Raw genomic sequence first — 72,089 nt, 5'->3', positions numbered from 1 at the left:
AATTGAGGTTGCTCTTCTGCCTCCTCTTCTTCTTGTTGGTATTGTTGTTCATGGGCATGAGCTCTTTGTTCTCTGGCCCTGTGGAGTGGGTGAACAGCCACCACCTTGGCCATCTTTTTGGCAGTTATGAACTTGTCTTGCTTCACAAACACTTCATCAATGATCTTTTCAACTCCAGCCTCATCACATAGCCTCTGTATAATGCTGGGGAATGCCAACCTTGTGTTGTCACTAGTGCTTTTTAGCACTTTGTTGATGTTGTTGGTAATCATCTCCCCCACGTTGATGTTCTCTCCTTTCATGATGCTGTAGATGAGTACAGCTCTCTCCTTGGTCACCTCTGAAGTGTTGGATGTGGGGATTAGGGACCTCCTCACAAATTCTAGCCACCCTCTAGCTTGGGGGCTCAAATCTCTTCTCCTCAATTGATTGGGTATCCCATCCTTGTCATTGATCCAACGCACATGCATCACACAAATCTCATTCAGGATCTCATCAAACCCAGGGTCTTGCTGTTTCATTCTTTCTTCATAGCTCCGAGTGGAGCTTGTCCTCTTCACCATTAGCATTATTTCTATGCTAGAGGGACTGTAGTCAATGGACTTACCCCTTACATAGCTAATGTAGCCATAGTGTTACCCTGGTTGAGGCACTACGTTGGCATAGAATTCCCTCACCAAGCTCTCTAACACTTTCCTTGGTAGGTTGCATAGAAGTGACCAACCTCTATTGTTGATCTCAATGTTGATTTCAATGTGCTCGTTCCTCCCTAATTGGAACCCAACTTCTGGAATGATCTCCCTCTCACTCACCCAACTATAGAATTGATTTTGGTTGAATGTGGAGAGGAACTTGTAGTCATTGAAGGAACTTGAGGATCCAGAGGTTGGTTCCTTGACTTTTCTTTTTTTTGAGGCTGAGCTTTTTGGTGGTGCCATGAGGTTGAGAGAGTGTGTTTGAGAGTAAAATGGGGATTGCAAGAAAGAGCAAGCAAAACAAGATTTTGCTCCAACACCAAACTTAGGACTTGATTGTCCCAATCAAAAAAAAAAAAGAAAGAAAGAAAGTATGGAAAGAGATGGTAAAAGATGAACAGAGAAAGGAAGGTGAGGGCTGGATGCTCTTCGTGTGTGATTGGGGTTGTTGAAGTGGAATAGGAGATGGTGAAGTGAGCTTTTATAATGGGTGAATGTTGTGGTGGGAATGGTGGGAAATAAAAAAGGGTAAATGTTTTCCCACTTGGGGAGTGGCGCCTAGCGTGGGAAGAGGCGCCAACTCTTTTCTCACTGTGTTTTCTGCGTGTGTTGAGTTCCAAAGTGTAAGTACACTTTGACTTCCTTGCTTTGTGAGTTGATTACTATGTGGGCCCTATCTTCTCTCCTGAAATGAAACTGAATCCATTAGTAATGACAAAAGAACCCTTGCACATTCCTTCTCATCAAGAATGAATTGGATTACAACTGATGGGTGTCCCTTGGGACACCAAACTTAATTCTTTGGCATCTTGATAAATTGGTTTCATCATTGTGTATTTAATGTGTTCATAAGATTGGAATAACATCAATCTTTTCATTTTCTTTTGATTCTAATTCCTCTGAACTCATTAAACCACATTCATGTTCTTACCCAAAGCATTAAGTGCTTTCAAACTGGGTGACTTGGGCTACTGGATGATTCTTGGTGGTGGCCACACCAAACTTAATCCTTGGGCTTACTCTTCAAATTAAGATATAAATTGTTTGTATGCCTAGATTAAGTTGGTGAGAGGCCACACCAAACTTAGCAATTTAGCTAGTCCTCAGCCCATTCACTCATCATGATCTATGCCTTCATCAAGTTGCAATTCCGGAAAAAAATATAAAGAAAATCTAGCTACCAAAGCTAAAATCAACTTTCTAATCTGCAATTGTAAACTAATCCTAATATGGTAATGTAAGATAGATAGGAGACTGAAAATTAAACTACCTAATGCAACAAATTTTTAAACTACTTCTAAGAAAAGTAACTAAATCAAAAAGGATAAAGTGTTGGGGTGCCTCCCAACTAGCGCTTCCTTTATTATCATTAGCTTGACATTCCTTCATCTTCAGCTGAGCTTGTAGCTCACTCCCTACTCCTCTAAGGAGCCTCCCAAGTAGTGTTTGAGTCTATGACCATTGACAGTAAAAGTTCTCTGAGTCTTATCCTCCATGAGCTCCACATGACCATAGGGAAACACTTTGAGTATGGTGAAAGGTCCTGACCATCTAGATTTCAGTTTTTCAGGGAAGAACTTGAGTCTTGAGTTGTAGAGTAACACCTTCTGTTCTTCAATGAACTCCCTTCTTGCTATCTTTTGGTCATGTCACCTTTTTGTGTTCTCCTTGTAGATTTTTGCATTCTCATATGCTTGATTCTTAAACTCCTCCAACTCATTGAGTTGCATTAATCTCTTTTCTCCAGCAGCTTGCTCATCATAGTTTAACATTTTTAGAGCCCAAAATGCTCTATGCTCAAGTTCAACTGGTAAGTGACAAGCCTTGCCATATACCAGTTGGTATGGAGACATCCCAATGGGAGTCTTATAGGCTGTCCTGTAGGCCCATCGTGTATCATCCAGCTTCTTAGACCAATCCTTTCTTGAGCTTCCAACAGTTTTTTCAAGGATTCTTTTTAGCTCTCTGTTGGAAATTTCAGCTTGCCCATTGGTCTGTGGGTGGTATGGAGTTGCCACTTTGTGCTTTACTCCATATCTGACAAGGAGTGTCTCGAGTTGTTTGTTGCAGAAGTGTGTCCCTCCATCACTAATGAGAGCTCTAGGCACTCCAAATCTGCTGAAGATGTTCCTTCTTAAGAAGCTTATCACAACCTTCTTGTCATTTTTTGCAGTGGCTATGACTTCAACCCATCTTGAGACATAATCAACAGCCACCAATATATAGCTATTAGAGTAGGAGGTTGGGAAGGGTCCCATGAAATCAATCCCCCATACATCAAATAGCTCCAACTCTAGTATGAATTGCTGTGGCATCTCATTTCTCTTGGTTTGATTACCAGCTCTTTGGCATTCATCACACCTTGACACCATTTCCTTGGCATCCTTAAACATTGTTGGCCAGTAAAATCTAGATTGAAGCACTTTTGCTGCTGTCCTTTCCCACTAAAGTGACCTCCATATGCAGATCCATGGCACTGCCATAATACTTCCTGTCCTTTCTCATGGGGTATACACCTTCTTAGGATTCCATCAGCACACTTCTTAAACAAATAAGGATCGTCTCAGATGTAGTGTTTGGCATCCTTAATTAGCTTCCTCCTCATGTGCCTATTGATGTTGGTTGGTAGTTCCCCAATAGCCTTGAAGTTGGCTATGTCTACAAACCAAGGGGCTACTCGAATCATCATCAATTGTTCATCAGGGAAGCTTTCATTGACTGCTACTTGCTGCATCTCTTCTTCTTGTGGGATCCTTGAGAGGTGGTCAGCTACCTTGTTCTCTGCTCCGCTCCTATCTTTAATCTCAATATCAAATTCTTGGAGCAGCAAAATCCACCTTATTAGTCTGGGCTTAGATTCTTGTTTGGTAAACAAGTATTTGAGTGCTGCATGATCAGTGAACACAATTACTTTAGAGCCAATAAGATATGATCTAAATTTGTCAAAAACAAAAATTATGGCTAAAAGTTCTTTCTCCGTGGTGGTATAGTTTCTTGATTCTCATTAAGAACCTTGCTAGCATAGTAAATAACATGTACTAGCTTGTCTTTCCTCTGTCCTAGAACAGCACCAACAGCAAAATTAGATGTATCACACATTAGTTCAAAGGGAAGATCCCAGCTTGGTGGTGCTATAATAGGTGCAGAGGAGAGTTTCTTCTTAAGTTCATCAAAGGCTACCATGCACTCTCTATCAAAAACAAAGGGAGTATTTGAGACAAGTAGGTTGCTAAGGGGTTTTGCAATCTTTGAAAAATCTTTGATAAACCTCCTATAGAACCCAGCGTGTCCCAAAAAATTTCTGATTGCTTTGACATTGCAAAGTGAAGGTAATTTTTCAATTACTTCCACTTTTGCCTTGTCCACTTCTATGCCATCTTTTGAAATCTTGTGACCAAGAATCACCCCTTCAGTCACCATAAAATGGCACTTCTCCCAGTTTAAAACCAGGTTGGTTTCTTGACACTTTTTAGTACAAGAGCAAGATGGTATAGGCAATCAGAATATGAGTTCCCAAATACAGAGAAGTCATCCATGAATACTTCTATGAACTTTTCAATTATATCTGAAAAAATGGAGAGCATGCACCTTTGGAATGTTGCAGGTGCATTGCACAATCCAAAGGGCATTCTCCTATAAGCAAAGACACCATATGGACAAGTAAATAAAGTTTTTTCCTGATCCTTGGGGTCTACAACAATTTGATTGTAGCCCGAATACCCATCTAGGAAGCAATAGTACTCATGTCCTGCCAATCTTTCAAGCATCTAGTCCATGAAAGGTAAGAGAAAGTGGTTCTTCCGGGTGGCTTCATTGAGTTTCCGGTAGTCAATGCACATACGCCATCCGGTCACTGTTCTTGTGGGTATCAATTCATTCCTCTCATTTGCCACAACAGTGATCCCTCCTTTCTTAGGGACTACTTGCACCGGGCTTACCCAAGGGCTGTCTGAGATGGGGTAGATCACCCCTGCTTGCCACAATTTCAACACTTCTTTCTAAACCACTTCATTCATAGTTGGGTTCAGCCTCCTTTGTTGTTGTCTTGAAGGTTTGGCATCTTCTTCAAGTAAGATCTTATGCATACACATTGAAGGACTGATCCCTTTTAAATCTGCAAGTGTCCAGCCTATGGCATCCTTGTGTTGTCTCAGCACTTGGATGAGCTCCTCTTCTTGTTCCTTACTCAGACTTGAATTTATGATCACTGGTTGGGTGTTGTTGGCACCTAGATATGCATATTTCAAGCTGGGTGGTAATGCTTTCAGCTCTAGTTTTGGTGACTCTGTATCTTTGTTGCTTGTAATGGTTGGCATGATTGAGTTTCCCATGGTTGCTTGTGGTGATTCTCCATCTGGTGCTTGTTCCAGCTCAATGGTTCTTTCACATTGTTCTTCTTCCAAGACTTCTTAAACTATTTATTCCATGGTGTCTACCAGCATACATTCTCCTATGGATTCCTTGGGGTAACTCATTGCTTTGAAGACATTGAAGACCATTTTCATCCTTCTCATCATGGTCAGGGACATTAGATTTATGCTAGCTCCCAAATCACACAAAGCTTTCTCAATGGTGATGTCTCCTATGATGCAGGGAATTTGAAAACTCCCTGGGTCTTTCAGCTTTTGAGGCAGCTTCTTCTGTATGATGGCGCTGCATTCTTCGGTTAAGATTATGGTTTTTTTTGCTTCCCAGTTCCTCTTTTTGGTTATAAGCTCCTTCAAAAATTTAGCATAGAGTGGCATTTGTTCTAATGCCTCAGCAAATGGTATGTTGATTTGGAGCCTCTTGAAGATCTCTAGGAACTTAAAAAACTGGCCATCCTTCCCATATTTTCCCAGTCTTTGTGGGTATGGTGCTCTTGGCACATAAGCCTTCAAGACTGGTTTTGGTGGAGGTGGAGCAGGAATTTCTTCTTCATCCTTGTTCTCATGCTTTGCTGCAACTTCTTCATGCTTGTCTTTGCTTGGGGTTCCTTCTTCTACAACCTTTCCACTTCTTAGAGTAATGGCTTTGCATTCCCCTCTTGGTTAGCCATGGTATCACTAGAAAATATGTGTGTGAGAAGTGGGATTTGCTTGGACAAAATCCCCACTTGTGCTTCCAACTTTGAGATTGCTGCGCCTTGATTTTTCAAATTTGACCTGTATTCCTCTTGATTAGCATCTATCCTTCTGTCAGTTTGTGTTTGTCTGTCCATGAGGGTGGAGACTGCTCCTGTAATTTGTGAGGACAGTTGTGCTATTGTAGCTTCCATTCTCTCAAAGTTGCTCTTGATCTCACATGGTTGCATAGTTGCGGATGGTGTATCTTGATTGAGGTTGTTGTGTGTGGGTTGGTTACTATGGTATGATGTGTTTTGTGAGTTGTGGTAGGGTCTATGGTTCCCTGTTTGATGGTTGGGGTTGTGGTTGAAATGCTGATTTGATGAATAAGGCTTGTTGTGGTCTTGGTTGTGGTTTTGTTGATTTTTCCACCCAAAGTTTGGGTGGTTCTTCTAACCTGGGTTGTATGTCTTAGAGTGTAGTCATATGGTGGTCTGGATGAATTGTTCACATAATTGGCTTGTTCTCAGTCACCTTCAGATTCTGGTGCATTCCCTTCTTGTTGAGGAGTTTGGTCTTGAATGACTGAGGCTTGGTTGGCCTCCATCCTTTTGGTTAGAGCTGCTATTTGAGCCGAAATTACTTTGTTCTGAGCTAACAAAGCATCTACAGAGTTGAGCTCTAGCACTCCCTTCTTCTGAGTCCTTTCTGAAGCATAGAAATACTCATTTTTAGCTACAGTCTCAATGACATCTATGGCCTCTTCAATGGTTTTCTTCTTGTTGAGTGAGCCTCCTGAAGAATAATCCACAGCCTTCTTTGCTTCATAGGATAGCCCCTCATAAAATATGTGTAGTTGTACCCATTCATTGAACATCTCTGGTGGACATCTTCTTGTCAGATCTTTGAATCTCTCCCAAGCCTCATAAAGTGTTTCTCCATCTTGTTGTCTGAAAGTTTGCACCTCAACTTTCAGCCTATTGATCTTTGTGGGGGGTAAAATCTTGTAAGAAATCTGTTCACTACCTCCTCCCATGTAGTTAGGCTTTCCTTGGGGAATGACTCCAACCACTTTTGCTGCCTTATCTCTGAGTGAGAAAGGGAACAAGAGTAGTTTGTAGATGTCGGGGTGTACCCCGTTGGACTTTACAGTATCACATATCCTCAAGAATGTGCTGAGATGTTGATTAGGGTCTTCTTGGGCACTTCCTCCATATGAGCAATTATTCTGAACAAGTGTGATGAGCTGAGATTTCAGCTCAAAATTATTGGCATGAATTGTTGGCTTGAGGATGCTGCTGCCACAATTTTCTGGGTTTGGGTTGATGTAGGAGCCTAAGACTCTCTTTTCTTGCCCATCATGATTTACTGGGCCTTCTCTAGCATTGTGAGCTTCTTCTTCATGGTGGTTCTCCATGTTCTCCTCCATGTTTGTTTCAAAATACTCTTCCTCTTCCTCAGCACCAATGACTCTTTTCCCTCTTGCTTCACTCCTTAATCTAAGGAAGGTCCTCTCAGGTTCAGAATCAAAGGAAGTTGAAGAATCGCTTCTTCTACCTGTCATACAACCGACAAGGCAAAAAGTAAGAAAGAAAATGAATGAAGAAATTACTCTTATTTAGAGTGGTTGTTAGTGTGAGTGGTGCAATTAATCAAACAGTTAGAGGAGTGGAAATATGTATAAAAAATACTCAAAGAAGAAAGAAATAGAACTCAAAATAAAAGAAAATAAAAAGGTGCTAAATAAAATAACAAGGAATTTAAATTGCTTAATCTAGCTCTCCAATCGATTTAATCACTGTCAAATTTAAGCCAATCCCCGGCAACGGCACCATAAAACTTGATGAATCGAATTCACACCCCATTCAAAATTGGTGAATTAGTCCTTTTGGCAAGCGCACCAAAATTATCATCAAGTAATAACCCACAGTGGAGTAGGATCGTATCTACAGAGATTAGCAAATTCGAGCAGTTTTAATCAATTAATGAATTAGTCAAGCGGATCAATAGGATTGTAGAGTGCAGAATTATAAATGACATAAATGTAAATGACTAGAATATAAAGAAAAGTAATAAAGTGCAGAAATATAAATGGCAGAAAGTAAAATGACTTGAATGTAAATGGGAATGGGGAATTGCTGAATGTAAAAATAAGCAGTAAAGAAATGGATAGATAAGAATGGGAAAATTCATTGAGATTGGGAGATGTTGTCTCTTTAGATCGAATCTAGCTTATATCCCCTTCAATCATGCAACTCATTGACCTTTTGGAAATCATGATTGATTGAGCCCCAATCCCTTGGTGACTCAATCTCTCAGATCTTGATCAATAGCCAATTCCTTGGTCTAATTGCTCATGAAGAGAGATATGCTTGGTCCCTGATTATACCACACACCATTATAGGTCCAAGTAGAGGGAGGATTATATGTCACATATCCAAACACCAAAACCCAGATTCTACTCTAGTGTGAGAAGGGATTTCAAGCATAGTTTCATGTTTCCTTTCCCAAGGTTCCCATGAAACCCAATTACATTCAATCTCTTTCCCAAGATAATTGAATACTAAGCATTAAGAACGAAATTCCTTCTAGAAAATCAAAGAGAAGATAAAGAGAAGAAGGATTTCACTATCATCAATCCATCAAGTACAACAGAGCTCCATCTCTCAATCTTGGCGTGCCACGCCTTCGAACTCAAGTGGCATGCCATAGTGGATTTCTTGTGTTGGCGTGCCATGCCTTCGAACTCAAGTGGCATGCCCCTTGCCTTTCTCACTTCTCTTTGCCTCTGAAAACTTGTACTGGTGTGCCACACCCAAGGTCTGGCGTGCCACGCCCTTGCTTTATGCTTGGCTAGGCTTCTTTGGAAAGTTGAACTAGCGTGGCACGCCTAGGGTCTGGCGTGCCACGCCCCTTTTGTGAGTGAGTGGTTCCTCTGTTTGGCGTGCCACTCCACGAACTTATGTGGCACGCCCCAATGCTTCGCTCTGAATGACACTGGTGTGCCACGCCTGCTTGCTCAAGTGGCACGCCCAAGTGAATAATGGTGAGTGGCGTGCCACGCCTTCGATACCAAGTGGCACGCCCCATGTAATTGGCCTCCTTCTTTCTCTCTGGAAACTTATACCAGCATGCCACGCCTAAAGGCTGGCGTGCCACACCCATGATCTTGTCTTGGTTCCAGCAATTGGCATGCCATGCCTCAGTCTTCAAGTGGCACGCCATAGTGAATTGCTAAGGTTGGCGTGCCACGCCTTCGATACCAAGTGGCACGCCCAGTCCTTGCTTTTGGTCCTTTGTGCATTGGCGTGCCATGCCTGGTTGCTCAAGTGGCACGCCCAGTCTTCAATTGCCTTCAGCCCCTTCTCTGGATTGTTGTACCAGCGTGCCACGCCATGTTGCTCAAGTGGCACGCTCATGGATTTGTGAACTCTTTAAGCTTGGCGTGCCACACCTGGGTTCTCAAGTGGCATGCCCAAGTGACTTCTTGGGCTGGCGTGCCACGCCTTCGACACCAAGTGGTACGCCATAGTGAAGGTTCTTCTTGGAATAGTGAGTTGGCATGCCACGCCCCTTTACTCAAGTGGCACGCCCATAGTAATTGATGGGCCAGGCGTGCCACGCCCAGCTTGGCGTGCCACGCCCCTTTTGTATCCTCCATTGTAGCTCTCTGAAATTTTGTATTAGCGTGCCATGCCCAGTCTCTGGCGTGCCACGCCCACCTGCATGCTTGGACTTCTTCTCTGGACTTTAGTACTGGCATGCCACGCCCAGCTCCTGGCGTGCCATGCCAGTGCATTTTTGTGGCGTTTGCTTCAAGTGGCACGCCAGTTTCACACGCCCAGCTTTTTGTTTGTCTTCTACCCAATTTTTTATGCTTTTCTCACCTGAAATTCAGCACAACTCATCTCAAAGTAGTGTACCATAATATTCATCAAATAATGCATGAATTATACTGATCAAATGAGATTTATTCTCTTTTATGTTCTTCTTTATGCAAGAGAGAAGGGTATATGATGCAAGTCATCATCTATCATCCGTGATGGACTAGAGAAGATGAGAAAGAAAGCTTCGAACTTCAGAGAACTCAAAATTGTGAGAAGAAGATGAGAAAGTTGGTTGGTAGCTTGGTTTTGGTTTGAGTATTTACGAAGCTCAAATCGGACCGTCCGACCGCATGCTCCAGTTTCAAATTTTTTTGAACTCTAAAATCGGACCATTCGTTTTCAGGTTGGCCGCCAAAAAAAATTTTCATCTCCACGAAATCGCTGGGTTCGATTACCTGGGCTTCTCATCGGCAACCCTGAAATCGCTGGGTCTGATTTTCTTGGCCCAAAATCTTCTCATCCCTTCCATGAAATCGCTCAGTCCGATTTATTTGCAAACGGAATCACTATCTCACACAAATCGGACGATCCAATTTGTGACCTCCTTCACCTGCATGAAATCGGACCGTCCAATTTCTTTACAACACCTGAACGCCGTCACACCTCACCTGAACGCCGTCACACCTCTGTAAAACTCCTCTAAAATCCATAACCATGCGTTACACCAATATAGGTGTCATATGTAAAAAAATTAGCCTAATAAAAGCATATCCCATATTTATTGTATATCTTAATTTTATTTTATAGTATATAATTTGCTCACTCTTTATGTTTTTTACAAAATAATTTTTAACACTAATATTTTCAAACAGCATAGAGCTTTCTTTTTTAATGAAGAAAATTTTTATTTATCTCAATTTTGTAAGTGTTCAATTTCTATTCACGGAGTATTTTTCTTTGATATTTATGTATATATTTATTTTAATCTGATCAGTTAATAATTATATTTACACTACAACAAAAGAGAGAAACGGCAGCGGTTTTTTTGGTGGTTAGCGGTGGTTTAAATCGCCGTTATGTTCGGGTCGCGGCGGTGTCCAATGTAACACCCTAACTACCAAAGCTCGCACTTCCGGCTGCGCGACTCTGATAGCTCGGACATTACGACGACACTTATATTATTTAATACTAAAATATGAGCCTATTTAAAAATTAAAACCGCAATACCGCTCCCAAAGATACTTTCGTTCGATAACGTACATCCATAAATACCATTCAACTTACAATAACTCAAAAAGAGTACATCCATATATATACATAAATATATATAAATAATATTACAAACATTAACCAATACAATTCCTATCCCTCTTACAGAATATATATCAAGATAAAGGCGAGGGTACAATAAACCATAACTAAAACAATACAGAGCATCACAACAACAATTAAATAAGCTCTTCATAACTTCTGCGCCCATATCCTGAAAGGGGAAAAATGTAGGGGGGTGAGAACATCATCCTCGAAAGGGTTCTCAGTAGAGGGTTTTTGGGAATTACTGTAATAGGATACAAGAAGGTAAACCATACCCCTACCTCAAAACGCAAATTCCATAACTCAAACGCGTCACAGAGTCCTTTCCGCCTCAACCCGAACTGACGGCAACCAAAACCTCAGCTCCCAGTCACGTTCGCAATAACCATAGCAACACTAATCGCAACATACAATAATCAGGACTCGACCCCACGTTACCAAAACTCATTTATCAACCAAACACAACTGAAAACTAACGCGAGGCTTTTCGAAACATAATTTCTTACCGGAATAACAACACGAAACAGTTGCGATTTCGAACCGGCCCCGACAACAGCTCCGGCAGTGGCCAGAAGCTTCGGTGGATCAACTATAAAAAAACTGCGCAGCATTAAAACCTTCTCAAGATCCAAAATGACCAAAACCGCAAATTAACCCTTACCGGCAGAGTTCTCCGGCGACGGCAGCAGGGTCTCAAGTGGCAGAAGCTCAGCCCGGAGCTCCGGCGGTGATCCCAGAAGCCACATAACCACTCCCAGTGGTCAGAAACGCAGAGGCGCAGTTTCCCCCTCCGACAGAGACACCTGCAGTGGCCAGAACCTCTTTTCCGGCGGCGGTGAGACCCCAACAGCACCGGCGCGGCTCTCCCACTCCACCCCGTCGCGTTCGTCTCTCCTTCCTTAGCTCAGCTCGCGAACAGAGTAGATCTATGGTGTGAGGGTGGCACGGCGACGAGGCCAACGCGAGTCCGCGGCAGTGGCACCCAGGCGCGACGGCGGCTTCGGTTTGAACGGCGATGGCAAAGGCTCCAACGGCGCACCAACCTTCTCTCTTCCCTTGCCTGACAACCCTCAAGGCGTGAACAACGGCGTGGTAAGATGGCTGGGCACGGTGGCGGCACCCGCTCCCTTAAACCCTCCTCTGCGCGCACAGTGACGACACAGGAAGCTTCGGCAGCGACGCGACGGCGCGGAGGCTTGGCGACGGCGACCCTGGCGGCATGGACCATTGCGGTGGCGCGATAGCGAGCTCCCTCCTCCTCTCCTCCGCCACGACTCAGTCTCCCTCTCCTTCTGTTGGCGACGGCGGCGACGCTCCTAACGGTTCCGGCGACGAGGATAACCCCCTCTCTCTCTCTCCACACGCAGCGAACTCCCCTCCTTCTCCCTCAATTTTGTTTTCATTCCTTCATCTTGCAGCTGCTGCTGCGGTAGTTTTGGCTTGAGGAAAGGGGAAAGCAAAATTGCGTTGCTGCTGCTAGGTTGGGTGAGGAGGAAACCGGGTCGGGTACGGGTTACTGGGTTAAGGTTTCATTTTGAAAATTAGGGTTAAGGGCATTATGGTAATTTCACATAAAATTGGGAATAATATAGTAATTGATACCCAATGTAAATCCAACACTAATTGTATATAAAAATATACTATTTGTTCATCAATTTTACAGATTATTTTCAATAAAATGCCCAAATCTAAAAATTAGAAATAATATAATTAATTTCTCTATTTTCCAAAATAGCAGTATTAATATTTAAAATATTAATTATTTAATCTAAATCATATAGAAATCCTTATTATTTCACAACTACCAACTTTATAAGTTGAATATAGAAAATAATCCAATAACTGTAAAATTGGATAATAATCTCAATTTATTTCAAATTCAATCAACCAAAACTTGCTTTAAATTTCTTTAATAGAGAAATTTCTGAAATTAAAGCTACAGAAATACTAAATTTGAAATTAGCTAATGATAGCCCTTTTTCAAAGGTTTTGGGTCTTACATTCTACCCACCTTATAAAATTTTCGCCCTCGAAAATTGATGCAAAATGAAAAAAAATTTCATAACAGTTCATCCTTGAACACATTTAAGGAAGAAGCAAACATATCTCATCATATAAACATATATACGATTTTCAAATACTTTGATTGTCATATGCATAAGGGTGCAAAGGTAGGAGTGTGATTGCAAAGCAAACATTACTAGGTAGACTCAATGCAAAAGATAACATGGGTCAATCATGTGATAGTAAGGTAAGGCATTGAAGGTTATAAAACAGGATGAGGTTACAACGACGTGCTCAACATCCGTACACTAATCTCATCTCAACCTCAAAGCTTCAACCTTCCAACTCCATTAAGCACTTTACAATTCCCATATCCGATCATAAGCCTAACGATTGCAAGCTCGTTTGCAAGGGACAAGACACCCACAACTCATCATAACGTCACACACCTACCGCTTCACCTTTCATATACACATATCACGTCTTAAAGGACTAACGCATCGCATGACTACGTCTACAAGTCGCGCGTGATGTCAAAATAATTCTCGAGTCTACTCAGAAGGATACCAGATTTAGAACGAAGAGACAATTACCAAGAGTAATACTCATAGATTTAAGGGAATGTATCCAATTTTCATATAAACAAAGACGCTCAAGCAATGAAGTTTGCTAGAAATAAATCGATTGACAACTTCAAAGATAACCCTTGTATCAAAGAAATCCAACAGGACCAATAAGAAGAAAATTCAGTGATTGACAACTAGATAACCCTTGTATCAAAGAAATCCAACAGGACCAATAAGAAGAAAATTCAGTGCATTATTTTGAAACAAACTCAAGCTAAGTCGAGGAAGCATGAGGTTTACAGAAGAGAATATTTCAAACCCAAGACAAAGCTCACAGAACTCAAGAGCACGATTAAAAGTACTTCCGAATACATTGTTCATAAAGGAACCGAAACTTGCGGAAAATTCACTTCGCAGTCTAAAAGAAAGGTTAAGTAACAACATCCTTCAAGAGAGTATCAAAAGCATAATCGTGGCTTTGCTTTAATGCAAGTTCATGTTGAAGTAGATTTTGTAGAGTTCTAAAAACAAGGTGCACACGGGTTTGACTAAAGGCTAAAATATTTCCTCAAATATTTTAGAAAGATAATTAGATGCACAACTTAACCAAAAGCAGTTCATAAAAACTCGGAAGTAATTAAATGCTAGTTCAAAATTCTCAAAATTTCATATTCAAACAAGCGTATATAACATTTATAGCAAGTACGAAAGGGGAAGTTAAACTCTTTTTAGAAAAGAAACTCCGAAGTAAAAATTTGCTTACAATTTGGTAAAGAAAATAAGTAGTGCGTTACAAACGAACCGATTCCACTAAACAAGGAAGCTTTCCAAAACCTCATTTAAAGTAGCGCATGCCACTTTAAAACAACTTTGTCAAAGTTGGACGATGGTTTCCATTACAATCAAGCAGTTGAAAAATAAGTTTAGTTTAGAACTGCTTTAAAGAGAATTCAAAACTTCTTTAAAAAGTTCAGAACAAGACTCTAAAAGTGTTCTTGAAATCACTATCTCAGAAGAACATTCAAGAAGTTTAAGATGTACTAAAAAAGAGTCAAGCCATACTAGAAAGGATCTTAATTTAAAATAGTTCAAACAAGAGCCACTAGACATGAAACATCAAACAAGTTTTAAATTGATCCAAAAGAATACAAAAGTCATACGAAAGACAACTCAACCATTAGTAATTTCTCAGGGATAAATCTTTGACTAAACTCTTGTAAAGATAATGGGAGAATAAACAATGCACTAACTTGAAACGAATCAAACTGACTCATATACGAATGAGATTCACAAAAAGGAAAAACCAAGATCAATGGCAATATTCACAAGATGTAAAAGATCAGTTAAAAACAAGGTCAAACATGACATTCATGGAGATGGAAGATTTAATAGAGAATTTAGTCCGTTCATAGGAAGAAAGCTATGAGTCCAACACTTTCAAAAGAACAACAATGGCATAAACCATGTAGTATGCTAAATCAAACTCCAATTAAAATGAATTAAGTGATGTTTATCAAACGAAACTCAACCGAGACAAAAGTGATAAATCCTTTCTTTTCAAAATTTTGAAAAAAATCCAAATACATAATCAAATGAAGATGTGCACTGGAGCTATAGTAGAATTACTAGAAAGTCAATTTACTCTGTAATAGGATACGTGAAGATAACCGCACCAGTGATTCATAACTGTCTTATGCCTCTTTTCAAAAACAACGGTTTACAATAAAAGTAAAGTCGGAAATCTTTTCGGAAAGAAGAACCGTTCAATTCTCAAAAACTTAAAAGCCTTTCAAAACGGTTTATCTATGCGGAACCAAAATAGCCTTTCATAATTTTATTCCAAACCAGAAACACAAATCGAAATCAACCATCAGTTTATCTCTTTCCAACCACGGCCCTAGGCCCAAACAATCCAACCAACAACCAATCACCACCATCCAACAGAGTCCCAGATGCAAACACAGATAGGAAATTCAAGCACAAACAAACAGTTATTACAAGTAGAACAGTTAGCAATTAATACTACTTCCTCTTTGGCCGAAGCCTTTAGGAAGCAAAAGAAAGAAAATTAAAAACGTGGCATGATGCATGTATATGTATATATGTATAATCATGACATCTCATAAGCTTTTTAAAAATCATTCCTCATCAATCAACTTTTAGTTATTATTATTCATTCAATACCACCGAAGCTAAAAAAGAACCAAGAGAGAGAACGTGAAAACATGGATACCTCCGTAGAACTGTGACCTTCAAATTTTTATTTTTTGCTATTCGTAACTCTAATAAAAAATCTAATCCCATAAAAATATTCGTATCCTCCTCCTTCAATGAATAATTGTTATATTTTAAAAATAATTAAATTTTAAATTTAATTAAATTTATAAATTTTTTATAATAAAAAATGTTATGTGTGTTTTTATTTTAAAAACAAGTATATATACTAGTATCACCTTAAATCCAATCCATAGCTTCAAAGAATATGATTACCTCCACCTTTATATCACTCACACTCATCTTATCATCATGCATCATACCATTAGTATCAGATGCAAGCCAAAGCATAAATATTGGTAATAAGAGGGTAACAGTGGAATTAATCAACAGCATAGAAGTGGATCTCACAATTCATTGCAAATCTAAGGACGATGACTTGGGGTTTCACACAGTCCCCCCTAAGTGTTTTTATTTTCTATACAACACTATTCTTTTGCAAGTTTGATTGGCCAGGAGAAAAATACAACAATCACTATTTAAATGTTTATAAAGAAAATCGAGATGAGTGTAGGGTTTGTTCATGGAAAATATATCGTGATGGTGGAAAGATGCGGAATCCACTAACCGGAAAGTATGAATTTAATTTCACTTGGAATGGAATGGTCATTAACCATTATGAACACATATATACCTAGCAGGTTCAAAGCTTTGAATTGGGGACTTTTCTCCTTTACTTGTATATATTAAATCGAATAAAAATCAAAGCTTTTTTCTTTTGATTTTTTTTTTACGTGTTCTCCTACTCAGTAAGTTAAATATTAATTCACTATAAATTTAAGTTCTGTTTAAGAATTTGTTGACTAATAAATTACTATATGCACAAGACAGTATTTAAACTCGAATACTTACTTAAACATACTGATAAATTAACAACTAAATCATGATAATTTTTTGTCATTCTTGACATTTAATTAGTTGTAGTAATATTATCATTTTTCTTTTCTTTTGTTTTTATTTGTGTCATGAATAATTTAATATCCATTTTTTTAACTTATGATCAAGGTATTAAAATTTTGATTTAAATCAAATCTCCAATATTACAGTATTAAAAAGTCATTCGATTCTACTCATTTTAAATTATAAATTTTACTATTTAGATTATATTATAATTTATTTAATATTTTATGTGTGTAAATAAGCATTAAATCATTTATCAAAACCAAATCAATTAAAGCAACCCAGGCTGACTTTCAAGAGTATTCTATCTTTCACATCATCAAAATAATTGACTCAATTCAAACCAATCCTCAACGGATTAAACTCATATTTCAAATCTTTAAAGAATCAACTTCAGACATTACATTTCACAAAGCCGCACCACAATTCAGCCAAACCAACATCCATAGTCATTCGAGTTAATCAAATAATACATAAAGCAGATACAATCACCAAATACACAATATCTCGCACCAGTATCCATATGTAATAATTCCAATACACAAAACATAGTTTTTGGAAAGCGCCCCTACCTCAAAACGCAAATTCCATAACTCAAACGCGTCACAGAGTCCTTTCCGCCTCAACCCGAACTGACGGCAACTAAAACCTCAGCTCCCAGTCACGTTCGCAATAACCATAGCAACACTAATCGCAACATACAATAATCAGGACTCGACCCCACGTTACCAAAACTCATTTATTAACCAAACACAACTGAAAACTAACGCGAGGCTTTTCGAAACATAATTTCTTACCGGAATAACAACACGAAACAGTTGCAATTTCGAACCGGCCCCGACAACAGACCCGGCAGCGGCCAGAAGCTTCGGTGGATCAACTATAAAAAAACTGCGCAGCATTAAAACCTTCTCAAGATCCAAAATGACCAAAACCGCAAATTACCAAAGCGCGATCAGGTCAACCGTCGGCATAGTAGCGGCGGCTGTTTTGAAGAACTGCTAGAATAACTGCCGCAAGAGACACTCGGCAAATCGCGACGGTTTTGAACCACAACTATGTGCTTGAAGCAGGAGGCGCAGATGTTTGGCGGCGGTTTAGGCAACCGTCACAAAACTCGATTTTGAAAGTTTATGTTGGACAAATCATGGCGGTTTTGAACCTCCACAAAAAAAACTAACAAAAATTAAAGCTGATTTTCGTCACGTTTTGTAACCGTCGCAATACTTGTGTCATGTTTGTTTTTTTAAATAAACAAATTTATATATAAACTATTTCCTAATGCTATATAATATATATTTAATAAGTCTTACATAATCATAAATCCAACACAATAACGGTTTAACAACTATATTTACATAATATGTAAATTCAAATAACACAATCCTAGAATTAAATTAGAAAAGAGTTTTGCTTCTAAAATTTAACTTTGCTAAAAGCCTAAAATAAGCAATTACTTTGATCATAAAAATTTTTAGTCATTTCAATCATAAAAGTCTACAATCACTTCATGGAATAGTAGAAGATGACTTTGTCTCCATTGATGATTGTAACACATCAAATTTTTGAAAATTAAATAATTAACAAGTATAATTATCCGTGCCATGCACGTGATAAGATTGAAATTATAATTTTAAATTATTTTTTTAAAATTAATTTGAATTATAATAATTTGATTAATAAAAAAGTAACATGTTATGTATTATTTTTTTTATTTAGTGTCAATTGGATTAACTCTAAAATAGTTATTAATCGGTTTTAATAATCTACTTTTTTCAATAAATCAGACATATATATTGAATGTGATCATAAATAATATAGTAATAGTTAAATCCACCAATAAATATATTAGTTATTATCACACTATAAAACAAATTAAATATACAGGCTATTAGCACTTATAAATCTATAAAATCGCACTGTCTTTGTTCGCGTGCAAGGGTTTAATTATCAAATAAACTTAAAATATGAACCAAAAATATTTATAAATTGGACCTAGCATCACTTGAAAGAATAATGAAAAATAATCAACTTACCTTATCATCATTAATAATATTTAATCTATTCTAGTCCTTAGACACGTATAGATTAGAGTCATTCTCGTAACGACAACGAACTGAAACAATGTCGTAAGTTCGAACATTTAGAATTCGTGCAAATTCAAACCATTCCTTTGTTCTTTGAAAACCTTCTGTATCTCTAATAGAGTTGAATCGAAATTTCTTTTATGAAAAAAGAGTTACGGAAATAGCTTTGATGTATTGGAGACCAAAATTCGGAAGTCACTATTTATATTTGAGTGTCACACCCATTAAACCCGAAAGACCAAATAAAATAGTATCTCTAGTTTTATTCTCATTTAATTCTAAATCAAAAGTAATAATGACTTATTTAATTCAGCATTTATGATAATAAATAAGATGATCATTATATAAGTCATTTAATGTAAAATAACTTAATTTACGATTATAATTAATATATGTATTGTCCATAAATAGATTAGGAAATAATAATTTCATAACAAAATAATCATTCAATTTCAATTACAATTAATTGATTGATAGAAATTATAATAAATTGTATGATTTTTAAAAAATTAACCAAATCAATTAGTTGATATAATTAATTTATTATAATAAATGAATTTAATTAGTTAAAAGAAATAAACCGAAAAATACCATCAGAAACATGTTACGACAGTTTTATCATTAAGTATAGAAATTTAATTTTTACATAATAAAATAATTTAATTTTTACATAATAGAATAGATATTTACAAATTATTATATTAAACACAGACTAAAAAAATACACTAAATAAAATAAAAGCATTAATGGTAAAATATAACCTAAAAAATTACTTAAATTAAAAAAGAACTTGTGATGAATTATAATAAATCTATATATAAGAAGTAAAAGTAAAATAAACAATTAAAAATAAAGTAAAAAAACAATTAAAAAAAGTGAAAGAAGATAGAAAAGATAATGTGTGAAGTAGATAAAAAATGTATTGTAATAGAAGATTAATATAATTAAGTAATACAAAAAATAAAAGAGAAAAATTAAAATACGATCTTATTAAAAATTTCAAAAAAATATTTTAAAAAAGAACCTATTAATCAATTTTTATAAAAATATTACAAAAAATTTAAATTATCTTTAAATAAACCACCTTTATATCACTCACACTCATCTTATCATCATGCATCATACCATTAGTATCAGATGCAAGCCAAAGCATAAATATTGGTAATAAGAGGGTAACAGTGGAATTAATCAACAGCATAGAAGTGGATCTCACAATTCATTGCAAATCTAAGGACGATGACTTGGGGTTTCACACAGTCCCCCCTAAGTGTTTTTATTTTCTATACAACACTATTCTTTTGCAAGTTTGATTGGCCAGGAGAAAAATACAACAATCACTATTTAAATGTTTATAAAGAAAATCGAGATGAGTGTAGGGTTTGTTCATGGAAAATATATCGTGATGGTGGAAAGATGCGGAATCCACTAACCGGAAAGTATGAATTTAATTTCACTTGGAATGGAATGGTCATTAACCATTATGAACACATATATACCTAGCAGGTTCAAAGCTTTGAATTGGGGACTTTTCTCCTTTACTTGTATATATTAAATCGAATAAAAATCAAAGCTTTTTTCTTTTGATTTTTTTTTTACGTGTTCTCCTACTCAGTAAGTTAAATATTAATTCACTATAAATTTAAGTTCTGTTTAAGAATTTGTTGACTAATAAATTACTATATGCACAAGACAGTATTTAAACTCGAATACTTACTTAAACATACTGATAAATTAACAACTAAATCATGATAATTTTTTGTCATTCTTGACATTTAATTAGTTGTAGTAATATTATCATTTTTCTTTTCTTTTGTTTTTATTTGTGTCATGAATAATTTAATATCCATTTTTTTAACTTATGATCAAGGTATTAAAATTTTGATTTAAATCAAATCTCCAATATTACAGTATTAAAAAGTCATTCGATTCTACTCATTTTAAATTATAAATTTTACTATTTAGATTATATTATAATTTATTTAATATTTTATGTGTGTCTAATTTACGCTCTTAATTTTACGTAAAATATCGATTTTCACTCTCTTACACGTTATACAAGAGTTAGGCTCATTCTGGTATAATGTAGCTAAATAAAAGTCGAATCCGCTTAATTTAATCAAGAAAAAACACTATCAACATTTTAGATTGGGAAAACAATCTCACATTTTTATACCAATTTTTGCAGTGTGAGCAATTTTCCACAAAAATATTTGGAAGACAAACTTTTAGCCCAAAACAGTTAAAAGTTTTTAATTTTCACGTTGTTTATATTACTTACAGACATTATTATATCGTTTAATTTAAAAAAGTATAGGTAGACAATAAAAATACTAAATGTGAACAATGGATATATCGAATGCTCGATTTACTGTTATCCTAATATTAAGATTTAGGTGGGTATTTTCGGGTGTAATGTGTTTTTACTTTATTAGGCTAATTTTAGAACATATCTATCTACTTAATATACTAAAACTGGGTTTTTCTCCAACTAATAAAGGTGAGGTGTCGATCTCTCGTGACTCCGTTTTTCCTCCAAAATGAATACATTTTTCTTTATTCTAAATTATTTTATACAAAATATCTTTATTATAATCATATTATAATTAATATTTAATGAATAATACATAATTATACTAATTTAAAAACATATCTTCATTATAATTATATCAAATTAATATTTAATACATTATTAAACTACTTATCAATTATCAATTAAAAATATTTTTAATTATTTTACATATTGCAATAATTAATTTTTATAATTATTTTTGTACTACTAAAGGCTATATAGTATTTCTTTGTGGTTAGTGAGTCTAAATCTAAGAATCAAAGCATTTTTTTCTAATCTGTTATTCTTTTTTTTATTGGGCAATTGTTTCTAAGGAGCTTTGTAGGTCAAGTTCAAGTCACATCACCTCTACGTTTGACAAAAAATATTCGAAGTGGAGCATATAATGAGATCGAATTTCCTCAATTTAGGTTCAATTTTGAAAAATTCGTGCAACCTTCAAGATGCAATTCAAATATTGGTACTATATTTAAATTTTTTTCTTTTAAACTTTTGTATTAAAAATAATTTTATAATATATTATATTTTTTTCAGAAACTACCGGTCTTTTGGTGCATTAATGCAATGCCATTGAAGAGAATAAAAATCAATTTAATTTGGCAATTTTAACAAGAAGATAGTTTGAATTTGTACCGATTCTAAGTATTCGATCTTATGATGTTATTTCGGTTGGTTGTTACGAGAATGACTATAATCTATACATATCTAAGGATTAGAATAGATTAAATATTATTTAAATAATTTAGTTCTAATATTGGTAGTTGATTAAATTAGTTTTAGAGAAATTTAAATTGTTGTCTCAATTTATATATTATGACTATTCTTTATGGATATGTTATTTTTAAACTTTTTAATATGATTTTTTTAAGTTTGTTTTCTTTTTTGATATATGTATCACCTTTTTTTTATATTTTAGATTAGTAATACAATTATTAAGAGAAATGTAATTCATCAATAAATTAGAATGATTAAAAGTTTAATTAAGATTAACTAACATCTGTTTTGGACACAAGATTGATTAATTAAGATTAAGGCGTGGAAAAGAAAAAAAAGTCACGTGGTTTTGCTTTCTTGCTAATATATAAAAATACATTAATTGCTCTTTTTACTTTATTTTTAATTGTTTATTTCACTTTTACTTCTCATATATAGATTTATTATAATTCATCACAGGTTCTTTTTTAATTTAAGTAATTATTTAGGTTATATTTTACCATTAATGCTTTTATTTTGTTTAGTGTATTTTTTTAGTATGTGTTTAATAAAATAATCTGTAAATATCTATTCTATTATATAAAATTAAATTTTTGCACTTAATGATAAAACTGTCGTAACATATTTCTGATGGTATTTTTCGATTTATTTCTTTTAACTCATTAAATTTATTTTATTATAAATTAATTATATCAACTAATTAATTTGGTTAATTTTTTAAATATTATACAATTTATTATAATTTCTATCAATCAATTAATTGTAATTCAAATTGAATGATTATTTTGTTACGAAATTATTATTTTCTAATCTATTTATGGGCAATACATATATTAATTATAATCGTAAATTAAGCCATTTTACATTAAATGACTTATATAATGGTCATCACATTTATTATCATAAATGTTAAATTAAATAAGTCATTATTACTTTTGATTTAGAATTAAACGAGAATAAAACTACAAATACTATTTTATTTGGTTTTTCGGATTTAATGGGTGTGACACTCAAATATAAATAGTGATGACTTCTGAATTTTGGTCTCTAACACATCAAAGCCATCTCCTTAACTCTTTTTTCATAAAAGGAATTTCAATTCAACTCTATCAGGGATACAAAAGGTTTTCTAAGAACAAAGGAATGGTCTGAATTTGCACGAATTCTAAATGTTCGAACTTACAACGTTGTTTCAGTTCGTTGTCGTTACGAGAATGACTCTAATCTATACGTGTCTAAGGACTAGAATATATTAAATATTATTTAAGTAATTTATTTCTAATATTGGTATTTGATCTACTTAATATACTAAAATTAGGTTTTTCTCCAACTAATGAAGGTGACATGTCGATCTCTCATAACTCCGTTTTCCCTCCAAAATGAAATTTTCTATTCTCTATTCTAAATTATTTTATAAAAAATAATTATATTATAATTAATATTTAATAAATAATACATAATTATACTAATTTAGGAACATATCTTTATTTTTATATTATTCTTTCAAGTGATGCTTGGTCAAATTTATAAATATTTTTTGTTCATATTTTAAGTTTATTTGATAAGTAAATCCTTGCACGCAAACAAAGACAGTGTGATTTTATAGATTTATAAGTGCTAATAGCCTTTATATTTAATTTGTTTTATAGTGTGATAATAACTAATATATTTATTGGTGAATTTAACTATTACTATATTATTTATGATCACATTCAGTATATATGTCTGATTTATTGAAAAAAGTAGATTATTAAAACCGATTAATAACTATTTTAGAGTTAATCCAGTTAACACTAAATTAGAAAAAAAATAATATATAACATGTTACTTTTTTATTAATCAAATTATTATAATTTAAATTAATTTTAAAAAATAATTTAAAATTATAATTTCAATCTTATCACGTACATAGCACACAGATAATTATACTTATTGTTTATATTGTTTATAAAAATTATTATTTACCTAACAAAGTTCAATCTATATACAACATTAATTGTTTTAATTGGATGAATATCAATACGATAATTATCTTGAAGACAAACGGATCAATATCATTTAATTGTCATTAATAATATTTTATTTCTCTTTTAAAATTATCATAAGTTTATTTCCTATTGGGTATATAATTATATTTGCGTTAATAGTAATTGTTTCGAGATAATATCCGAAATTAAAGTAGATGTGAATTTAAACGTGAAGTTCAGAATCTTTTAGATGAAGGTTTATTTTAATTTGTTTATTGAAATAATGGATTATTTGGTGTCCTCGTTTAGACAATAATAAAATATTTGTAAAAGATTGTTATCTAAATTAGTAAAGTTTTGAGTAGGTTAAAATGAATTAAGATTGAAAAAAATTTGAATTTGATAGAATATTTATAGTGGGAGATGATAATATTTAGCCATTAATTTTAAATTTTTCCACTAGTAAATAGTAATGGTGGATAATTTCTTCTTTATAATTAGTATTTGGTAAGTTAATTTTCTAAAAGGGTCAATCTACTGTACAGATTAATTTCTATACAGATATACAAATATTCTTTCTACCTACATCTTCTTCTCACACGTGTTGCTTAATTTTGCAGAATGGAGTAGGCTCTGAGTAGAATATGGGAGCTCATGGGAAGGGTTCGCTGAGCCGAGCCGGTAGGTTGAACAAGAAACGGGATTTCATCGTAGTGGGTTCCGTGCGTCCAGCTTCATGGGTTGGGCCTTCTTGATCGTTGGGAGTAGTTTCAGAAAACAAAAATGATTGAAACAGGTTGGGTTGGGTCTTTAGTTCTCTCTCCTCCTCTCACCATGCTCAGTTGCTCAGAGAAGAACGAGCATCTCCCTGGAAGGAAACCCTAGCTTCCTCCACTCCGACCGCCGTCGCTGGACTTCTGATTGTCGTCGTCCGGAGATATTCGTCCTGCTCCACGCCCGCACCTCAATTGGCAGTCGCGAGCTTCGTCGCGGTAGTTTTCGAGTCGTCGCGGCCTATAACCCCTTATCTTGCTCAGTGGGTCTTTTCCAGCCGTCCCTCGTCGTGCTCATTGTCTGCCATGCTTGTGACGAGAAGGTAACAAAGTTGCTCTACCCACTAAATCATTAGCTTTGGCTCTGCTAATAATAGAGTAATAAACTAATAATAAACTATCCGTATCCAGTATCAAAAGTAGAAATCATTTAGAAAACAAAACATCCTTATTACTACTAATGCTTTCATCACCTAAGAATCTTGGCCCCCTGATGAGGAAAGTCAATTTGTTTTGTGTTTGAAAAACAACATGTGCCTAACCAGCGTGCATTTATGGAGTAGTAGGTTTTGGTTTTTATGCTCTGTGTAGGTTTGATAAAAATTTGCTCGAATTTAAAGTTGGTAAATCCATTACACAATCCCAACAGATATATGCCTAATTGATGTCACTGGACAAGTAGATGTCTTTGGTTTCTTATTGCTTTTAGTGCAAGTCGTTAATCATATAACATATTGGGTCGTGCTAGTGTGAAATGATATTATTCATAATAAGAAGTGGATCTCACGCATACCAAATTCACCTAATACTCTAATAGAATATGACTGTCATTTCTACTTGTTTTGGTTCTTACTATAATCTCAATTAAACCACTTATTGTTCTTGTTCTTTTTTCTTTTTACCTTTTGAAATTTTGTTGAATTTCTCAAGTGAACCATTAAATTAGGTAGAGAATATAGAAAAGTAACAAGTTTTGAAAAACTGATCAAAGATTGGATAAGTTTATTAATGGTAGCTACAAATTGAAGAAACATATTATTGGATGCATGATGGTTTACATATGTATGTAAAAGTGCATAATTCTTTTGCAGACAAGTTTTCTTGCCTCACTCTGAAAGGGAGAAGGAGAAGGCTAAAATAAATAATGTTGCTTGTTAATTTCTAAAATTATCTATTCTGATAATGGTTTGTAGTTTGTTTCTAAAATCCTTTATTTGTTCTGATAATGCTTGTTAATCATGTTGCTTGTTAATATCTAAAATCATGTCAGTCAAGAGATCGTGCTCTGCCTTGAACAATTCCAACAGAGCATTTCGGCTCCTTTCAAAGTCTGGTGTGAAGTGAGCATTTTTTCTTCTTTTCTTTTGCCAATAGGTGCTAGCATTTTGTTTGTATCTTTGATATTATTGATTATTTTTGTACTCGGAGACTTGTTCTAACATATAGGATATCCAAGATATATTTAGTTATAGTTATTTATCAAGAGTATTTTTTTCTCTACGGAAAAGGCTTCCAAGATATATTTAGTTATAGTTAAACTAAAATAATTTATCATATGTCAGGTAATATAAATAAAATTTGTGGCTTTGGAAAATTGTATCGTAAAATTTATAGAATAAATATCTCTTTTTTCTTTGATATGTAATAAGTAACCATTAATTTTTTGTTCCAATGCTTTTGATTTTATATTCATTTATTGGATTTTCTTCTCTAAATTTGCAACTTCGAAAGGAAAATTCAGCAAAAATTTTAAAAATTTGACGATGAAAATGTTTGGTAACAAAAAAAAAGGGAGCTAAAACAGTTATAATTTGTCTTATTTGAAAATCTAGCAGTGATGATGCTTCCCACGGCTGCTCGCTCCCTCTCTCTCTCCCTTACAGCAACGACGACGGTGACGGTGCCAGTGACGCCCATCGGCGCCGTCTTTCTCCATTCCCCTCCTTCTTCCGTTTCTCCCTCTCTTCTCTTTTCTTTTTCCCTTCTTCTGTGTGTGTATATCTGTTGGTGAGGGTGAGGGCTTCAGCGGCTGACAGGTGAAAACGAAGGGTGAGAGGGTATTAGGGTTAGGTTAGGTAAAATTAGGGTTCGAGTAGAAGATTAACTTAAAATTAAATTTAATTCAATATAATTAACTTTAAGAATATTATTTATTTTTTAACCTATAGATTATTTTTAATTAAGTACTCTGATTTAAAATTAGAGATAAATAAAAAAAATTCTTTAAATAAAATTATCAACAAATATAATAAATTATAAATAACTTACTATTTAATTTTCAAAAATAATCCAGGATCTTACATTTCATGCAATGTCTATTTAAACTACCCTAATTTCCACTTATGCATGTGCTATATGTTTTACTATCAATAGATCCACCTTTCAACTATTAGCTTAGTAGGGATAAAGATGATGCTTAGATACACCAAGACACATACTATGTGAACACAAGGAATGCCAAAAAATTTCATCCGCAAAAATGACTAAATTATCAACGAAAACACATCCAAATCAATTTTGAATCAAGCAATATCATCAATATGGCAAAAAATTCTACAATAACGATAACAATAATGACGACAATGATAACGACGATATGTATAAGAAGAAGACTACGATGACTATAATGATAATTATTATAATGATGAAGATGATGGAGGAGAAGAAGGAAAAGGAAGGAGGATGAAGATGATGGAGAAGGAAGAAAAAGAAGGAGAAGAAATTCCAATGAGAAACGAAAGAGGAAGAGGAAGCGTACCTGAATGCGAAAGCGTACCTGAATTCATAAAGAAATAAAATACTTGAATGCGAAAGCGTGCCTGAATTCATAAACATGAATCATGATGGGAAGAGTTTGGATCTTGTAGTTCTTTCGATCTTGTTCAACCAAAGCCTTCTATATTCCTAGGTGGTTGAGTATCACCCCCACCCCATCACCATCTGCATCACCTTACTGACTATCACATGATCACCATCTGTTCCCTTATCAGAAAAAATATCCGACCTACAACAACAGCTACACACAGTTCAAAACCAAAACAACAATGCATCCCCAAAACCATTGTCTTTAACAAGAAACAAGAAAATCATCATCATCGTCAAAATTCATAAGCATCCACAAAACTTAGAACCAAAACTATTCTTCTTCAATTAGTAAAAGGCAGATCCAATTACAATAATCAATAATTCCCAAATTTATTTTCAATTACAAGAGACCTTAAATCTGTAACCCTAATCACCAAGAACAGTCAACAAAACTCAGATGAATTGCTTGTGACCGCCCTTCGATTGAGCTGAAACATTTGCTCCCTCTGGAAACCGTTATTATATATTTCGCACACCGTTCATAAGAAGGAAGAAAATAAATTGGGGCCCTACTGAGTCCAAAAATCATATTTTAAATCCTCTAATTTTCATTCTAAATTTTTGGATCCTATTTTGGGCAATATTAATTATTTAATTAGACGATTAATTAGTCTCGGTTCTTACAGCAATGACCTTAGGCAGGTTTTTAGTAGATTAGAACATAAATTATACCTGACGGGTGTCAGAGTATTTATAGTAGAGTGTTACCACCTTTGTCGGAGTAGTTCCATCTTTATTGGTGGGTAACCATTCTCATTACCTTGGGAGCTTGTTGAAATTACTCTTCTAGACGGAGGGGAGAGATTCACGGAGGCAGTTACTTGCTTTGGACAAATAGAGCTGGACTTCCGTGATGATGTCTGACCTCTTTAAAGAGGTCGGGTAAGCGTAAAGACCAACTCTCTCTTGGATTGGGGCCTTCATTCTTTAGCGGGCCTGGCTTTAAGCATTTGGATTAGGGTATGAACAATAATAATTAATTTATACAAAATAAAACAAAAAAAATATTTTTTATTACAAAATAAAAAAGTTAAATTAAATTTTAATATATATTTTATAATACTTTATCCTTATTTATAAATAGTATTTCTCTCCATTTAAAGCATCAATGCTAAACAAAATTACCTACACCAAGAAGAATACAATCAAAATTAAGCCTAGTATTCTCATGGCTTCTATTTTGGTAGGATCATATTTTTCCATACTTAACTACCATGTCTGTTATATCTTGTATCCTTTCAAATGTTAAAAGCCTAAAACTCTTCTTTTTGGAATAAAAATTCTTAAAACACTTCTTTTCTAAACCCATTAAGAAGTCCTGTACATAGCCCAATCTCTATGCTCTATTCATACAGCATAACGGAGCCCACTACCAAAGCCCATTACGGCCTTTACAACTCCTCATCACTTAGTGCGGCTCCATGAAGGCTCAGTCCCAACAATGCAACAGACATCTCTGCCAAGCTGCCCCCTTACAACAAGCTCAATGCCACTTGTCAACAAACCTTTTAACTAAAGCGAATATCTTTATCTCTATACATGTTAACCTCTATATGCTATAAATTTTCTAAAATAAATGATGAACTGTTGATAGCATCGAAATTAGCGGATGGCAAGAACTTACTTGCTATGCACGTCAAATTAGATATGAATTGTGACACTCGTGTCTTAAGTAGGTTGAATAGCTTAACCAATGTAGTTTTGTGATAGATCTTTTTAGATTTAGACAACCTCAAACTCCATTAAGGATGATGGACTAGCTTTTTTAGACTATATATATATATGGATTTAGTTACTGAACCATTGTATGAACATTAATAAAAGCATATCCCATATTTATTGTATATCTTAATTTTATTTTATAGTATATAATTTGCCCACTCTTTATGTTTTTTACAAAATAATTTTTAACACTAATATTTTCTGTTCTTGTCTGCAAAATAGATCGGCCTCTAATGACGGACGATCACTGAACTAATCACCTCGAAGGCTGAATGTCCGATCCTTGAATCCGAGCTTCTCTTTCCGGTGTAACGTGGGAGTGTGAGCAATGGAGAGGGGGAGGAGTGTACCTGCAAAGGCACTCCAAAACTTAAGTCAGTATAATGTATTGTTCGAACTTACTGAAGAAAATACTTTACCTTGCTTTATATGATGAGTTTCTCGTCTGTTACGCTTTGGTATTAACATCGGTTTTATAAGGGTGGATAACGTATCTGACTGCTATGCCGTTTGATCGTTGGTTATGATAGGAACATTAATTTGACCGAGTTATGACTCATAAGGGCCGAGCTATAACGGATGATGTCGAGTTATAGCTCGTATTGATAACAACCATATCACAGCCCCCAAGTTTAGCCTGAGGAGAGTTTTTAATGAAGCAGGTTGAGCTTCTTGATGAGTTATAACTCGGTTGGATAGATTAATAAGTGAGCCCCCAGTTCAACGTACTTCATTAAAAAAAATTTTATTGTGGAAAGTGGGGGGTCATGTCCACTTTTATTGAGGAGAGAGAAAAGATGCTGGATCATTAAAAGCTTCTTATTTTTCCAATGCAACTGCACCGTTTGATGTGATTGAGGTAGCAATTACTTTGTAATGTGGTTAAGTTGATGGTTTTGGTACTAATTTGTTTATCGATGACTCTTGGTTTTGCTTCTTAGAAAACATAATGAGTAAAAGAGGTACGCATGCTTTTTCTTTAACTTGGTAATTTATCATTTGTTTTTTCTTTATTTGTTTTTCGTTTCTGGGTTCACTCATGGGGTTTGAGAAGGAGAAGAAAGGGGAGATTGACTGGTCCTATGACTGGGTTAGTGAAGATGTTAGGGCTCGAGTATCCTTGTTTCGTGATGAGGCAGCTGTAAAGGAGGTAGATGCAATCAAAATCGTGAGGGTTGGGTCTGGTGTTCATGTTGAGTTACTACCATGTAGTAGTGAGGATAGGGTTTATCATAGGGGGTAGGGGTTTGAATATTTCTACATGCATAGTTGTGTGTTAGAAGAACTACGGGTGAGATTACCTTTTACTAGCTTTGAGTGTCAAATTTTGAAGCAACTAAACTATGCTCCCTCACAATTGCATCCTAATGGGTGGGCATTTCTGCGATGTTTTGAAATATTAATGGAGTTTCTTGAGGAAGATCCTACTGTGGATTTGACCTTTTCTCTGTTCCAAGCTAAAGGAGTTTGGAAAGGGGGTGGGTTAATTTGAACAGCACTCCTGAGTTTGGTATCTTTAAATTATATAAATCCTCTTTCAAGGATTTTAAAGAGATGTACCTGAAGGTGAGGAATGTGGAAAAAGAGTTTCCATTTTATATGGACGAGTTTTTGGCTGAGAGGTTTCCGTTATGGTGGTGCTCGGAACCTCAGAATATACTCGGGGCCGAAGTGATTACTCCGAGGAATGTTTGTATTATTGAGTTCCTGGTGAAACAAATTGATTAGAAAGACTTGATTTCTATGTTTGAACTGTTAAAGTGGGAGGAAAATAGAGATGCTGTGGTAGAATACATGGGTGAGTTGTGTGTATTTGTTTTTTTTATTGTTTGGAAAAAAGGAATAGATTTTGAAGCTAAACACGGGACAAATCTTGATAGTGCGGCAAGTTTTCCTGTGAGGAATTGGACTTCTTTTACTGTTTTTGGGCTTATCATATCCACAACTGCTCGGCATTTGTTAGGATTCGCCTCAATGCCCCTGCTTGTTAGTAAAAAACCTAAGAACTTACCACCTTGAACTGCGAAAGCGCATTTCTCCGGGTTTAGACGCATGTTGTAGTTGTGTATTTGGCCGAAGATCTCTGTTAAGTCGTCGATATGGTTCTTGCCAATCTTCGTCTTGGCAACCATGTCGTCGACATACACCTCTATATTTCTGCCGATCTATTTGGGGAAGACTTTGTCCATAAGACGCTGGTAAGTTGCTCCTGCATTCTTTAGTCCAAAGGGCATAACTTTATAGCAGTAGTTACCGAATTCAGTGATAAATGCCATTTTACTCTGATAAGAGGGATGCATAAGGATTTGATTATAACCTGAATAGGCATCCATGAAACTTAAGGTAGCATAACCGGAAGCGTTATCTACTAAAGAATCTATGGATGGTAAAGGATAAGAATCTTTTGGGCATGTTTTGTTTAAGTCAGTAAAGTCGACGCACATGCGCCACTTACCGTTTTGTTTCCTTACCATTACCACGTTTACCAGCCAGGTAGTAAATCTGATTTATTTGATGAATTTTGCATTGATAAGCTTTTGAGTTTCTTCTAATGATGCTTTTTTCTTTTCATCGCCGAGCTTTCTTTTCTTCTGCTGCACTGGTTGTGCGGACGGGTTTATAGCTAATTTATGGCTGATGATTTGTGGGTCGATGCCAGGCATGTCAGAAGGCGTCCATGCGAATAGGTTGGCTTTTTCTTGTAGAAAGGTGGTGATGGCCTTTAACTCCACCGTGTTTATTGATGTACCTATATATAAGTAAATTTGTTAGGATCATTATTGAAATATACTTTCTGTAAGTCACCTGATGGCGTAGGTCGTTCAAGAAAGTCGGCTCTTGGATCGAGGTCGGCTAATGCCGAGCTGTTGGTGACGTGGTGGAGATTGTTGACTTGTTGCTTCGAACGATTTGGTAGCTTTATGCTGATGTTGTAACATTGGTGTGCCTCTATATGATCTCCATGGATTGTTACAACTCGATCGTCCTGCAGAGGGAACTTAACATACAGGTGAACTGTAGAGACAATTGCGCCGAACTTGTTCAAGAAAGGTCGGCCAAGTATGAGATTATATGGGCTAAAGCAATCTACTACTAAATATTGAATATCACATGTTTTGAAAGAGGATGCTCACCCAGTATGGTTTGTAACCACACTGACCCCAATATCGGAACTCGCTCACCCGAGAAACCGACAAGGTCTCCCCTTGTTGACTGGAAGATGTTGTCGCTGAGCTTCATTTTTTGGAATGTTGAGTAGAACAGAACGTCGGCGCTGCTCCCAGGATCTAGAAGTACTTTCCTTACCAACAGATCTCCCAATTGAAGAGTGATGACCACAGGGTCATCTAGGTTGTGTATGTTTGAATCAAAGTCTGCGTGTGTGAACGTCACTTGCGGAAGTTGGGTTGCGACTCCGGCTTCGCGCTGGGGTCCATCTACCGAGCATGTTGCTCGGAACGATCTTTTCCTAGCTATGTTTGAGGATCCTCGTGGCCTTTCATATTGGCTTGAAGATACCTTCTCTTTTCCTCTGTTTAATTGTTTAGACGAATCATTGGTTGTGGAAGGTGTGGTACGCTTTTGGATGTGACCTCCAATATACTTGTCAAGGTGGCTTGCTGAGCTAGCCGTTCCAATAGGTCATTTGCCACCACACAGTCGTCAGTAGTGTGGCCGTGTTTCTGATGGAAAGCACAGTATTTAGATTTGTCCACATTCTTAGTATCTTGATAGGTACCGGCCTTCCTTGGTGGCTTGATTAGTTTTGAATTCAGGATCTCTTTAATTATGTCCTCTCGCTTAGTGTTGAACTGTGTATAAGAATCAAATCGAGGGGTTAGTTTGAAATTTTTCTTACTGCTCGGAGCCTTATCCTCGTCTCTGTAATATGTTTTGTCAGACTTTCGAGCTTGTCTGAGCTCCTTGATATCGATTTGGCCTTTGGCTTTCTCGCGGAATTCGGCAAGGGTCTTCGGCTTGGCTACCGCGATGGTTTCTTGGAACTTCCCAGGTCTGAGTCCACTTTTAATTGCGTGCAAATGGACCTCGGGATGGAGGTCGGGTATACTGATGGTGACTTTCGTGAAGCGAGCCATGTAGTCCTTCAGGCTTTCATTTGGTCCCTGCTTGATCGTATTCAAATAATCCGAGTCATGCAGATAAATTTCAGATCCAGCGAAGTGTTCTTCAAATAGCTTGGCCAGCTGTTGAAATCATGAGATAGAACCTGCAGGCAAAGCACAAAGCCAATCAAGTGCAGGACCGTCTAAATAATTCGGAAAACAACGGCATAAAACGGTATCTGATGCACCGTTAACGATCATTATTGATCGGAATTTTTTGAGAAACTTTTTTGGATCTCTGAGTCTATCATATGGTGTGAGGGTCAGCGGCAGGGTGAATCTTCGTGGTAATTCGAAGTTCATCACTTCTGGTGTGAAGGGTCCCAAGGGCTCGTCGGGCTCTTCATTTTCATCTTCAAATTGGGTTCCCTCAACTCGGATGGTCTCCGAGACGTGTGATGGGTCGGAATGATGTTCATTATCTTCTGGTTGATGTTGGCGAGTGTTGTTATTTTCGATCTGGGCATTGTTCAACTCGGCGATTTGGGCAGCCATCCTTTGATTCTCTTCTGCCATGCGCTGATTGGCTTGCTGTAGCTCGGTTACCATCCACAGAAGTTTGGATGGGGATGGAGGGCGTACATCAGCCATGAATGCGAGTGAAGGTAATGGGACCAAAAGAAAAGGACTATTCCCTCGGCCCCACGGTGGGCGCCAATTGTTCTTGTCTGCAAAATAGATCGGCCTCTAATGACGGACGATCACTGAACTATCACCTCGGAGGCTGAATGTCTGATCCTTGAATCCGAGCTTCTCTTTCCGGCGTAACGTGGGAGTGTGAGCAATGGAGATCGAGGGGGAGGAGTGTACTTGCAAAGGCACTCCAAAGCTTAAGTCAGTATAATGTATTGTTCAAACTTACCGAAGAAAATACTTTACCTTACTTTATATGATGGGTTTCTCATCTGTTACGCTTTGGTATTAACGTTGATTTTATAAGGGTGGATAACGTATCTGACTGCTATGCCGTTTGATCGTCGGTTATGATAGGAACATTAATTTGACCGAGTTATGACTCATAAGGGCCGAGCTATAATAGATGATGCCGAGTTATAGCTCGTATTGATAACGACCATATCATTTTCAAACAGCATAGAGCTTTTTTTTTTTTAATGAAGAAAATTTTTATTTATCTCAATTTTGTAAGTGTTCAATTTCTATTCACGGTAAAATATTTTTTCTGAGTATTGCCTTTATTTTTTATTTTATATTTTTTAATTTGTTTCTTTTTTATCATAAAAATTTAATTTTAATGTATTGTCATGTAATAAAACAGCTTGCTTTACACGTGCATTTAATCACGCACGTAATGTAACATCATAAAAAACAATTACTATTTTCATTGACCGCGTAAATAGTTATCTAAAAAAATGGATATAATTGCATGACTGTGTAAAATATTTTATATTATCAGTGCATCAAAATTAAACTCTTTATTACAATGCTTGTTAAGTACATATCAACCATTTCATTATTTTTTTTCTATTTTATAACATTAGAATTTGATAATCTAAATTGAAATTTGTTTCATAATTTTTTTATATTTCATATTCTATTTTATATTTTTAACAATTAGATTAGTATGTAAAAATATGAGTTGTATAGTAAAATTTGTAAAAATATTTTAACTTTAACATCCAATTTCACATACATAATATCTATAATTTCATACATAAAATATCCATAGTTAATAAATTTTTACAATTAACATTATCCAATTTCAAGCTATATATTTTTAAATTATCTCACATGTTTTCTAATAGATCACGTTTTAAAATTATTTGAGTATTTTTCTTTGATATTTATGTATATATATTTATTTTAATTTGATCAGTTAATAATTATATTTACACTATAACAAAATAGAGAAGCGGCAGCGGTTTTTTCGGTGGTTAGCGGTGGTTTAAATCGCCGTTATGTTCGGGTCGCGGCGGTGTCCAAAGTGTAAGACCCAAAACTTTTGAAAAGGCTTATTATGAGTTAATTTCAATTTATTTATTCATTAAAGACTTTAATTTTAAAAATTATTTAATTAAAGCTAATTAAATCAAGTTTTGATAATTAAATTAGAATTTTTCTCTAATTTTATAATTATTGGATAATTTTCTATATTTGAACTATAAAATTTAGTAATGTTAAAATAATAAGAATTTTGTATAAATTGATTTAAAGAATTGAGATTTTGGAATTTAATATTTTAATTTTTATGAATAAAGAAAATTAATTATATTATCTCTAATTATTGAAAATAATTTATAAATTAATAAGTGATGCGGTTCATGGGTTTTCGAAGCGTTAGAAATTAATTTTTTTTAAGTTAGTCCCGTTTTGACATGTAATCTTGTTTGTGATGCGTAGCTTAGTACACTGTTTTCTCTTTTATTGGTTATGTTGGAATTCCTTGCCTTAGATATTCCCTTTTAGGATATGAATCGACTCTCTTCTTAACCACACATATTCATTCCTAAATATATATATATTTCTGCTTGATTATAATCTTGATTACTCACTTGAAATCATTTGGAACCTTTATCCTTGATGTTGCTCATATTTCTCTTCACGAATCATGAGTTTTTCTTTCGAGTTGGTTTTGAACTTGTTTCGTATGACAATGGTCCTTAATTCTTTGAAAAACATCAGATGTTATTCCTTGATTAGTTTACACCAAAGATAGGTGCTTCAATCATGCCACATGATGCGCGTGTTACTTATTCTTCGATTTATCATCTTTTTCGCTTCTTGTTTCAATTCTTTTTGAAACTTGATTTGATTATCTATCATTATCATTATTTATGCATTTCTTCATGAATTATGTACCCTTTTATTTGATCTTAAATCTGTTCTGGCATAACACATAATTCTTAATACTTAAGTGATTTGAAATCGTGAGAGTTACAATTCGTAGCAAGCTAATTATACGATATGATTCTTCTGCTTCGCCTTCTATAACTTATGCTTATTCAGCCCAAATTACAATCTTTGATCCTGTGTTCCTCTAAATGAATAAAGTAATCCCCTTGGTAAAAATTTTGAGTTTGCCTTGGTACGAAATAACAATTCTAGTAGTATTCTTCTGAAGTTCTCGTTTCGGAACCTTCGTTGAAAAGATTTTTGATTTGATCTTTTTTCTATTATTTATCTGATCTTGTCTGCAACCATTCTTGGAATTCTGGATATGACCACCTCTGATCTTACATGTAGTTTCCTACAAGAAATGAATAAATCCTTTCTGTAGCTGAAAACATACTTGTTTTTAAAGGTACTATCTATTCTTTTATTAACTATATAGGAACACTTTACATTAGATTCCTTTCTTGAACATAATTTAATTCTCCTCCAATATTTACTCAAATTTTTATATATGTCTTTACTTGATTATGTATTCTAAGATTCTTGAAAAGAGATTTTTGCTTCTATTCTAGTTAATCTTTATTTGACAAACTTCATATAATTTATTTTAAATTGGATTATTTTGACACAATACCTTATTAAAACTTCTAGTAATTCTTTTGGAAAAGTGAATTCATTCCTTCATAGGGTTACAACTTGATTTTTCCTTTCGGTACATCTTCTTGTTTTTGTACATCATTGCTTACTTATAATTTCAAACGTTTCTTCAAGTTCTTGTGAAACACCATTTTAGTTACTTATTCTTCTTTATCAAAGTTTGTATTCCTTTGAGTAAACTTCAAGCTTATTTTGGTGCAACATACCACTTTTTATAATCTCGTTCTAAGGTTTTTGTTTCGGACTCCATTGAAGAAATTTCAATTCAGTTCTTCTTTTGTTGGATTCTATCCGTAGCCTTACTTTAAATTTCAATAAAATCGTTTTAGAACTTAGCGTATATTCACTGATATGAAGCTTTAAAACTTTCTTATGCAATTGAAACCTGTTTGTTTGTAACGTACCAAGTATTCTTTTATTGACTAGTTTACCTCGAATTTTCTCTTCTGAATAGAATTTAGTTCTACCTCTAAGTTTGATGTAAATTTTTATACATATTCTTGTTTGATTATGATCTTTTAAGATTTTTCAACAATTTTAGCTTAATTAATTTTCATTATTTCAAGTCTTGCACAAATCTAATTTAACTTGAATTTGTTTTAACATAACCCAATATTTACGCTTCTGTTACCTCTCTTGAAGGATATCTATTTCATATCCTTTCTTTTTAGAATGAGAAATCATACTTTCTTAGATTTTTTCATGCTTTTGAGTTTTGCAATTGATGTCGTTAGTTCAGTCATTCCTCTCTTGTGAACTTAGTGTTCCTCTGTTTTAGCTTGAACTTATTTCAATTTAAATCATCACAACTTTTTTTTTTAATTTCTTATGGAGTTCATGGATTCAAATTTCCTATTTAGATATAAAATAATTTTCTTTCCAGAACATTTTCTCGTGCTTGTAAATCGTTACTTAGTTGCAATCTTACGGACCCTCCTGAATTTATGCGAATTTTATCCTCGTCACTTATTCATCTTTTCCTTAGATTTGTAACTCCTTGAATATACTAGAGCTTATCTCAATATCACATGTGGTCCTTAGAAAATAAAAACCGAAGCATTAGTTTTTCAAGGAATGACTAGTAGATGAGGAGGTGAACTTTGGCAAGTTTGAAAATGCCGTAGGTTATGACGTTTAAATTTCGGGAAAGGAGTATAGTTGAGAAGATATTTAAGTTTTCGGTAGCATAATTCGTATAAGATGACGACTCGCAACAAGTTAGCTAAGTGACCGGAGCAACGTGAGATAGATAAGCGTAAGGTGAAACTTGTAACACGGTAGTTCTTTAGGACATGATTCGTGAACGCGGAAGGTGAAGCTTGTAAGTATGTAACATCAAAGGGAGTTGTGATAGTGAGCTATGTTAAACCCATAAAGTTGACATCATGTAACCCCTTTTCTTTTGAGCCTATTTCGTAACTTTTGCTTTACACCATGCTTTTCCTTTATTTCTAAGTTTTATGGTTTATCTGCTATTTGAAAATTTATATATATACCAAAACTTTTTGTTTTTCTAAAGTATTCAAAAGAAAGGTATTAAAACCATGTAATATTTCCTGTAATATGCTAAATTTTCTTACTTATCTAAAAAAAAACATTTAGACAGTAGAGTACTGAGTCTTTGTATTAACTTGTGTATTCCATTATTTTAGAGGACAAAAATTTTTATAAGGTGGGTAGGATGTAAAATCCAAAACTTGTGAAAAGCCTTATTAAGAGTTAATTTTAATTTATTTATTCATTAAAGACTTTAATTTTAGAAATTATTTAATTAAAGCTAATTAAATCAAGTTTTGATAATTAAATTATAATTTTTCTCTAATTTTATAATTGTTGGATAATTTTCTATATTTGAACTATAAAATTTAGTAATTGCAAAATAATAAGAATTTTGTATAAATTGATTTAATACTCCTAATTATAGTAAAATGACTGAACTACCCCTAACCCTATTTCCCAAATTAGGAATCCTAATTCTAAATCCCTAATCAGAAATCTAATTTCCCTTTCCCAGCCGCCATTACCCTTTCCCCTTTCTGAAACACCACACACACGTACAGAGATGGAGAAGAGAGAAAGAGAGGGCGCCAGCGGAGAAGAAGAGGGGAGAGAGCCGCGCCACCACCATCCAGCCCGTCGCGCCGCTGCCACGGTGCCGTCGTGGTCGCCGAGAAGAGAAGAGGAACGCGAGCCAGTAGCCAGGGGTAGTCGCCGTCGCCGCCTTAGAGCCATCACCGTTGCCGAGCCGCACGTCATCACCGTTGCGAATCACGAATAGAGGAGAGGGACAGAGACGCGTTCGCGAGGGAGCTGCCACCGTGGAGAAGCTCACCGCCGCTACCGTCGCAGCACCTCCATCCTCGCACCAGTCACCGCCGCTGGAAGGATCTTCGTTGCCGTCATTGAAGCGAACGAGAGAGAATGAGACATGGAAGGAGGAGCCGTTGAAGCGAGCTTACTGCCGTCACGTCCTGCCTAGCCACCGTCATCGAAGCCTCATTGTTGTTGATTAAGGATGTTATCGTGGAGCTCAAGGATAAGGCGCAGAAGTGAGTGGAGTTGTCCTTCCACTGCTGAAATCATGCTTTGATTGCTGCCCTGTTTTGCCTGGATCCATTCTCCATTCTGCCACGCCTCTGTTCCAATGGAGTTTGCTGTTCTTCATGGTGAGACTGAATTTACTTTGCTTCCTTCACCATGATAATTTGTTTTAGTTTCACCTAAAAGTCATTTCATGTTACTTTTAATTTACATTAGAATAAACTGTTGTTGTTCGGTGTTGATGTTGCTGCAGTTGCAGTTCCAAACCCCATTTGGTTATAGTTTTGGTTCTGTTTCGAGCTGCGTTGCCATCTGGGTAGTCACCAACCACAACTGCCATTGCAGGAGCTCATCAGAGCTGCTACTACGCCGTTCCTTCTTTTATTCTTAACTTCAGTAAGTTGTTCTCGCCTTGAAACTCCTTTAGTTTCTATTTCGTTATCTTACACTGAGGTTTTGTCACGATAATTGCTATAAGTTTGAGTTTCAGTTATTATACGCTGTGATTAGAGTTGCTGTGGTTGAGGCTGCAGTTCATTTTGGGCTAAGAGAAAGGGTTTCTGGTGATGGATTTAGTTTATGGATTCAAATTTCCAAGGTAGGGGCATTTTCATTAAACTCATTTTTATTCTTAAGAATTGTTATAAATTGATATTTAAGCAAATAAATATTTTTGGTGATTATGGAGTCTTATGAATTGAACTGATTTGCCTTGAATGAATGTGATTGCTTACTTGACTGTAGCTATTTCTGAATACTGAGTTGGTATTGAGATAGTGAGTGAAAGATTAATTTGAAAATCTGATTTGAATGTTTATCAAGTATAATTTGAGAATTGGAAAATAATTTGATGTTAGAATTAATTTGAGTTTGGAAAACGGCTTGAGATTTGTGAATGACTCGACTTGAAACCGTTGGAAAGGGCTTGAGTAAATGTTAGTTGGCTTTGTTGGAAATGAATTGAGATCTGGAAAGGATTATAATATTGGAAATGAGCTTGATTTGTTGAAAAATGAGTTTACATTGAAAATAGTCTGAGATATTGAAATTGATCTGATTTTGAAATTGAATTGAAAGGAGTTTGAGAAATGGTTTTGTTGGGGCCTGAAAAGGGTGGCAGAATCCAAGTTTTAGAGGAGATGCTGCCGAAATTTTATAAAATTAGAAGTTTCATTTGAAGTAGTTATTTTAAAAAGGTTTAATTTTAAGCATTATATGGTTTAAGATTACTTTATTTATCAAAGGAAGAGTTATGTTTTGAATTGGGAATTGTTAGTGAACGGAATGGAAAGAAGGATGATGAGGATTTTCTTTGAAATATGATTTTGAATGAATTTGGAAATGAGATATGGATTGATGAATGATGATGATGTTGAGAATGACTTAGACATTGATGAATGTTGAATGAATTATTTATATGCCTTATGAAATTGAATTATTTAAGACACGAGTTTCCCTGGGTAAACGCAGTGGCTTGCCACCACTTGCTCTAGGTTGAGACTCGATACTATGTTGACCCTACAACGTAAGGGTGACCAAGCACTATAAATTCCCGGGAATGTTACCCCATTGAGAAATATTGATTATTTGAGAAAAAGCTATGCATAGACTCATGGGGATGCGCGTCGGGAGACAGTCTAAGGTTTTCGGATTTGTCGGGTTGGCTGGATAACCGACAGATGAACTCATTAGCCATAGGACAGGCATGCATCATATGCATTTGTATGCTTTGCTTGGGTTTGAATTTGTTTTGGTTTGCCTAATTGCTAAACTGTTCTTAACTGCTACTTGAGCTATTTGCTGTAACTGCTACCTAAACATGTGCTTTCTTTGTCTGTTTTGCCTGTGTTTGACTTGGTGTGCTACTTTTGAGAATGAGCTTTGGTGCTGAATTGATGATTGTGTTGATTGATTGCGTGGTTGGTTTCTGATTAAGATTTTCTTATAATAAAAGAAAGATTTTGGATTTCTGAAAGATTAAATTTTTTTTGAAAAGGTTTTGAATGATTAGCTATTGGTTTTTAAAAGATTCATAAGGCAATGATAATCACTGAGCTTGAAAACAGTTTTCTTATTAAATATCTTCTTAGAACAATTCTGAAACTCTGTGGTGAGACTGTGTGGTTAGGTTCTCACCCCCTACAGCTTTGCCTTTTCAGGAATCGGATGAAGAACTATTACGAATAGTGATATTTCATTTTTGGTTTGCATATGATGTTGTATTAATTAGATTATTTTTCTTCCCTCGTCTTTGTTATTACAATTCTGTAAGAGGGATAGGAGTTTTGTGTTTTATATGTATATTATTTTATAAGCTATTAGGTAAGAAATCTTGTATATGAATCTATGTGTTTATTTTTTTTTAAGATAAAGTATTTATTTCCGGTTTTCAAAGAAATCAGCGATACGGTGTCGAGTAACAAGCTCCTATTTTAGTATCTAGTATATAAAGTAGTCGTAAGACTTCTTGCTATCAGAGTGACACAGCTGGAAGCATGACATTCTGGTGGTGAAGGTGTTACACAAAGCGCGGTCAGGTCAACCGTCGGCACAGTAGTGACGGCTGTTTTGAAGAACTGCTGGAATAACTGCCGCAAGAGACACTCAGCAAATCGCGGCGGTTTTGAACCGTAACTATGTGCTTGAAAGTTTATGTTGGACAATCATGGCGATTTTGAACCGCTGCAAAAAAACTAACAAAAATTAAAGCTAATTTTTGTCACGTTTTGTAACCGTCGCAATACTTGTATATCCAACATAATAACGGTTTAACAACTATATTTACATAATATGTAAATTCAAATAACACAATCTTAAAATTGAATTAAAAAAAAAATTGTCTCTAATATTTAACTATGCTAAAAGTTTAAAATAAGTAATCACTTTTATCATAAAAATTTTTGGTCATTTCAATCATAAAAGTCTACAATCACTTCATAAAATAGTAGAAGATGACTTTATTTCTATTGGTAATTGTAACACGCTAAATTTTTAAAAATTAAATAATTAATTGTTTATGAATCATTATATTTATTGAGATTTTATTTTTAAAAAAATTATTTTTATCAAAAATAATTAAATAAAATTTTATGATTATTGAAGTTTAATTTAATTATGATTTATTATTATACTACTTCCTCTTTGGCCGAAGCCTTTAGGAAGCAAAAGAAAGAAAATTAAAAACGTGGCATGATGCATGTATATGTATATACGCATAATCATGACATCTCATAAGCTTTTAAAAAATCATTCCTCATCAATCAACCTTTAGTTATTATTATTCATTTAATACCACCGAAACCAAGAAAGAATCAAGGGAGATAGCGTGAAAACATGAATACCTCCATAGAACCGTGACCTTCGAGTTTTAATTTTTTGGATCCATAACTCCAACAAAAAATCTAATTCGATAAAAGTATTCGTATTCTCTTCTCCTAATGAATAATTGTTATATTTTAAAAATAGTTAAACTTTAAATTTAATGAATTGTATAAAACAAAAATTACTATATATACGTATTTTTATTTAAATTTTTTTTGTATATTATATCTTATGTAGGACACAAATATATATACTAGTATCATCTTAAAACCAATCTATGGCTTCAAAGAATATGATTACCTCCACCTTTATATCACTCACACTCATCTTATCATCATGCATCATACCATTAGTATCAGATGCAAACCAAAGCATAAATATCGGTCACAGGGTAACAGTGGAATTAATCAACAGCATAGAAGTGGATCTCACAATTCATTGCAAATCTAAGGACGATGACTTGGGGTTTCACACAGTCCCCCCTAACAAGTCCTACCAATTTGGATTTAAACCAAGTCTTATTCGTTTCATTACAACACTATTCTTCTGCAGTTTTGATTGGCCAGGAGAAAAATACAACAATCACTATTTAGATGTTTATCATCAAGATCGAGATACTTGTATTTTTTGTTCATGGAAAATATATCGTGATGGTGGAAAGATGCTGAATCCACAAACCGGAAAGTATGAATTTAATTACACTTGGAATTGAATGGTCATAAACCAATAACCATTATCATCAACGCATGTATACCTAGCAGGACCAAAAAGTGTTCAAAGCTTTGAATTGGGGACTTTTTCCCTTTGCTTGTATATATTAAATCCAATAAAAATCAAAGCTTTTTTCTTTTGGTTATTTTTTTTCTGGTATTCTTTAATTCAGTAAATCAAATACTAATTCACTGTAAGTTTAAGTTATATTTAAAAATTTATTGGTCAATAAATTATTATATGCATAAGACAGTATTTAAAATTTTGAATTAAATACTTACTTAAACATACTAATAAATTAACTACTAGATCAATCTAAATTGATAATTTTTTGTCATTTTTTATGTTTAATTAGTTGTAGTAATATTGTCATTTTTCTTTTCTTTTGTTTTTATTTGTGTCATGAATAATTTAATATCCATTTTTTTAACCTATGATCAAGGTATTAAAATTTTGATTTAAATCAAATCTCCCAATATTACAGTATTGAAAAGTCATTCGATTCTACTTATTTTAAATTATAAATTTTACTATTTAGATTATATTATAATTTATTTAATATTTTATGTGTGTCTAATTTACTCTCTTAATTTTATGTAAAATATCGATTTTCACTCTCTTAAACGTGATACATGAGTTAAGCTCAATCTGGCATAATGTAGCTAAATAAAAGTCGAATCCGCTTAATTTAATCAAGAAAAAGCACTATCAACATTTTAGATTGGGAAAAAATCTCACATTTTTATACCAATTTTTGCAGTGTGAGCAATTTTGCACAAAAATATTTGAAAGACAAAATTTTTTAGCCCAAAACAGTTAAAAGTTTTTAATTTTGACGTCGTTTATATTACTTACAGACATTATTATATCCTTTAATTTAGAAAAGTATAGATAGACAATGAAAATACTAAACAATGTGAACAATAGTCAATAGATATATCGGATACCTAATTCACTAGGTGTGCGGATAGTTATCCTAATATTAAAATGGAAAAGTATGAAGAGCCAATATATATTTTATACAATGTGTACAATGGAGTTAAATTAAAATTAGAATTAAATTAGAGGCAATTAATTAATTTTGAGTAGTTTCCAATTTAAAATTTGAATCAAATCACGATTCCTGTTAGTTATGGCAATTAATTAATTTTGAGTAATTTTTCATTTAAAATTTGAATCAAATCATAATTCCCGTTAGAATCAAATTAGGATTATCTCCCTCTCTCAATACGGCGTAAACTCTTCTCTCACTCTCTCCTCGAAGAAAAAGCCAGTACAGTGCCGCCATAGTTAGTCGGTTACCAGTCGCCGTCGGACATCGCGCCGACACTCTTCTGACTGGCGTCATCGTTCGCACAGGCCACCATATGTAGGGAGGACGCGCATATTGTGTGAGTCGAGCTCGCAGCACCACAGCAACCCAGACGTCCAGTGCCTCCGTCGCAGCTGGTTTGTGCCTTCTTCCTGTCGTCGGATGTTCACTTTCTCTGTGAACGTGGATGGTTATTCTTGGGTGCTTAGTTGTAGACGATGATTGCTGGTTATGATTTATACACGTTCACGTTAGATGTTCATTTTTGTATGATTTTGGATGTTCACTTTCTCAGTTTTTGTGGATGTTTATTCTTCGAGTAATTCAACAAGACCCAGGCAGCAGCGCTGGGATGATGCGAGCGCGGGGGTTCAGGGCTGCAACTCACGTCAACGACGCTGATAGTTGCATGTCACAGATGTTCGGCCGCGTGAGGATTGACGGAGGTTCTTCCGGCAAGGTCGTTGGCGCGAGGAGGCGGAGCGTGACAGTTTCGATCGGCAGGAACGGAGGCTACACGTCGTGCAGAAACAGAGCGGTAAGACACAGGTTACTGCGCACACGGCGGGGCGACAGAGAAAGGGGGTTTTCTGCGGATCAAACAATGGAGTTTTTTGGAGGATAGGTAATGGTGGGTGATGAAGGGTTAACGTGAAAGAATTTGGGGTAAATTGGGGGTAGATATCACAAAAAGGCAACTAGAAATTAGGGATAATGATGTTTAATTTACATTATTAATACATATTGGGCTAAATAAACAGCCCATTGTACATATTGTATAGATACTTCATTGTCTCCCTAGCGGGACTCAATTAAAATTTACTTAATATACTAAAACTGAGTTTTTCCCCAGCTAATGGATGTGAGGTGTCGATTTTTCATGAATCCATTTTTCCGCCAAAATGAATGCACTATATTTTCTCTTCTAAGTTTATTTTATAAAAATATCTTTATTATAATTATACTATAATTAGAATAGATCATGTTTTTAAATTATTTTAGTATTTTTCTTTGATATTTATGTATATATATTGATTTTAATCTGATCAGTTAACAATTATATTTACACTACGACAAAATAGAGAAGCCGCGGCGGTTTTTTGGGTGGTTAGCAGCGGTTTAAACCGCCGCTATGTTCGGGTCGCGGCGGTGCCCAAAGCGCGGTCAAATCAACCGTTTGCACAGCAGCGGCGGTGGTTTTGAAGAACCATTGGAATAACCACCGCAAGAGACACTCGGCAAATCGTGGCGGTTTTGAACCGCCACTATGTGCTTGAAGCAGGAAGTGCGGATGTTTGGCGGCGGTTTAGGCAACCGCCGCAAAATACGATTTTGAAAGTTTATGTTGGACAGTCACTACGGTTTTGAACCGCCCCAGAAAAATAACAAAAATTAAAGCTGATTTTTGTGGCATTTTTGTAACTGCCGCAATACCTGCAGCATGTTTTTTTTATAAAATAAACAAATTTATATATAAAACTATTTCCTAATGCTTTAATCCTAATATATATAACTACTACAACATTAAAATCTACACCTCAAAATAAAGTAAAAAAATCTACCAAAATAATACGAACATTGCATTTCAAAATATAATATATATTTAATAAGTCTTACATAATTATAAATCCAACACAATAAATGTTTAGCAACTATATTTACATAATATGTAAATTCAAATAACACAATTCTAAAATTAAATTAGAAAAGAGTTTTGCTTCTAAAATTGCTGGGGCTCCTCGAAGCCGCTGCGGTTTTGTTCCCCCATTTATCTTCGATTTCAGTAAGTTGCTTTACTCTGAAAACTAATTTAGTCGCTTTTCTGCTTTACGTTATTGAGGAATGTGTGGCGTTATTGCTTTAGGGTGAGTTTTGGTTATTTTTCATTGCATCTAAAGTTGTGGCTGTTGTTGCCGAAGCAGTAAGGAACTGTGGTTGAGGCTGTGTTGTTGCGGGCTGTGAGAAAAAGAATTTTGGTCGCGTGGTTAAATCGCAATCGAGGTAGAGGCTTTTTCAAAGATCTCAATTTTATAGTTTGGAATTATTATAAATGGATATTAATGTGATAAATGTGCTTTGTAATACCCGGTCTAACCAAAATTAATTAAATAATAAGTTAAATAGGAGCGAATATGGTTGGAAGATTTAGCAATTGGAATTTGATGATTTAAATATGATATTTGGATTCAGTGAATTTTTTTGAGTCGGAAAACATAGTTTTCTGCGTAAAAGCGCGCAGTGGAATTTTGACCGGCAATACCGGCTGAGACCTGTCTGGTACTGCAGCTGAGAAAATTGATTATGAGTAAATAGAATTAAGAAATGAGGAATTATAATAAGGGGAGGTAGAAATATTTGAAGTGCGATTTAGAGCGCTAATCTTAAAGGTTTTGGTCCAAAATTGGGCCAACGGACAAAAATAAGTGAACCGGGCCTAAGTGGGCCCAAGATCCAACATATATAAACATTAGTTATGAGCATTTCAGCTCATCTTGCCCTAAAGAAGGGTGTTGGGCGCTGAAATTGGGAAGAGAGTAGAGAAGAGAGAAAACCTAACTCTCTTTGATCTTCAAACCACCATAACTTGAGCTACGGAGCTCCGATTGACGAGCCGTTTGCGGCTACGCGTTGCTCTTCTCATCCTCTACAATTTTATCTAAGTTTTGTGGTGAGTATTTCATTCATATCTGCCCAGTTTTCGAAATTCTCCACTGTTACACGTTTTTGGGTAGTTAGTGTTGAAATCTTGTGATTTTGGGTGTTTAGAAACCACGTGATAGTGAGTATGATATTGATTATGTATAATGATGGTTGATTGGAAATAGTGTTGTTGAAATTTGGCATGAGGAAGAGTATATGATATGTAAATGTGTTTAAGTTTGAGAAAGTGTCAATGTGTGAGTTGAGGAGGCTTGATGTTGATTTTGGTATATTTTGATTGATTTCAAAGAAAGGGTTGAAATTGGCATGTTTTGGTTGATTTTGCAAATAGTTGAGAATTGTTTGTTTTGAAAATGGCACCTTGTGGTTTTGTATAAAAATATGGTTTTTGGGCATATTTTGACGGGACATAACTTGGACTACGGATCTTTGTTTTGTGCCAAATTTATTTAGAAATGAAATTGGATTCGAGATGTCCATGCCGTTCAAAGAACGGGTGAAAAATGATTTAAAATGAGGGAGTTATGACCGTCGGAAGATTGGGGGTTGAATCTGTAAATTCTGCAGCTTTTAACTTAGAAAATTTTTAGCAGAACGACCCTCCGCGCGTAGGCGCACTTGGCGCGTACGCGCCGTTCTTCCAAAAAACACCATCCACGCGTGCGCGTGGTGTGCGCGGGCGCGTCGATGTGCTGCACCAATTGTCCAGCTATTTTTCCAGAGAGTTGTGCCAGGGTTGTGCCAGTTTTGTGCCTGGGCGCAAGAGCACCCACGCGTACGCGTGGCTGACGCTTGCGCGCCGTTTGGATATTTTTCAACCCGCGCGTTCGCGCATATGATGCTTGCGCGTCGATGAGTTTTTGGCCATCCGCGCGTGCGCGTGGAGTGCGCGTACGCGTGTCCCTGCTTTCATGCCAAAGTTGATTTTTGAGTTTTAAAAGCCAAATCTCATACTTCTAAGCCTCCGATCTCACCCCTTATGTATTAAATCATTATGATATGCCTAGCAATGAGAAAGGAGCTAGGGGATGTGGTAACTTGCGAGTGAAGCAAGGGAAAAGGGTAAGATCAATGATGATCAAAGATGATTATATGAGATATGGAGGATGGCGGTGGAAGTACCGTGTATGCCATGAGCCGAAGGGCTATATTTATTGATAAATGGTTGGTTCTTGATTGGACCATGAGCCGGATGGCTGAGTTATTGCCGGATATGGCGGAGCCATGTTGATAAATTGGCTAGTTCTGGATTGAACTGTGAGCCGGATGGCTGAGTTATTGCCAGATACGGCGGAGCCATGTTGATAAATTGGCTAGTTCTGGATTGAACTGTGAGCCGGATGGCTGAGTTATTGCCGAGTTACGGCAAAGCCATTATGGATTATGGCTGGGGATAAAGGCATATGATAAATGAATAATGATGGAAAATGTTGAATGTAAGCATGTTTGTGTTTTCTCTCTGGTTGTAAGGGCGACAGGGCGCAGATACCCTCTAATATATATATATCTGTTATCTATCTCTTAATCTCCTTTAAGCCTTGTCCATATATCGCGTTTGGCTTAGCAGTTTAACTTTTCGTTGTCGAAACGTGAGTGATACGTCTTCGCGATTTTATTTCTAATCTTTTCAGGCTTCTCGATTAATACTCCTTTCAAAAATTACCTATATCTATATATTAAAAATCCACCTGAGAGTCGTACCACCGTAATACCATTGACTTATGACTCGAGCATAAGGATGTGAATATTAGGGTGTTACATGCTTTTTCTGATTGTATAAGTCTTATGTATTGTTGGGTTGTTTTAAGATGAATATGATTGTTGTTTGATTGGATTGCGGTTTGGTTTTGTTAGATGGATGGATGCTGCATTATTTCTTTAAAGTTTTGGAAACGAGTTTGCTTCCTTGAAACTGAATTGAGTTTGAATCTATTTTTCTTGAAATATGAGAATGATCTGAATCTTTGAAATTTGTCTGATTTTAAACTAATTTGGTTTTGAACTCGTGGAAGGGGTTGCAGAATGGTTTTGTTGGGACCTGAAAAGGGTGGCAAAGTCCAAGTTTTAGGGGAGATATTACCAAATTTTTATGAGCTTTAAGATTCCGTTTTCAAATGTGATTTAGAAAAGGATTGGATTTGAAAGGTTCTATTATTTGGTTCTTGATTTATTAAGAAATAGGTGTTTCGAGTTTAATCTGTTAAAGGAAAGTTTATGTTTTTAAGATTGATTTAAATATAAAAGGACCTATGTTTGAAGTTCGATTAAAGAAGTACCTTTGGAGGCATCTTAGTGGATTTTTAAAGAAACTGAACTTTGATTAATTAAATTCGTTTTGCTTATTGAAGTATTTTTTAAATTCTGATTTTGCAAGACTAAACAATTCCGAGCCTTTGGGAATGTTTCTGATTTAAGAATGAAATGAAAATTGGTTTTTTTGGGCTTAAATAATTTTGGTTTTGAAATTGGTTCGGAACTTTTAACTTACATGCCTTGGTTTTGGTTTTAAATCTCCATTTTAATTGATTTCAATTTAAGTAACTATGATTCCAAGGATTTCTAAAGAATTTAAGAGATGAGGTAGGTTATCCTTCCCTAGAGTCTTGAGTCTTTGCCAAGGTTGTTAATTAATAACTTTGATTTAAAATAGTTAAATGAATGATTTGAAAGTGAAGGATTTGAGTCTTTTCAAAGAGAATTTCCATTTGATATGATATTTGAAAGTCTTTTGGAAGTTTTGAGAAAATGTTACATAAAGTGACTTTATTTTAAAAAAAGAATTGATTTTGAGGAAAAAGTGGCTTGGGAGTTTGAAATAGCTTGACATATGAGAAGGATTTTGAATTGAGTCAAAGATGAATTTGATCGTTGTTTTCAAAGAAAAGTGATTTGAAAAAAAAACGTTATATGGCATGAATGAAGATTTGATTTGAGATGGATTGTGAAGGAAGTGCGGAAATGATTATGAATGGTTATGAATGAATTGGAATGATAATGAAAATAAGTTGAATTTGATTGTAATAGGCTTTCGGGTAAGATGTAGTGGTGTTATCCACTTGCTCCGGTTGAGAGTTCGAAACTCCGGGTAAGATACAAGGCTGGAATTCTATCGCCGCTTGTTCCGGGTTGAGAACTGTAACACCACCTGGGTAAGAGGTATGGTGAAGTTGTCCCCTGCTCTGGGTACATGGGTAAGATGTAAGAGTTGCGACGTTGTCCCACTTGCTCTATGTTTGGTGTTCTGTACAGGGTTAACTACAGGACATGTCGGGTTTTGGCTTTATAACCGACAGATGAGACTCATCAGCCATAGGACAGGCATTCATCATGTGCATCTATGTGACATTGTTTGGGTGTGCATATTGTAATTGGTTTGCCTATGTGAATAATTATGTTTAACTGCTAATTGCTCTACTTGATGTAACTGCTTGATTGTGTTGAATCTTCTTACTTGTGTTTGTGACTGAAATTGAGTGGATTGTGATGAATTGGATGTTGATTGAATTGTTTGGGCCGAGAGCTGTGTTTGGTTTGTGTTTCTGGTTTAGTAAAATATGAAAAACTAAACTGGTTCAGCATAGACTTACTGAACATATGCTTGGAACAGCTTGGTTATTCATGCTGTCTAGGAAAAAACTTTTAAAAAGGTCTTGGATTTTTGAAGAATTAACAGATTTCTCTTTTAAAATTGATTTCGGATTTTGGAATATAAATCTTTGGTTTTGAAAAGATCCATAAGGCGGCTATCGATCATTGTACTTTAAAAAGTTTTATTTTTACGTGTCTTATTATAGCAATTCTTTAACCCCATAGTGAGAACCAACGAGGACGATGTTCTCACTTCCCTACAGGTTTTTTCTTTTTCAGGATATGGACGAAGAAGTTCGAAAGAGCTTGTTACTTTTCTGTTTACATGATTACCTTGTATTGTTTTAGATATTATGTTTCCCTCGCCTTTAACTTTTCACAATTTGTAAGAGGGATAGGATTTTGTTTTATATAAAGCTTGTAAGTTAATACTGTGTATATGTATGTATATGGTTGTAAGTATGAATTTATGTTTTGTTTTAAATGGTCTTTTGAAATATATGGTTTAAGTTTTAAACAGGCTCCTATGTTAGTATTAAATATTTTAAGAGTCGTCGTAATATCTGAGCTATCAAAGTGACTGATGAGAGGAACTTTTGCGTGGTCTAAAAAATTGCGGATGAATCCTCGTTGCAAGTATAGTTTCTAAACCTTCAAAAGTCCTTTCATACAAACGTTTGGTTGTCACAAGTAACAAGCCTCTTTTTAAATTGATAACCGAGTATTAAACCTCGGGTCGTCTTCTCAAGGAATTGCATGGAGGTATGTTCTTATTATTGGTTATGAAGATTGTAAATTGGGGGTTTTGGAAGTTTGGGCAATGCGCACAGGTACATTTTCGAGCAATAAAAATAAATAAATAACTGTAAAATAAACTCTTGGCAAGGTATGAGAACCGGAAATCCTGTCCTTGTTATCCTTATCAGATGTGATGAGAATTGAATTTTAATCCCACTTAGTTAAGTCAAGTAGACTAATTAGCTTGATTCTCAAGTCCTAGTTAACTCCTGTGGAGAGACTAATGTTAGAACAATCCTAGCTAAAGCAAAATCTGCCAATTTCAACCACTCCTGAGTTTGACAACTCAAGTGTTACCAATTATCTAACCAAAGCCAAAAGGGAGAAAAATATCTAAATTAAATTGAAAGCAATCTTAAACAGAGCAAAGCAATCTTAAATCTGAATTACCTCAAATAACATTAATTAAGAAAATTATATGTAACACGGAAGAGTTCATAAATTAAATAAAAATAAATAAAAATAAAGAACCTGGGATTGAGAGCTACTCCTAAAACTAAGAGAAATCCTAAATCCTAATCCTAAGAGAGAGGAGAGAACCTCTCTCTCTAAAAACTACATCTACTCCTAAAATTGTGAATGTGAAAGCCTCCCCATGAATGGATGCAGTCTTCCACTTTATAGTCTCTAATTTGTGTTTTCTGGGCCGCAAACTGGGTCAGAAACAGTCCAGAATTTGCTGGTTTCGAATTTTGCCACGCTGGATTTCTGTCATTGCGACGTGGCCGCATGGATCACGCGGTCGCGTCGCCTAGCGTCAGGGGAACTATAGCATATTATATATCAAATCAAAACCCCGGACGTTAGCTTTCCAACGCAACTGGAACCGCGTCGTTTGGACCTCTGTAGCTAAAGTTATAGCCGTTTGAGTGCATAGAGGTCAAGCTGGACAGCTTAGCAATTTCTCCAACTTCTTGCATTCCTTCCACTTTTGCATGCTTTCTTCCCATCCTCCAAGCCATTCCTGCCTTATAATATCTGAAAACACTTAACACACATATCAAGGCATCTAATGGTAATAAGAGAGGATTAATAATAAGCAAATATAAGATCAAAGAAGCATGTTTTCAATCAAAGCACATAATTAGGAAGACAAATGTAAAATCATGCAAATAGTATGAATAAGTGGGTAAAGAGTAGATAAAAACCACTCAACTGAGCACAAGATAAACCATAAAATAGTGATTTATCAGTGACGCAATTGGAAGCATAACATTTTGATAGTTAGGGTGTTACACATAAACCATCCGCACAAATTAGGATAATGAACAACAATAACTAAATCATTGTTTATAAAATCATTGACAATAAAAGATTCAGACAAAAAAAAAAAGAAGATATAATATTTATCCCATTGTTTATAGCTGTAGAAAAGTCATGTGATACTTTTTCATCCATACAATGATTAATAAAATATATCACTTGGGCTTGTAATAAGAAAATTATTGCTTTATTCTCTTGTAATTCTATTTCCATAGAGAAAATTTTAGTCATATCAAAGTTATGATTGCATGAAGAAGATGCCCCTCGAAAACTATTAGTAGAATTCATCACTTGGGATGGACAAACACCAAATTTCACACCTCTAACGCGATCCGGATGTTCTTTTCCAAATAACTTGATATAGACATCATCATTAGGAGAACTCTCATTAGCTTGAAACAAAGCTAATTGTTCCTATGAAAAAAATTTGAGAAAGGCATCATCATTAGGATAATCTCCATCATCATTATGAAAGTGCTTACACTTTTTTCTCTAGCCTCATCATTAACAAAAGATTCATCATTCTTCTTGTAACTAATTGGATACATTTCAGCTCTAGTAAAAATTCTCTTGTTTGCGGTTTTCTATCAAATCAATAAATAGAAATTCAATTTCAACGCATGCAAAAATTAAATAACAAAATATTATTTTGATTAGGACTCAATCACAACCAACTCGTGTTTCTTCCTAACAAGCGTCTCAGATCCAAGTGTATGAGGAATTGTTTTTTTTTTTTCGATTTACTGCATTTTTCTCACACATTTCGTATACATACATATTCAATTAACAACTTGTCAAATATAAAGTGAAATATACAATGTGTGTGTTCATACAATTACCTGAGTTCTTGACTTTAATTTATAATCAATAAAAGTTGTCCATTGCTCCAAGCTGACTCCAATTCCCTTTGGACACAAGGCTAGATTTTGCTATCTAATACGATTTTAATTATAATTGTCATTAAACAATTTACATCTATCATTTTTCCACTTCTTGCCAATATTTTGTAGTATGTATTTCTTTTGCTTTCCATCATCAACTTTAAAAATCTCTACATATTATAAACATAAAAATAATTAACTTGAATAATTGTAACATAGATATACATATAAAATTATTTGAACTTGTTGATAAATAAAATCGAAATATAATTCAAAGGAATGTTCATAAACTTATGCTATGCCCATTGCCGATGTAGGAAATATAGTTTAAAACTGACTATTTTCCGTTGAGCAGGATATACAGTAAGATACTGAATGCGTCATTATAAATATAAAAAAACAAAATCATTGTAATTTATCTATGAAAATCTTCGCTACACTATTAAATTAATTCTTTAATTTTCTCCTCTTTCAAAACATGAGCAGAGAAACAAGAGACACAAGTTTTAATTCGAAACATAGGTTTGATCACTACTAGAAAACTAGTTATTACAGACAGATATTTTCGATAGATTTTATTCCACGAAAATACAGACAGAATTTCAGAGGAATTTTTGTCAGAAAATAAAAAAATGAATTAATATAAATTACAGATGGAAAAGAAAATCCGTCGATAATTCTGTCAGAAAAATTAATTTTTTCGTGGAAAATGATTACAGACAAAAAATTCGTCTGTAATTAAATAGACAAAAATGCTGTATTTTATTAAATTATTACAGACAGAAAATCCATCTGTAATTTAAAATTTACCGTCGGAAAATATTGATGTAAGCCTAACTTAACCCTAGTGTCTCGAGCTTCATTCACAATTCACACACGTTCATTCACACTTCACACACGAGCTTCTTCCTCACGAGCTGCTTCTTCTCTGGTCGCACGAGCTTCTTCCGTCGTTGCCACCGTTCGCATTGCACGATCTCTCTGTCATCCCTTGCGTCGCACGAACTCCTTCCGCCGCCGCTCTCGTCGCATCTGCTTCCTTCATCGCCGTCGTCACAGAGCTCTCTCCACCGCTGCTCTTGTGGCGTTCGCTCCGCTCCCTTAGTGAATTTCAGGTATAATCTGATTTTGTGATTTTGGTGCTTAGGGCTCAATTTTTCTGTGCCAATTTTAGGTTTATCAATTTTTTTCCGCAGTTTCTATCCTCTTGTTGCTGTTGATACTGATTGAGATTGTTGTAGGTTTATCAATTATTTTATCAATTTAGTGAATTTTAGGTATAATCTCACATAATGCTGATTGAGCTTGAGTTTCTATCTTCCATGGAAAGGTATGAAACATTTTGATGATTTATGTGATCTTGTTACTCTTTTCTTTGTGCTATAATTCTGTGAGATACTGTGTATTAATTAATCTGCAAGTTACGGATTTCGGACTAAGCAAAGCTGATTGATATTGGAAGTTCATCAGCTCCCACTATGTACCTGCCACCAGAGTATGATGAATCATGTTTGTTACTTTAAATTGACACATTCACATGGCAAAACAGAATATGCACTTAAGGGATCAAATTTAATTATACCATTGAACCATTTTATTCTCTTATTTGCAGGTATATATATGGCAGAGTTTCTCCTAAATTAGATGTCTTTGCTTTTGGAGCTTTATGAGCTTATTTCTGCTAAAGAAGCTGTGATCAATGGTGGTGATGAAATCAAGGGACTTATAGCTTTGGTGAATTTTGATACCCTACTATGCATTACTTCTTCTTTTGTGTGTGATAATTGATAACATTAGAGGGCTTAGTGGCTTTACATAAGTAATTCAGATTATCTTTATGTTCCTTCTTTTCTAATTTTTCTGGTGATTTTTATGGCAGTTTCATCAAGTTTTTTATCAACTAGATCCTAAAGGTGGTCTTAAAGAACTAGTGGATCCTAGGCTTGGGGATAATTTAGGCTTGGAGATAATTACTCAATTGATTCAGTTTTCAAGGTATTATCTACTAGTTATATATTACTCTCAGAGATCCGAACTAGCACAGGCCTGCCTCACAATCCACAAATACTAAAACAGAATAAAACTAAAGCAGAATACTCTTACAAGAGAAGAAGATAGTTATCTCCAATGGATCTTGTCATGCACCACCCTCCTTCACTTCCCTCTTCATCCAATAGTTAAGATATTATTTTCTTCCTCTTCTTCTTTTTTTTAATAAGTCTCAATATATATTTATTATGATACAGATATATATATATATACTCTCTCTATCTCTTTACACAGTAGTTGATTGTTAGAAGACTAATTTATGTGTTCGCTCAGAGCTTTTTGGTCCAATCCCTTCAACTTTTTGCTTCGAGTTCAGGTTAGTGCAATTCTTGTGTTGTAAACTTCATTGATTTCTAGAGTATTTTATGATAAAGGAAATATTGCTTGTGTTGTGTTGTTGCTTGTATTGCATTGAGTATTGCTTGTGTTGTGTTGTTGCTTGTATTGCATTGAGTATTGTATGATAAATGAAATATTGCTTCTATCCGGGGATCATATTGCAAAACAAGTATGCTTCTTATCTTTTAATGCATAGGTTGTTGTTTCATTGATTTTAGGCTCTTTATCTTTCAAAACCATTGTGTCGCACTTTGCCTATTGCTTAGTTCATTGAGATGAAACATTACATTCAAATCTATTTTGACAATAATAGATATTTCAATGTGTGTGGTAGCTTTGATTAAGTGTCTGCCTAAATGGAGTTATTCCTACTTAGTCAAAGGACTAAAATGAACATTACCTCCTTGTTATTCACATATAATTTTATATATTTGTACACAAACACAGAAACCAGGAGGCGTGATGGACTTCAACCTCCTATTTCAATAGTGTGCAAAGTACATGTCCTTAGCTATTAGCATATATCCCTCTTTTTTGGAATGCTATAATTTCCTATCATTTGATTATGACCATAATCTTGACTCGTGATATATTAGTGAGATGGGTGTCATGATTTTTCTTCTTTATACAGTAAAAAAGTTTCCTTGTTTGTTAAGGATATAACCCCTGGTAAATTTAACTTGGATCTTCGACTTAATGGGTACAGATGTTAATGGATTTTATTGAAGGAATTCTAATAATTTGCAGTTCGCCAAATGGTGATGTTTAGCGCTACTTGGCCCTTACCAGTTCATCAGTTAGCATAGGAGTTTATGGATCCCAACCCTGTAAAGGTCTGTATCTAGATTTTAGAAGTGGCTTTCAACTAGTTTTTTATTTAGTTGTTGTGGAAACTGATTTTTGAACTTGTGACAGGTTGTTGTAGATTCAGAAGACTTAGCTGCGAATCATGATGTCATGCAGATAGTTGAGGTCTGTATTGACCAAATCTAGACTGTGCGCGTGATAAGCGACTGGTTGCTTTACTGGAAAAATACCACAAATCTCAGAGGTCTCTCTCCATGATAATTAATCCTTAAAACTAGAGATATCTTCCCAGGAAGCAGTGAATAGTTAATACATTGGATCAAGTTGTTGCTATCCTTAATTCCTAACATTTTCCAGTGTTCATTTGGTTTTCAATGAACATATACATGTATTTTTGTAGCCTAAAAAGGACGAGTTATCATGAAGCATATTGATAGTTGATATCTTTAGACTTAACTATTTTGTTCTACATGTTGATAAGAGTGTGTATCTTTTATCAAGAACCGAGTATTGATCTTTGTTTTGTACAAAATGGAAACCACACGAGTTGAAAGGATGCTTCAACAAGGGTATGTTGTGTGTGTGTGTGTACACATGTAGTGTTTGTTGTTGACATTAGCTACTTGTGACATGATAAATTCTTTTCAGAGGTTGGAAGGTTGTGTCCATACATGGAGACAATGCACAACATGATCGTACAAAGGCACTTTCATTATTCAAGAATGGGAGCTGCCCTTTAATGGTATGCTGCTTCAAACTGCGATTATGATTATGAATTGGTAATACCAGCAAGATTTGGTGTTCCTTTCTCTGAAATACTGACATGTTGGGGGTTGATTATTTTCCTTTCATTATTTTTACCATGTAAATTTCTTTTTAGCAGTAATTTATCTTCCTGCCTTATCCATATAATGCTTTACATCCAACTTCTGTTTGTGATAAGAGTCAACATTTAGTTTAGCAAGGTTAGCTTTGTGACTGCCATATGTTACGATATACTATACTGTTGGATAAACTAGTTCAGGTTCTGTCATAAAACTAAAGTCCATCTTTTACATCACTAGTGAATGGACATAAATTCACTTTGTTATTTCCACTGATCTTCATCCAAACTGAATAGAATGCAAATAGATTATCAACTGAGCGTTCCCTTCTATTTTTATTCTTGTTTTCTTTTTTTAGCTATATGTTTTTTGTCTCCCCTGAATGTCTGTTGTGGAGAGTGTCCATAAATAGGGTTTGAGGTCTTTCAATTGTTCTACACAGTGTGTGTGGCTTTTTTCGGTCATTTAATTGACCTAATTTATAATTTATTGGGCAGATTGCTACTGATGTGGCTGCATGTGGATTGGATATTCCAGATGTTGAAGTTGTTATCAACTATAGTTTTCCTTTAACTACAGAAGATTATGTTCATAGAATTGGTCGGACTAGACGAGCTAATAAAAAGGGTGTTGCCCATACATTCTTCACACAGCAGAATAAGGTGGTATCCATGCCCGATGTATTTGAGGTTCTTCATTTGCCTGTCATGCTGTTTCTCAACTTTTTTTCGCCACTATTGGATGGAAATATTCAGGGTCTTGCTGGGAAGCTTGTGAATGTATCAAGAGAAGCTGGACAAATTATGCCAGATGCCCTTTTAAAATTTGGCACACATGTAAAGAAAAAGGTATATTTTCTTCACTTCTCTCTATGCACCTGATCAGGTTTCGTTTCTGATGGTTTGTGACTGTTGCGACAAATTTTGCTTTGGATTGTAATTCTTTAGAATTTGTGCAAGATATTCTATTGATGTTTAAACTATCATTTTCTGTTATATTAGGAGTCCAAGTGAAGTCAAGTAGTTCTAGTGCAGTTCCACTACCACCGCCACCGCCACCGCCGCCACCCTCAATCGCTTTTGGATGAGGACTATGATGATGATGAGGATGAAGATGACACTGAAGACTATAGCTGATAGTTTTAGTATGGTTGAACAATATACTAGGAATTATAGTTGTAACACCCTAATATCCAAATCCTTATGCTCGAGTCATAAGTCAATGATAATAAGGTTGTACGACTCTCAAGGTGGATTTTTTTTATACATAACCATATATATATTGAAAGGAAATATTAAACGAGAAGCCTGAAAGAGAGTAAAAATAAAATCAGAAGTCGTATCACTCACGCATCGACAACTAAAAGATAAAGCGTGAAGCCGAAAACGATATACAGATAAAGTCACAAAAGAGAATAAGAGAAGGACAGTGTATAGATATATGACATAAGTAATTAGCCACTAGTCGCGACCCGCGAAGTTTGGGCCGGCTAGGGTACAGTAAGAAAGTAGTTGACAACAATATCTCCTAATCTCTCCCAAAAGAAACATAAGAGCCTCTATAGGCAAGTTCAAAAGAGTTCAATACATAATATAAGTTTTTCAAAGTAAAGGTGGAGAGATTCTAAGAAAAATATAAAGTAGAGAATATAAAGATCTTTGCCATCTCTCAGATGAACCACAGCTCACTTCTGAGCACCTGGACTTGTATCTAAAAACAAGAGATATATACGGAATGAGAACCCCCGACCCATGGGTTTCCAGTACGGTAAAAGTGCCAAATAAATACAATTTAAGCATCCTAAACTTCCTTTCACCAAATATTCATCCTATGTTCTCACTCATCCGTAAATAGGCAACTGTCATAAGGGAATGCTAAATCTAATTCACATTCCTCATGCTTCCCAACTTTCTAACTCTCCAACAAATCAGAATCAAAATCATAAACCAAACCATCACCAGTTATTTTGTCTCAGCAATTCTATATCAATACTTCATATTCTCACCTGGAGCAAGTGAAATCACTTCACTTCGTCTACCCAGGGAACTCATATGATCTCATTATCAATGTAGAGCAAGTGAAATTACTTCACTGCGTCTACCCAGGGAACTCATATTATCTCATTCAATAATCATCATTTTAAATTAATCATATCATTATTCCATTTCAACAAGAATAGCCCTCAGCGTCAACTGACACCGCATGAGGGACCTCTCAGTTGTACAAACACAATCAATACAGACAAGTAATACACAAATAAGGTACAAGTAGAACAGATAGCATATAGTCAGGTAACATAGCATATATGATATAGCAATCCAAATAAATAGGCAAACTCAAACAATTCAAACATATGCAAATGATGTATGCCTACCCTATGGCTGATGAGTCTCATATGTCGGTTATAAAGCCAACCCGACAAGTCCTGGTAGCTAACTATTGGACTGTCCCTCTGTCGTGCATCCCCAACTCAAGTTATTCACAATCATAATCATAATCACACAACACCCACACTAGTGTTTATTCACGGGGGCGAGCTCATCCGGAACTTTCACAGTGTTCGGCCACATTTACGACATAGGGTCAGCAGAGTCTTGGATCTCAACCTAGAGCAAGTGGAGTCGACCCACTGTATCTACCCAAGGAAATCTGAGACTCAGATAGTTTCAATCATAAATCATACTCAATTGGGAGCAAGTGGGGGCTAACCACTGCATCTACCCCAGGAGTCTCAAAACCAAACCCAGAGCAAGTGGAATCACTCCACTGCATCTACCCAGGCAGGTATGTCTCACCACATCCCGGAACAAGTGGATTAATGCCACTGCATCTACCCAGGCAGGTATATCTCACCACATCCCGGAGCAAGTGGGGCGGAACCACAACCCTTGCATCTACCCGGGGAGCCTCTATACTAACCAACCTGGAGCAAGTAGGGCGCAACCACAATCCTTGCATCTACCCAAGAGGTACGTTCTCATATGCCCAGGAGGAACCAAGGAGGGGATCCTAACCTCCCACCATCTCGCTGGGAGCGATTTTACAATACCAGGAAGAACAAGGAAGGGGATCCTCACCTTCCTTCATTTCTCTGGGGTCGCACTTTCGAGAAAGAGAGCTCAAGATAAAACAATCATTCAAAATCATATTTTCATTTTCAACCATAATTCAATATTTATCATAGCCATCCGGCTCATAACATAACCCATAACCAGCCAATGGGGATCATTCATTACACACTTAGACATAATTTTGGCTAGTTTTTTGTTCTTGTTCTTCTAGAGAGAGAAGCCCTTATTCCTCTCTAGATCTAGTTTGATTTGATCTTCCCTTATTGAATTCTGAATTGGGTTTTGTTGATTTCTAGTTTTGATTACTTAATCTGAATTCTCTAATATAATTTTGTTTAGATCTTATGTTAGATTGGTTTTCTCTTGTTATTTCCCATTTTCTATTCATTTTATGAACCTTATGGATCTTGAATTGTTAATGATACATTGATGTTTTCCATGATTAATAGTGTTATTTGAGTAGTTTTCCATTGATAATTGTTAGTGGGTACTTTCAATTTCCAATTTATTTGCAATTTGATTATATCTTCTATTAATGCATACCATGTGTTTGATGAAATGTTTCCTTTGATTATGGAGTAGTTTTCTTTACTCTTGGCCTAGGCTAAGGGAATTGGGTAAACTTGAGTCATTGGGTCTAATTGATTTGGTGATTTGAGAATCCTTAGTGGTCAAGTTGATACCCATTGACACTAATCCACTACTAAGTCAATTGGTAGTTGGATTGGGACTTATGAGTTGAGATTGATCAAGCCACTTGACGTACCTCAAGCTTAGGAGTAGATATTACGTACTTAAAGCTCTTGGAGGTAGACTTAGTGAGTTTGGTTCCTCATAATTGTCAAGATATGGTTATTAGACAAGGATGGTGACCCCAATTCCTATGCCTAGCCAAGAGTTCCTTTTATTATTCATATTTGAAACCCAAAAATTTCAATTGCTTAATTCTAGTTATAGTCAATTGATTAGTTCTAGAATAGAATTATATTAGTTACTTGATTTAGTTCTTGCACTTTAAGATTTCTTGCATGTTAAGCCTAGTAGTTTAATTTCTTGATCATGACTCCCAACCCCGGAATTCTAACCAATGTTGATGCACATGTTTACCCATTCCTTGTGAGACGACCCGAGGTTTGAATACTTCGGTTTATTTTTATTGGGATTGAACTTTGTGACAACCAATTCTTTAAAATTTGATTGAGAGTTATTAGTTGATTTGGAACTATGCTTACAACGAAGTTCTATTTCTATTAAGAGAAATTCTAGACTGACAATAATTCTTGTATCAGTGTGCACGTCGCCCACGCACATGCGTGGAAGTCCGAAAAGTAGAGTGACGAGTGAGCGTCGCCCATGCGCATGCGTAGGAGCCAGAAAAGCAAAGTACCGCATGCACGTCAGCCACGCGTATGCGTGGGTGCGTTTTGTGCTTCTCATACAAAACCAGCACAGTACCCACGCAACTCTCTGGATTTTCTATGAGGCATTCGCATCAGTGCAGTGACGCATATGCGTTGGCCAGGCGCACGCGTGGGTGAGTAAAAATTGAGATTGACGCGTGCACTTCGGCCACGCGTGCACGTGGCAGCACGATATTCCAAAATTGTTACTAAGTTAAAAAGCTGCAGAATTATATTTTCAAACCCCAAACTTCAAACACACATAACTTCTTCTACAAAATTCCTTTTTCATCTATTTCTGAACTGTTGAAAATATCGTTAAATAAACTTTCATAAAAATCCAATTTTGAAGAATTCCAAACTTCGTGGATCAAGTTACGGACCGCCAAAGTTGGTCAAAAATTAGTTTCTACCTAAAAATAGAAATCACCAATTTTTTCAATGTTCAGAAGCCAAATTCATTTCCACTCATCCAAATGGCCACAACCCAACCACATCCACATAATTACACTCAACCAAAATCAAACCTACCTCATCTATATATTTCACCCAAAACTATCAATTTTCACACCTCAATTCCTCAAACCTTATTACTCAATAATCAAACCAATTATTCACACATTTAATATCTATAATCCATCCAATCTCTTATATCATCACACAATATACACATCAACTTACCTTCCTTACCTCTTCCCAGCCCCCGCCCAAAATTTATGGCCTCTGGCCTAAATTCACAATTTAAATGCATATTCCACAAACCAATACTCATTATTCAATTCATCAAATTCTCAACACACCAAACATATAATTCACACAATTCTCAATCCAGTCATTAATTTACATTACATATCAACTATGCATATTAGTACAAACCATTTACACAATCCAAACTTAATCCTAAGTGTATCTAGCCTGGGAATTCTCATCATACCACATGGTACTTAAATGAAACTTAAACCGTAAACCCTAAACCTTAGCTCCAAAATAATTGAGCTTCTTCTTAAGGGTTTCCACCAACCTTAGCTCCAAGCCTCACCAAGGCTCCACAAGCAACACCAACCTCCCAATTGTGCACCAAAATCACCAAATGCACTAACATAACCAATTTCACATATATACATCAACCTAGGGTTCATAAAAATGACAAATCACAAGGGTTAGAGGGTTTTTTACCTTAACCCACGAAATTTTGTGATGAATATCACCAATGGCTCATACTAGAGTACTCCTAAACAACCAAAATCACAAGATTTTCTCAAAACCCAAATTAAATTTGAAATATAAGAGAAAAATCGAAACTAGGTAGAGGAGAGTTAGATACTCATCACAAAACTTAGATAGACTCGAAGAGGAGGAAAAGAGCAATGCGTGGCCATAAACGACTTGTCAATCGGAGTTCTGGAGAGAAAGTTATGATGATTTGAAGATCAAAGAGAGTTAGGGTTTCTCTCTTCTCATCTCTCTCTTTTCATTTCAGCAACAACCACACTAAATGAGGGTTGTGGTGGCTGAATGGCTTTAAGTTAAGGCTTATATATGCTGGGCTTGGATTCACTTGGGCCCAATTCACTTGGTTTAGTCCGTTGGCTCAACTTTGGGCCAAAATCTTTAAGCTTAGCGCTTTAAATCGCATTTTAAATATTTCTACCTTCCCTAATTATAAATCCTAATTTCTTAACCTTATTTACTTATAATCACTTTTCTCAGTTGCAGTACTAGACAGATCTCAGCCGGTACTGCCGATCAAAATTCCAGTGCGCGTTTTTACACAGAAAACTGTTTTTCGACTCTGAAAAATTCACTGAATCCAAATATCACATTTAAATTATCAATTTCCAATTGCTAAACTTTCTAATCATATTCACTCCTATTTAATTTATTATTTAATTAATTACAGTTTGACCGGATTTTACAATAGTTGATGATCAATACACTTTGCTTATGTTTTGAATTATATTGACTTGTTTTTTTATAGTACTTTTCTTTTAGTTTGATAATACGATGAATTTGTTTATTTTTTTAAATATTATAAATATTCGAATACAAATTAGATAAAAATTTGTATTAAATTTATATTTATTTTTTATGAAAACAAGTTTATTTTGTAATTGGAAAAATCTAAAAAAAATTCTATTTTACCTTACTGACGGATTTACAGACAGATTTTCTGTCTGTATTCAGAGTGTGAGATGATTTTCCAAGGTTCAAATTACAAATAGAAAATCTGTTGCCAATTACCGACGAAATATTCGTCGAAAAATCCGTCTGTAATTATTGACGGAAAATTCGTCGGAAAATTCGTCTGTAACTACTGACGAAAAATCCATCAGAAAGTTCGACGTTTCAGAAAAATGGATGGAGAATTTATAGAGGGAAAATCCATTGGTAACTGGTAAAAATCTGTCGGTAATTTTTCGACGGAAAAAATCCGTTGGTAAATAATTTCCGACGAGACTTTTATGAAGGGACAAAATTCGTTAGTAACCAAAAATCCGTCTGTAATAAAGATTAAATCTGTCTGTATTAATCCATTTTCTAGTTGTGGATTATTAATTAGCCAACATTATTATGTAAGTAATAATATTTTATGGATGTTAACTTTGACAAAATTGAAATAAATGAATTGAAAGGAATACAATGCAAGCATAGAGTTCTACTAGGCCCCACTACTAATAGAATCAAACTCAAATGATCCAATAAACTATAGAGTAGCAAATAGATAAAAGAATGATATATAAAAAAATAGTAGTTTACAAAATAAAATTCAATAACAATTTATTTATTGTTAAATAATTATATAAGAGAGAAGAACATGAATAATATTTTTATATGCTTCATTTTTATATGGCTCTATTGGAATCAAAAGCCATTTCTCATAACTTATAAAAAAGTTTTTGAAATTTCCAGCAACACCTTCCAAAAACAAGTCTAAAAGGCCACCAGATTCACTAATTAGTTGGTCATTCTTATTCTAATGTACAATAATTTTAGTGTTACGAAATAGCATCCACGCATTTTTCAATCTAAAGTAACCTCCTTTAATCATTCCATTTGCATCTATCAAATCATTCAAATGGTATACCATGCATTATTATACTTTTTTTTTGTACATCTATAAATATATAGTGCTATAATTAAACAAAAGTTTATAACGTATATTCCAATTCAATTGTCTAGTACTTATTGGACTTTTTCCTTGTATTAATTGAATATGTGGAACTTCTAAATCAGTAGATAAAGTAGTTTCAAATTCTATGAATTGAGAGGCTTTATTTTGATGAACGGACGATGAATCATTAAACTCATGAGTAGATGTATTTTCATTTAAAGAAATAATCTTTCTCTTAGACATGTTTATTACTTATCATGAGATATTAAAATTAATATATGAATGAGAGAATAAAAATAAAATAATAATATTTAATTTAATCAACTAACAACTAAAAAATGAGAAATTATTAAATCAAATTATATTAAATATATATAATAAAATATAAAATTATGAAAGAAAACAATATGTAGCACTCTAATACTTGCAATAAAAGATTTACATCACTGTATAATTTCTCTAGCTTATGTTATATGTGAAATGTTATCTGAAAAAAATTATCCCAAATCTTGTGATGGATAACTTACATTGTCATAAATTATCTCTTCATTGTCATAATTTATCATATAAGTCTTTTGACTTTACTTAAATAGGTATGTTCCAACCATTTTCTTTTCCATCCTCCACATAATAAATCATTTAAACTTCGTAAATCTTAATATATGACTCATCATCCTCATGCTCACTGGTATGTATTAATCTGCTAAAGTTGATGAAGGTAAAACTTAACTTATCTAATTTCATAGCCCTTGGATTAGTGGTATTAGTCCATTCACATTTAAACAAAGTTACAAAAAATATACCATCATAATTAAGTTTAATGATGTTCACTAACTTTCCATAATAAAAAATTGCTCCAAACCTCATATGGGGATCACTATTGCGGAAGTAGCTTCTTGTTCTAAATGTGCCGAAAATATTATTGTTTTGAGTTTTTAAACTTTTTTTCATGTTCTAGAGTCCTAAACTTATATCCATTGACATTATATGCATAAAATCTTCTTACTTAGTCAATCGGTCCTTTGGCAAGACTAAAAAATACTGTTCTCTTAGATTCTTCAAATTTATCAAGATCTTGAACAATCTAAGAAAGCATGACAAATATTTTATCAAGTCCATATACTGAAAAATGAAAAAAATATCCTCAAAGAAGAAGAATTTAACTCACACGAGTAGAGAACTAATTTGCAAACTCTATGAACTTTTTTGTTTATCTCTGATGTATTTCTTGTATGACTTCTTAATTGTTTTTATATAATGCTTCTAAACTCTCTATAGATGTCTTAATATTAGGATTAAAGGACATTTAAAGAATCTTAATTATATGAATTAGAAAATTATGAAATACTCACTAGAGATAGTTGTCAACTATGAAGCAGTTAGCTAACACATGTCTATCACCTTGTAACTTCTCAATGGCTGTTAAAGTGAAATATGAAGAAACATCAAGTGGTTTACCTACTTGAGAAAACAAAATATTTAACGAAGGGTTTGATTCTACATGATTTGGTTCGTCATCAACTCGGCGAGGACGATTCTATCTAGTCTCAATTTTTTTCAAATATCTAGAATAAAATGTAAGAATTTCTTCCATTTGTGCTTTGTTATGTACATATGACTTCAAGTATCCTAAATACCTATCAATAAATAAAGATTAAATGCTATCCAATAAACTAATAAATTACGATCTAAGCAAATAATTTTACCTCTCTATAGGGTACATCCATCTATAATTGACAGAGTCACGCACCAAGTTTAGCTTTCTCTACAAGGTGCACCATCAAATGAATCATAATTGTGAAGAATGAAAAAGGAAATAGCATTTCTATGTGGCATAACGTGAGGACAATTTGATCTTGCAACTTTTTCAGATATGGGGCACTTAATGCTTTGTCACATAATCATCTAATGAATGAACACATCTCAATTAGCACTGTAAAGACCTCATCAGGCAGTCCTATTCGCATGGCTAAAAGTAATAATTACTCCTTAAGTATATGACAATCATGACTTTAGCATTCCACTCAACTTAAGAGTATTTAAGTCAATGTCCCTCGATATGTTGCTTGCATAACGATGAGGAACTGTGGTGAAATTCATGAAAAGAATAAAGGAAGGATTGAGATTTAGAAAAGAGGTGTTAAAATTAGGGTTAGAAAAAGAGTAATTTAAAATTTTTAGGTGATTTTTCAATATTCGGATAATTGTGTTATGCAAAACCTATTTTTTATGGGTAAAATTGTAACTTCTTTTTTTGTGAGTAAATTTGTCAATGTTTAAAATTTTTATGATAAAAATGATAGTTTATTCTAATTTTAAATATAAGTATTTTAGAATTTTAAATCTAACATGTACATCACGTTATTTGATTTTAAATTTTATTTCACATTAAAAATAATTGATGAAATAAAACTGATAACTTTATAGAAACAATTTTATTTTGGTAGAAAATTCATTAAATTTTATTACTTTGTATAAAATTCTAAATAAATGGACATAAAATATTAAAGTGATAAATGTCATATTTAGTCTTAAATAGCTATTTATGATATGTAATCCTTAAATGGTGAGAGATAACAAGTGGGACAAAAAATAAATTGAATTGAAACTGAGTATTAAAGATGCTAAACCAAATTAGACAAATTGAATAGTTAGCTCACTCGTTCGCTTATACTCACTCACATAAACACGTCAACAACAATTCAACATAACTTCGATAATTTTTTTTCAATAATAACATAATAATATATTTAAAAAAATACTACAACAATAAAACATATTTCTATTCTTTATTAATTTTTCAAATAGAAAAAAAGTGAAAACTCTTAATCTAAACTCATTCCTCGTATACTTTACTTGAATAATATCATTATATTTAATGTCTATTTATAGGCTTAAATATGCTAATTTTCTTAATCACCAATTATTTCTAATCAACTCCAACTAATATCTCTATAAGATTGTAACATAACAAGTTGGTAACTTATTTTACTACTTGATAAACATGCTAACATATGATGATATAATTGTGATAAATTTTAATCATAAACTTTAATCTTTTTTTTTTTTTTTGTAATTTGACTAATTTTGATTTGTCAAGTTATACAACTTTTCTTCTATAATCTTCTTGTTTTTATCAATATTAATAAATTTAATTTGCACTTTTTTTTTATCAAATATTGGGAGATTTGAACTCATGACCTCTTAAGTAAGTATGGAAAGACTATGCCATTTAAACTATAATTCATTGACAATTTGCACTTCTCTTAAACACTTATAAATGAGTTGTTATATTAAAACTTTTATAATCTTTTAATAACTTAATGATTATGATTAATAATCTTAATTTAATTTCCAACAAAATACCACATACTAAAAAAACCTATTTATCAATCATTTTATCTTCCCTAAAAAGATTAATTGTTATTATCCGTAGCTAATCAATTCCATGATGTTAACTATGTTGAAAAATAGGGAGTTTTTTAATTTTGATATCAAAATTTCTTAAATGTGACACATTATTAAAGAGAGTAAAACAAGAAAAATTATGAGAAGGTAAAAGAAGAAGAAGAAGGAAAATTTGAATTATGTAAAATTTATTAGAAAAATAACATCAAAATTTTTTAACCGTGACACAGAAAGTTTCTTAATTTTGGTATCAAAATTTTTTAATCGTGACACAAAATTTTTTAATTAACTTTTATTATCATTGAACTCATATATAGGAGGTATATCCATTCTTGTGTTATTAGTAATAAATTTATGTATTTTTTTTTTCCAAAACACATTTGAATATATTTTGTTAGTTGAGTAAATTAAGATTTTAGATTTATAATCCTTTAAGATTTTTGTGTCATTTACAAAAATTTTGGTATTATTTCTAACAGATTTATTGTGCCATTAACTAAAATTCTTATGTCATTTTTATAATCGTTAAGTTAATTTTATGATATTAAACTAAAGAAAAAGAAGAAGAAGAAGAAGAAGATGAAGATGATGATGATGATGACGACGACGATGACGGCGATAATAATAATGAAGGAGGAAAAAGAAAAAGAAGAAATCAAACGAAAAAAAAGGAGGGAGAGGAAGAGGAGAAATAAGAGGAAGGAGTAGGAGAAAGAGATGGTGACGAGAATAATAAAGGTGAAAGAAGAAGAGGGAAAGGAAGAAGAATGAGAATGAAAACGAGAACGAAAACGTAATAAATGCGTGTATATAAATTTGACTTAGTTAACCTTAACTAAAAAAAAGTTTGGTTATTTAACATTCTTGATATTTTATATCGACAAAATAAAATATTACTATATTCAGTTATAAAGATTGTTTTTGTTCATATATGCATAATATTTACCGTTGAACATGTTACTTATAATTAAGATATCAACTCTGCTAGATAACCAACTAGAGATACAACCAATTGTAGTTAATTAGTGAAAAAAAAAAAAGAGTCCATTAACCAAAAAAATAGTACTCCAACTTAAGAATCGCCATAATTTCACTTTCATTCCCCTTCACAGTAAATAAAAAAAAATAATAAATGAAAAGAAACATCCAAAACGTAATAGAAAGAAACATTCAAAATCATTGTAAAATGATTATCCAAAATTCTTTCAATTATGGTAAGAAGAACGCATCAGTTTCGGATATAGGAACATCCAAAACCTAACAAAAGAGATATTCAAAATCATTTTAAAAAATCCAAAACCTAACAAAACGAGATATCTAAAATTATTGGAAAATATCTGAAAATTAAGAAAAAAATATTTTAAATTTTTATAAAAAATTATCCAAATCCTAAAAAAAATATCCAAAACATATAACAAAAATACATCTGAAACTAAAGAAAAAGAAACATCTAAAATTAATAAAAATAAGAGAAAAGGACAAATAGGTCCCTGACCTTTTGTCCCGTGGACATTTTTGTCCCTGAGCATTTGAAAATACTTTTAAATCCCCAACCTTAGCAAATATTGGACGGATGAGTCCCTCCGTGGAATTGCCTCCGCCGGACCCGTCAGAAAAGTCTGATCTGGCTCCCGTGAGGATGACGTGGGACGCCTGGTTGACAGCTGGACTGCTGAGTGGAAAGCTCCATTCGAAAATTGGACAATGAAGTCCCTGCACCACTAAACTACGTCGTTTTGCCATCCTACCCTTACAAAGTCCGTTACAATACCCATTACACCCATATCTCCCTTTCTGAATTACAATTAATCCTAAGGAATACCAACGATCATCATACTCTGTTTCTCCCTCCAAAAAGATCACTACCCAGGCTGAGACGTTCGCCGTGTGGAGTGGCTGTCGAAGCGGCGTCCATTGTTGTGTGAGTTGCTGGCTTCGTCACCGAAGGTAAGAAGTCTGTACTGTAGCGTAGTTAGTGGATTGTGAGGTTAAATATGTATGCAAGTATGAAGTATGATGTGAATGGACTGATCGTGCATGTTGATAGAAGTTGTAAAAAAAGTATTCGGATTTTTCGGTTGAAGTTAAATTACAGTTAGGGCAAAAAAATTTTCTCGGTTATTTTTCGTTTTGGATGTTGAAGGTTCTTGCCTTTTAATATGTGAAAAGAGTAATTCTTGATCATTGTTTACAGTTTTCCGTTTTTCTTGTCTTAGATGGTTGATGTGTTTGTAGTGCCTGTGTTCCACCATGGAGGTAATTTTGTGAGAGAGAGTAATGGCTGTCTGGTTTACAAAAATGGGAAGGTGGAGAAGTTTCCAGAAATGGACCTGGACTTCGTTAATTTTGGAGACTTGATCACACTGTTCAAGGGCTTGGGGTACCAATCATACAAGACAGTTTATTGGTATGATCCAATGAGTCCTGATATTGAGTCTGGGCTGCATATTCTCACAGGGGATGCAGGGATTAACGAAATGCGAGAGAACAAAATGAAGAATACAGAGACTGACGAGTTTTACCTATACTTTGACCACCCGGTTGATGAACCTGAGATTGTGGAGGATGCTGGAAAGCAAAGTAACAATCCTGATGAGGGAGAGGTTTTGGTGGATGATCAGAGTTCGTCATCTGATGATGGGTACGAGAGCACGGAGGATGAGCCCTACAAACCTCCACCTCCTAGGTTTGAAAGTGACAGTGATGATGATGATACAAGTGCTGATGATGAGGGTAGCAAAAGGCAGAGAGTAATGAAGGGAAAGAAGAAAGTTGTGTCTCCAAAGAAGACAGCTGCAAACAAGACAGGTGCTAAAAGAAAAAGAAAGATGTGGAAGAAGATGGGACAAAGCAGTGGACCCAATGAGAAGCAGACGAGAAATAATGTTGGGCCTGATCCTAATGTGCAGCCCAACAGAGGCCCACAACCCAACATGGACCAAGATGTTAGGTTCTATGAGTGCTTGATGCAAGATGATGATGATGACCCGGTATATGACTATGAATCTGAGACTTTACATACACCTATTTCATCAGATGATGAATCTAGC

General features: G+C 34.6%; 1 protein-coding gene and 1 long non-coding RNA gene across 2 annotated transcripts; both read left to right on the top strand.

The window, feature by feature from the left end:
* Window positions 46,578–51,669, top strand: LOC110267983. Its single transcript, XR_002355970.1, has 3 exons — window positions 46,578–46,621; window positions 46,758–46,839; window positions 51,639–51,669. It is a non-coding gene; the product is annotated as an uncharacterized LOC110267983 (long non-coding RNA).
* Window positions 57,148–59,061, top strand: LOC110268493 (DEAD-box ATP-dependent RNA helicase 5-like). Its single transcript, XM_021114696.1, has 7 exons — window positions 57,148–57,250; window positions 57,333–57,468; window positions 57,725–57,793; window positions 57,873–57,966; window positions 58,546–58,710; window positions 58,804–58,896; window positions 59,050–59,061. Exons 3-7 carry the CDS (start codon window positions 57,756–57,758, stop codon window positions 59,059–59,061), a joined length of 402 nt encoding a protein of 133 aa, XP_020970355.1. The 5' UTR covers window positions 57,148–57,250; window positions 57,333–57,468; window positions 57,725–57,755.

Source organism: Arachis ipaensis, chromosome B10 (genome assembly GCF_000816755.2).
Source record: "Arachis ipaensis cultivar K30076 chromosome B10, Araip1.1, whole genome shotgun sequence".
NCBI classification, from domain to species: Eukaryota; Viridiplantae; Streptophyta; class Magnoliopsida; order Fabales; family Fabaceae; genus Arachis; species Arachis ipaensis.
Note: the sequence above shows the minus strand (reverse complement) of the source record. Positions and strands in the feature narration are given on the sequence as shown.

Coding starts and splice junctions, on each gene's coding strand:
- LOC110268493 (XM_021114696.1), top strand. CDS start 57,756: ATGGAAACCACACGAGTTGAAAGGATGCTTCAACAAGG. Junction 57,794..57,872: donor GAAAGGATGCTTCAACAAGG/GTATGTTGTGTG, acceptor AATTCTTTTCAG/AGGTTGGAAGGTTGTGTCCA. Junction 58,711..58,803: donor TCTTCACACAGCAGAATAAG/GTGGTATCCATG, acceptor GGAAATATTCAG/GGTCTTGCTGGGAAGCTTGT.